Here is a 72,089-nt window from a genome sequence, read left to right on the forward strand (position 1 = left end):
AATAGCTACCCCAAACCTAAATTGGTTTGCCCATTTTCCTTCCAGACAGTTGTACCACCTCCTCTCAAATAGTGGTGGTGGCAAAAGTGTGTCTAAAATCATGTAAGAAAAGGGTATAGATATTTTAGTCAAAACAGAAATGTCATACTTTTTTTTTGGGGGGGGGTTATTTCAGAGGCATATAAAGAATGATTAAGGGCTGAGCTAGACATTATCTCAGCAGCTCAAGTGGATTTTCCCATCCAGCGCTGCTTTGAAACATTTGCATCGACTACCAATTTCCTTTGTCTACCATTGCTTCACAATGCAGGTTATACCCTTTAAAGCTGTGGTGACTGGCCTGTGGTCCTGCAGATGTTGTTGAATTCTTTGGGAGAAACCATGACTGTTTAAAGTGGTGTGATACTGCTTTAAATGTGTAGAGCATATGGGGCCTAAAAGCAGCAGTCTTGTGCTTTTGGGAGCCACGTGTTCAGCACCATCGTGTTTGCTTTTGTGTGTTTACGTTCACAATTGGGCACCCTGAGCGTTGCCCCAGTGTGGGAGAAGTGACGATTTAAATGTGTGTGAGTGAATGGATGGGGAGGGAAGACCTACAGATGTCTGCCTATGTTAAGCTTGCCAGAATCGGAGGGCTTCCCTCCCCTTCCTGTAAGTTCTTAACCTCAGCTGCTCCTGCTGTTGCTCTCCTGTCAGAGCCGGCAAGTAGCTATTTAGCAATTAGCTTGGCTTATTTACCTGCTTCTCCCCTGGTACGAGGCACCTGTCTGGAAAACAGACTGAGCCTTATTAAGGGATCTTTTACACAACAGGAGGGAGAGGAATCCAGGCAGCCTCAGTTGCGCAGACTGGGCCAGGCCCCAACTTCTCACCCCTGCTACAAAGTTTTTACGACTGATGCAGAAGAGGGGTTTGTTTTCCCAGCCACAATGGGAGATGTCACAGGGCTGAGATTCACTCCTCTGCAGCATAAAAGATAGCAGCTCCCAAGTCCTCAGTATCTGGCCCTCAAAACTCTCTCCCTCTCCCCCAGGCCACTCCCCCTCTCCACAGAAACATCTTAAATTAAATAACAAAGCCAAAAATATGTCTGAGTTACAGGAGGTCCAAGTTTCTTCAAGCAAGTGTTAATAAAGGAAATAAATACAAACGAATCAGTGCTGAAAGTATATTTTTGTAAGTCTTGTTAGTCAAAGCCAAGTACCACACCATATCATTCCATTTGCAGATAGTGTACTGTATCTGCCCGGGTCTTTCGCAGCTGCCACAAGAATCTGGTTTATCAGATTACTACAAGAAAGATCCTTGCTGCACCCTCTGAATAAAGAGAGCAAATTAATCCTGGTTCCATTTCAGTATCTCTGGGAAGGATGGGTGCATCCATCCAAGACTCTTGCAACTTACTAAGAGTACACCTACTGAAATCAATGGGCAGGACACAGAGTCATCAGAAGTTGCCGTATACGGAGTCGTAACTTTGTTCCATCTAGCTCAATATTGTCTGCACTGACCAGAAGTGGCTCTCCAGGATTTCAGGCAAGATGAATCGCCCAGCTCTGCTTGAAGAACCCAAGGACTGGACCTGGGGCCTAAGCCTTCTCAGTGGCGGACTTTAGGGTCTAAAATTTGGCAGCACACCGTGCAATGCCAAAATTTGCAACATGAGTTCCAGCCATGTCAGTGATAACACATTTTGGTTTACGGAATTTTACTGCAAAAATGTTTGTGTATGTGTAAAGCAGATTACTTGCATAACTGAAGCTAACATAGGATTTATTACTATTTCCCCCCAAAATTATTATTTCATAATTAATACAGCCCAGACACTGGTGGAGGAAGAGGAGTGCGGGGGGAGCACACTGCCCCCAGCAGCGCGATCCCGGTGGGGTTCCATTGTGGGTGGACCCCCCCACTGCGCTGGGCTCCACGCCCCCGGGACGCACGCCAGCCCCGCCCCCGCCTGCTCTCCGCCACTGGGCCCAGAGCATCATAATCCTGAGACCACTCATGGAATCTCAATCCATGTGCACCCACCTCAACGAGGGCACGAAATAGCAAATGATGTGGTATTTCGTAAGCAACTTTGAAAGACACAAGCTTCATTCACATCCCCATGCTCTGCTTGAAACATGAAGTGGAACAGTCCATTATTTTAATTTATTGAGATCTAGCTCCTGGTTCTGAGTGCTGCCCACACAATTGGACCACTGTTAACCATTAAAACAAATGTAGCCGTCTTCCAAAATGGGAACTGACATTTTAAGGCATTTGGTTTGGTGCTAATGTGCCATTAGGTAGTTATCCAATAAGTGCATTCATGTCGCTTAACTCGAGCCAGCTGTCTGTGGCGCAGAGGAAACTCTCGAATGCGCTAGCTTTATTTATTTATTTTTTTCCTTGCTCATTTTAAAAAGTAAAAACAACACAAAAACAAAGCAGAAACCTGTACTGAAATTGCGGGTACAGTATTTGCTACTTCCCAAGAAACCGCTTTTCTTAACAGAGCTCTGGACAAGACAGGGCCGTTGTTCATGATGCAAATCAAAAACCTTTTTGACCCATGCAAATCCAGGCAGGAAGGCTGCAGCCACAGGGGGCTAATGGGGGCTTGAAGCCCCAAGGGGAAATCAGACCCCCTCCTGGAAAGATCTGGTTTCATTAATGAAGATCCTTCTAAGACTTTTACTAGTGGAAACTTAAGGGAAAGCATGCAAATGTTCTACTCCAGCCTCTACTGGTCCAGTGACCTCCCATAAGCTTCAGCCAGCACAGCTGTAGGCCACGGAGCCACCATTTGCACTAAGGTATGCAGCTCCCATCATCTAGCCCCATATATTGTGGTTGCTTGAATTATGTTTGGGGCACAAAGCCCAGCCCCCTTGCCAGTGGAGGGGTTATACAGCCCCTCTGACTTCTGAGCTTTCATCACACACTTTCAAGCTCATGCCTATGGGCATAAGGACTAGAAACTATTTTTAGAAAACAAAAACAGCTGATTTTCAGATGCCGAATGCTGCACCCAACACTAAATCTCATGCTCAAGCTTCTCAACAAGTGGAAGAGGAAGGATCTGGGCACGGGGGACAGGAGGGAATTGAGCTATAGCTTTGGGGCTCAGTCCCAGGACTCCACTGCTGCCAAGCTACATACTGAAATTATACACCAGGAGTGGGGAAGCTGTGGTCGTCTAGATCAGGGTGGCCCAACTTTTCATCCACAGTGGGTTGCTAGAGTACTTGGACATGGAACCTGCAGGCCGCACACTGCCTTGTCCAGGAGCGAGGCCAAAGTTTGATGCCCCTCCGTGCTGCCTTCCCAAATCCAGCTGAGACACACATCAGGCTATGGGAAGGAGGCGTGAGGGCTCTGGCAGGGTCCTGGAGCCCTTCCACCTCCTTCCCAAAGTGGGGAAAGTGCTAACTAAGCTTTGAGAAACAGGTGGGAAGCCTCTGGGACCCTGTCAGAGCCCTCATGCCTCCTTCCCAAAGCCGAGCACCTCATTTACCCCAGGCTTTGATAAGGGCTGGGAGGGATGTAAAATGGTGCCGAGGGCCACTAGAAAAGGCCTCAAGGCCCTGCTGGCTGGGGCTGATGGGAGTTGGGAGTCCAACATTATGGGGGGGGCAGGTTCCTCAGGACTGTTTTACATGTCATTTATTTTATCTTTAAAATCAACCCATGCATGGTCTTTTTATTTTTCATTTTCTTCCCCCTTAGGTTTATAAACTTATTGTTTATAAAAACACCACCACCACTGAAAGCTAATCAGTCGGGGGGGGGGGAGATGAGAAAACCCAGGTACTTCATTTGAATTCTTCCTAAAAATATAAATATAAAATAACAAATGATGAAGCTCCTAGAAAAAGTGTCCCACTGATGACTCTGTTTTGAAAACCCCACCCCCTCAGCAAACTCTTTTGTTCTGTGGCTTAAAGTGGGACCCCTTTTCATTTTATTCCAGAGGCTGCCACTCTGCCCTCTTCCAACACAGCCTCTCCTATCTCCCCTGTCAGTGGGGGATTCAGTGCTTGTTCCTGTGCCCCGAGGCAGAACATATGCTCCCTTCTAACCCAACTCCAACCAGTCTGTTTGGGGGCGGAATCATTAATAAACATACAACTATCACCTGCCTGTGGAGGAGGACTGAGCATCAAAAAGCATATATGTATTCCACGCACATCCATTCTGCTGGTGATAGTTTGCAGTGTAAAAACCATCCTAGGGTTTTCATTTATATGTATGTGTTAGGGATGACTGGGACCGTCAATTTCAGTTTCTCCTTTTTCAACTCCTAAGTTCTCCACATTTGCAATTTAAAAAAACAACACATGTCCTCATAATAATCAAGCAGCATTTTAGTGCAGATTTCTTAGTATGCAATTTTGCTTATGCTATGCACATTTTTGCAATGCAATTTCCCCTTACATAATACACTTCTGAATTCTGTTTTCACAGAACATGCATTTTTATGCACACTTAACCCTGGTATATACAATTTTGTTCACATTTCTAGGCTAGAGAACTGCATCACAACATTCAGAGAAGTATGAATTTCAAAGGATGACTGTGCTTCGATGCACGTGTTGTCTCAGAAAGTGCGAATTAGGGAGGTTCACTTCTAAATGCAAATGGAATCAAATTTGGGGTCAAGGCCCAGCTCCCCCAAGCTGCAGGTAGCAGGAACAGAGCCAGGGACCTTCAGCACACTTTGGGTCCTCCCCTAAGACGAGGGCTCCATTTGAGCACATGGGCTCCTCTGGGAATGGAGTCCTGACCAGAAAGCAGCTGAGACTTTACCGTGCGCGTTGTGCTTTAGGGCAGAGATGGGCAGTTGGCAGATCAGGGCCAGGCCTGTCCCATGTGTTATGGACCACCAGTGTCCACTTTCTGCCCTGTCCTGTTTGCACTGCCTGTTTCCTTGCCTGATCCTGTCTTCAGGCAGGACACATCACTTTACAATGGTAGACAGGCAGTAAATTCAAGACAGGCGAAAGACATCTCTCTTCACACAGTTCATAGCTAACCTGCGGATGTAAAGATGGCTACCACTAGCTCAGATGTCTTTAAAACAGAACTAGACAAATTCATGGAGAGAGACTCTCAAGTTCTGAGAAACTGGACCAGGTTGGACTTTGGTTTGTTCAGGTTTGCTCCTTCTTATGCAAGACACTAAGAATACAAAATGCATATGCAGTACTAAAGAATCTCCCTCACTTGGTACCCAACATGGGGGAGATTTACAGGTGAGTAGGTGGCCCAAGGAAGTTAGGGATACCTTAGAGTTCCAACGTCAGCCAGCGCCTTCACAGTCCAGGGTCTCATCTATAGATATCCTACAGGGAATTTCACAAAGGAAAGGCAGTTCTGATCAGACAGGCAGCCTGCTGTCTTCTCATAAGCACATCAAGCCTTATACCAAGTCAGATCATTGATCCATCTAGCCCATGATTGTCAGTAGTGACTGACAGCAGCTCACCAGGATATCAGACATCACTAGTTCTTACCTGGAGATGCCTGTGACTTTCTGCTTGCCCTTCTCCAACGAAAGGGTTCTGTTTACACATCTGAAATTCCCATGTGGCTCTTAGCTCTCAGGTTGGCTCCACCCTGTCTTTGGCCAAGTGTCTAATAAGGCTCCTGTCACTTTCTATCAGCCATGCTGGTCCTCTGCTGTATGGGCAGAGAGTTCTCAACACTGAAGCCACTGGTACATCTCTCAATCAAGAGGTGGGATGACTTGGCTGAACTCAATGCAACCCAAGCACCACATAAAAACCCATCACAGCTACTCCTAAGAAACTAATTGAACATATGCCTCAGATTCATAAGGAACTAGGCCTCTGGCCCATTCAGCCCTGTATTTGCCCACTCAGATTGGAAGCAGCTTCCCACACTTTCAGACCGACATATTTTCTACCTTCCTGTTTGCCCCTATAAACACTTAAAATACTCCCGGCAGCTGATCTGATACCATGCTTTGGCCAGCCTCCAGGGGGCAGCACTCCATGAAATTGCCAAGACACCCAACTACCGTAACCCAATCCACTCTCTCTTCCCTCTCCATCCTGGTTTTATGTATTGCTAAGGTTGTATTTGTTATACTGATTTAAGCAAACAAAAAAACCCAACAAACTGAAATAAAACTGCAATAAACTAATTTTAAACTGCAATAAAATTATTTTTAAAAATGGGAAGAAAAGTTTTGTAAAACAACTTGAGCCCAAGCAGGATCTTAGGAAGCTGCCTTTTAGTGAATTAAGACATCTCAGCCCACCCAGTCCAGTATTGCTTCCAACGACTGGATGTAGCTCTTACCCGCACTACCTCGAGATTTCACATTTCCCTGGTTTTCCAACATTAATTTGAACCAGCACTGGGGTGGATCTAGAAAAGAAACCAGTAACTGCTGAAATCTTACAACACACCATCAGCCCAGTGTAGCAGCTTCTATTATTTTCAAGCTGTTATCCAGCATGTTAAGGGTTAAACAACACCTTTGCCATCCACCTTCCTAGATTTTACACTTCATTGTGATAAAGTCTTCCATGAGCACCACTTCAGGTTGGGAAACTGTATGTTTGAATGCTCCCTCTTAGAAAACTAATGAAGTCATCCCTGCATGCACAAAAGTTAGAACAAAGCCGTTTCCCCTGAAGCTGCTGGTACATACTATATATAGGAGGGGCCCTCCAGGTACTTCTAGACTGCAACTCCCATCAGCCCCAGCCAGGCCAGTTCACCTGGGATAAGGGGAGTTTGTTTCCTGAACCCCTGGCCTACCAGGCAGCAAGTCAGTACACCAAGCCCAAAGGTCTGGAAACGAGGTTTAGGGTCAATCCAAGTAGGCCAAAGCCCCGCAGTCAGGATGCAGTCCAGAGTCAAACCTGAAGCACTGTCCGACAGAGGTCCAGGAACACCCAAATCAAGATCCATCAACATGGGCAGTTGAGCAGAACTAGCACCTCAGCTCTGCTTCCCTTTTGTACTTTGCCTGCTGATTGTAGCATCTGGGCTTGACGAGGCAGCTGACCCTCACTTGTTCCTACTCCAGCTGAGAAATCACAGCCATCTCCCAGAGCTAGCGAGCCCCACCTGGCCAGCTAGGGAGTTGGGCTGTGGGCCCTTGCCTGCCTCAGCCTCCTGGAGAACTGCTTTCTATACCTTAAAGCCCACCTGTTCATGTAGACAGGTGCCTCTCTGGCTCTGGGTCCTGTGCACTGACCATCTTCTCTTCATTCTCCACCCCACCCCCGTGAGAACTTCCTACACCAACCTCTCCTTCCCCATCCCCAGCTAGCCGCCATGTGTCCTAGTGCTGGCTACCATGATCCTCTTCCCCCTCCCCATTGTCCTGCCAGTTCATGACCACTTGAGTCCAATACTGACTTAGATGGATCAATGGTCTGATGTGGCGCAAGGCAGATTCTTCTTCTTCCTGTTCTCTGAATATGCATCTAGAAGACAGGAAAAGAACATAACAAAGGGAGAACCAAGCTCTCAATAAGATCCATTTTGAAAACACTGCAAGCCAGCCTTCCCCAACCTGGCAGCCTCCAGAGGTTTGGGACCCCAGCATGCTGACTGCGGCTGGTGGGAGTTGTAGTCAAAAACCTATGGTGGGCACTAGGTTGGGGAAGGCTGCTGGAAGGGAGCAACTGAGGAGCATTTTTGCCTACAGTGTTTTCAAAAATGATGTTTTAGGAAACCTAAAAGGAATGCCTGCGTTGGCCAAAACTAGTTGAGCATTAATAAAAAGTCCCAATATTCCTTTCATTGGCATCTTGAGATTGGTCCGTCCCCGTCCCCCCCCCCCCCCGCTTTTGTATTTTTCACCTGATGCTGCCAATTTTGTGTGTATGAATTTGTATCTGCCTTTTGTGTAACATGGAGCACCATCAACACTTCAGCTTGCACTGGATAAAATAAAGTTTGGAAAAAAAGTTTTTCAAAAAGCAAGTAAGCATGCCAAGCCTGTGAATTAACTAACTCTCTCTCACACACACTCATACTCTCTCTCTCTCTCTCTCTCTCTCTCTCACACACACACACACACACACACACACACACACACGTGAGCCAATAAAACCTTCTATAGTGGGTGGAGAAGGGAAACTACCATGGAACCTTGCAAAAGAGCCATTTGAATGGCATGTCTCAATGAAACTCATCTGCTGCCAGGTAAAATCCCCAACCTGTGGCTCAAGCCGTGGGCAGACAGCACAGCCAAGACTGGTGATGGGAGGAGGAGATAAAAAGGTAGTATTCACTGAAGAGGTATCTTGCCCCTCAATTTGTTGGTTTCGGAGAGAATGAAGAGAGAATTATAACAGAAGATCTTTATTTGTATTTGCAAAAGTGCAGTAAATGAACTCTGGATTTCAAACAAGTAAAAAACAAAAAAAGCCAAATGGAGGCAGGAAGAGGAAAGTTTGGGCATTTAGGCCTCTGCTGTCAAGAGTGGTATATTAGTCACATCGTGGATGCCATCTTTATCGATGAATCGAGCATTGAATGAAGGCAAGTTCAGGATGAAGCGTTTCTGAAGCTGTGGGAAACAAGAGTCGTGTTTACGTTAAATGTTTTTAGAAAGTCACCTAAATGTTTGCAAGAACTCTCAGCAGCCCAGCACTGTCTCATTTCCTCTGCGTGAGCAGCTGGCAATAACAAGCACCCAACTAAGAAATCCAAAAAGTTTGAGCAAAATGTTCCCTGTGAAAGTTTACCCCTATTCTTAGGGAGCTATCATCTATTGTGGGGGGAGGCAGAAGGCAGGCAGAGATCTACTGTTAGATCACCATGTAATTTGAAATAGATTGCAAGGGTTTTTGACTTCCAATAGTTAAAGCGTTAACAAGTAAATAAATAGACATTTTATTACCATAAATTTGTATTTAGGACCATTAACCCAGAAGGAAGGCAATATCACACGAACGTCCTCACTCTCAAGGAGAAGGGGCAAACAACAGACTTCAGAATAATGGCTCCTGTCCCCATCTTCTCTCCTTTCCCTCAGCCACTCAGGCAAACAATGTCTCAAAACTGTCCATTCTCAACCCTTACATGAATGTCACCCAAACGGATTTTTTTTTGCTGGGGGGGTTGGGATCCATGCCATTGCTCACCTTACACTAATCACTTATCTCTTAGCTTCAGCGCTCCTCACCTGTAAAATATGGGTACTAGTTGCCTGACTTTGTGCATCTCTTACGTCAAAAGCTGCATGTTAGAATCAATGATCTATAAGTAACTCTAACACAGATCTGTCGCCCCTGGAAGGTTGTTCAGAAGGAAATGCGGCCCTCAGGCTGAAAAAAGTTTTCTTCCTCTAATTTAAAGTAATGATGATACCATTAAATGTATGAATTGGACAAAAAGCTAAACCTCCCCAAAAGGGGCAGAAGGATGGGTTATCAATATTAATTGTGGAAGAACCAGAAATTTAAAATGTCAACAATTCTAAACTTTACTACCTAACCATGAAGTAAACTAAGATGGTTGGGGTGGGGAGAGCAAGGAATGCTTATTCTCCACTAACCAATTTCACATCTGGCTGCTCTGTATTTATTTCCCCTTGTGGCAAGAATAATTTTTTTAGCGGGGGAGATGTAGCAGGAGAAGGAAGGGGGAGAGTTAAATCACTGGCCAAACAAAGGCAACCAAACATTAGTCTCCTGGGCAAGGCAGGTCACTCACCTCCTCGAGACATTTCTTGAGAACCTCCAATGCTTCTTCACGGGTGATACCTGCAGGAGGAAAAGAGAGCACCACAGACAGCTTTAATTAGCCGCCAAGTCTCCTGGCCTCCTAAAAATCTCTCTGATGAAGTCCGAACAGCTTTTCAGTTGTGCACAAAGGAACGAAAGGCTCTTTCCCAGCTCTGAGAAAACTCGTTCCACATGTATGAAGGATCACCTGTGGCCCAGCTCCCTTGCCCAACGAGCCGTCCAAAATCGATTTGTTCCACCCTAACGGGAAGCCGGGCAGAATCCTGCCTCCCACGGCCAGGGGCTCAGGCGCTGGAAGAGCTGGGCCACCTCAGCCTTCTTGAGCTTATTACCACATTAAATCAGCTCCATCTGTCCACAGCCGGTTGCAAATCACTCAAAGGAGTGTGTGTGCATGTGTAGAGGGGGGGGGTCAGGAGGGCTGGGCTTTAAGTGCTACGTTCCCTGTTGGGTACTGATTTTTAACAATGGAAATGGCACGTGTGAGAAGTGCCCCAGCTCTTCTCACACATTAGAAGAAATGGTTTGCCCATGCTTTTGGGTGGGGTGGGCGGGAAAGAGACAGCAAACTGTCAACATGTTAGGCTGGGGGGACATAATTCTGCTGCCACCAATCATGGGGTGGTAAGTGGAAGGAGACCCGTTTAAAATGAAATTTTAAGGAAGCAGAGAATCAAAAGGCAGAATTTGCACACTTCCTGCTTCTTCAAGGTTGGTCTCCAATCAACAGCTGGTCACAAATATTATTTATTAAATTTGTATCCCACCCTTCTTCCCAAAGGAGCCCAAGGTGGCAAACATCAACATATTAAGACAAGGCAATTTAAAATAAAATAAAAACATATTTAAAAAATCTAAAACATGTAGTGCATCTAAAAACATAAAAATATTAGCAAATATTTTCAAAGTTTGTCAGAATTTCCATTTTGCCCTCTAAAGTTTGAATACAAAGCTGCCTCCGCTGTCAGAGGAAGCAAGTAACTGTCAGTTGCTGGGAACTGCAGAGGGGAGAGTTGCTGTTACAATCATGTCCCGCTTGCAGGCTTCCCTTAAAGGCATCTGGCTGGCCGTTGTAAGGGCTCTTATCATCTTCAGATTCAGATCTACAGCATGAATGCAAAATTCTAACTGAAAGTTTTGGAATTAGAGTGCATTAAACTTTGTGGCACTGTGGTCTAAACCACTGAGCCTAGGGCTTGCCGATCAGGTCGGCGGTTCGAATCCCTGTGACAGGGTGAGCTCCTGTTGCTCGGTCCCAGCTCCTGCCAACCTAGCAGTTCGAAAGCACGGCAAAGTGCAAGTAGATAAACAGGTACCGCTCCAGCAGGAAGGTGAACGGCGTTTCCGTGCGCTGCTCTGGTTCGCCAGAAGTGGCTTAGTCATGCTGGCCACATGACCCAGAAGCTGTATGCCGGCTCCCTTGACCAATAAAGGGAGATGAGTGCCGCAACCCCAGAGTCGGTCACCACTGGACCTAATGGTCAGGGGTCCCTTTACCTTTAAACTTGCTGCCTTTACAGGCATCGGCTATGTAACAACTGTCCACTCTCACACACATTCTGCGCAACTGCAGGTTAACCACTAGCTAAATGGCCATTCTCTTTACCACTTCAGATGTTGCAGAGATCAATGACAATGATCTCCAGGGCAATCTGTTGGTCTTCAGCGCTGTGCAATTGGTTTTGTTTGTTTCTTTGTTTTAAATGAGAGCTTGATTTTGTTTCCTCCAGATTGAGGAAAAGCTCAAGGGTACAAATGCTTTAAATGAAATAAATGAATAAAGTCTGATACTAAATACCACTGCATGTCAACCATCAAACACTATCAAATACTAAAATCAAACACCTTAAGATATCAAGTGGAAATAAGAAAATATTCAACATCAAAAGTCGTAGTAGAGTGGTGTTAAGTTGGGGGAGCAAATTAGCATCAGAACCACTCAAATTCTATTAACTGCCAAGGAGGAGATACTGAAACCCTCATCAAAAGATTGTATGTGTTTGTGCATCCGCACACTCATCACAGAAGTACCTGATATCTGGATATTAGAAAATCTGAGCTTCTAGCCCTCAGGCAGTTTGGAAATGAATACTGGTAGCATCCACAGAAGACTGAAAAGCCAGGGAGGGGGCTAGGAAAGGGTTTTGGCTGTTAGGAAGATCCGACCATTGCATCTCTTCCTGCCTCCTTATCAAGACTGATCCAGAGATTTTTGGTGTTCCAGGCAAATTCAAATTTTGCCACTACCTACCCAAACAAATCTCATTGCATGCCTGATAATCAAGAGTCAACAGAAGATCCACAAAATTTCTGTAACTGAACGATCATACGTTGTTGCTGGGGTGATGCTGCAAAGGTGCCCTTGCAACACCAGTGCTGCCACAACTTACTGGGATGGCACTGGGGTGATGGCAAGGTCAGGACTGTGTGGGCACACTGGCAGCAGCACTAGACTGGCTCCTCCAAAGCTCCAGCACTGGGCTGACCTTGCTACTGCCCTGCATCTTCACCGTTAGTGGGAGCAATGCCGGTGCTAGGAGGACAGCTCTGCACTACCACTCTACTGCACCAGCTGCTCCTATCATATTGTGGCCTGATTTTTTTTTTAATACTGCAAACTGCTCTGTGACACCCATATGAAGGGTAATATTTCAGCAACAGCAACAGAAACAGCAACAACACATCATCTCCCAGATTCTTGGACACCAGAAATCTGAACTCAGGTTACAATCTGCATTTGAGCTATGAGCTGAAAAAGCAAATAAATCTCTCTCTCCTCAGGGTGCTTCCCTAGCTAAGGCAGGCTGCCTCATTTGCCTGTACCACCAAGGATGGCCATGCTGCGAGTGATGAGGTACCTATTATAGTGTAGGGGAATGGGTTAAATCCAGACTAACTTAGTTGTTCCTTACTCCCATTGATATCTGAAGGGCCTCAAGTTTGTCATAACTAATTTTTCATATTGACTGTATTGATTATAAAGCTGTTGTCTCCAATGGTATTTTGTGATATGACCAAATGGTGTTTGATTATATGGTACGTAACTTGCTGCATCTTATATTGGGTACACAGTTTTGTGAAAGCTACGCCCTAAAAGGCAGCCTAGAAATACAACCATGGGTGGGTATACTATCAACCCCAATAATTTATGATTTTGATGTGCTTACCTGGTCTATAGTAGCGATCAAGGATGCTGAGCGTCAGGAAGGCCCCATAACCGTGGGCTGCAAAGGGAGCTTTAGCCAAAGAGGCCAGGTAATCCATGTAGTAAAGGGCAGGCCCATCTTGCTCATCAAAGCCTGCCAGCAGGAGGTTGACATGATAAGGAGTCTGTAAAAGAAGCAAAAGAAGCTGTTAGAACACTGATCTGGATATCATAGAATGACTTCTCAATATTCTGCATTTTTTCAAAGCATGAAAGAGAGTGCCACAAAGGGCTAACTATATTGTGACCAAACTGTGTTTATATTATTCAACTCTCTGCAGTCATCAGACCAAACATTTATGAATGTGCACTAGTCATTGGTTTTAGTTTCTTGAAAAAATAACAATACACAATGAAGTATAAGGATGACTACATTAGCTAAGTAGGCTGTGTCAAGTGTAAAATCACAGGCAAAAGAGTTGCAAACACCACAGCGTCTTATTCACTTGCTCCCCCCACAGAATGCAACCATAATATTTTCTGTTGTACATTATTTAAAAACTAAGGCATTAAGTCAGTGTTTCCCAAACTTTTTTGGGCAACGGCACACCTGTTTACTGAAAAAAAATCTCGCGGCACACCACCATTAAAGCCCCGCCCCATGACGTCAGCGCGCAGCGTCACGCCGGGAGGGACGCACAAAAGTGAAAGTTTTTCCCCTCCCCCTTGCCGGGGAACCTCCAAGCTTTGGGGGTGGGAGGAGGCAGCAGAGCGAGGGCAGCTGAGGCGGCGGCGGCTGTTGTGGTGGTGGCGGCGATAGCGGGCGGAGGAGGGGGCGGCGGCGGGAGTTGCTGCTGCTGTTGTTGCTGCTGCTGCCCGGACATGCCGGCCTCCTCCTCCTCCGCTGTCTCGCGCTCCTTCCTTTTGCACGCGCTGCCCCGCCGCTCGGCACCACCACCGCAGAGCCGCCCCCGGCTCGACGCGGATCCTCGCCGCCGCCGCCTCTCACCGCCCGACTCGCCCGCCTCCCTCCCACGGCACACCAGCCGATGTCTCACGGCACACTAGTGTGCCGCGGAACACCGGTTGGGAAACACTGCATTAAGTAATACAAAACTATTAGAATCATAGAATCATAGAATCCTAGAGTTGGAAGAGACCACAAGGGCCATCGAGTCCAACCCCCTGCCAAGCAGGAAACACCATCAGAGCACTATTAAATCAAACAAATAAAATCAAGGACAAGACCTCCGCCGACAACCACAAACTGCTGTTGAGCTGTCACAGAGAACGTTTGTGGGCCCCACCCACCACAAATTGTCCAAGTCAGTTCTTAAGTACCATCTTAAGACAAAATTGAAGCAGTAGACAGAGATCAATTTAATTGCTTTAGAATTCAGGAACAGAGCAGGCAAGTAATAATGATTCAGGATTTTCCTATTCAAACTGTGTTTTTATTCTGTGTTCCACCTTGCGATATATATGAAAGCATGGTTTATAAATATTCAAATAAATATCTAAAGTTGAGGGAAAGAATGACTGGGATTCACTTCCAATATGACAAATCACAGCTTTTGATTGTTCTGTTCTAGTTCTGGTTCCCACTCTGCACACTACCAGATGGATGCTTTTAAAAGTATAAGGAAAGAAACCTCCATACAAGCAAAGGAATTTTTTAAAAAAAGAACATGGAAGAATGTCAGAAGGGTTTCCGAGATTGCAAGCTGCTCCCCAGCTCCAGCAACATTGATTTAATTAGCCCATGTTAACACCCCTTATTTACGCCTAAGCATGTTGCACATGCAGAAGCTGGCAAATCAAAACTACCTTGTAATTGGAGAGTCGGGTTCCGGGCCACAAACGTGGCTTCTAAACACCGACTTCTACCCGAGTCTGTGTCAGATGTCAAAGCATACATACATAAATGATGTGCAAACTAATTAGACCCGGACAGCTGTGCAGCACTTTTCTTGGGAATGCTTTTTTGACACAGGCAACTGCAGAAGACATTTCAAGACCCTTGCCTTAAAAAGTCATATTCTCTCTTCCCTTACTTTTGTTTTTTTTTTGGGGGGGGGGGAGCTGTAAGTGTATGCAGGGGAACCACACACTGCAAGAGAGAGATCAGTCACTGAATGTAGTGGCATCACACTCCAAATATAAGCTCAATTTACCCAAGGTCCTGCTATTAGGCTGTCTGCTTTTCCACGCACCCAATGTTAAGGCACAAATCCGTCAGTCACTCCTGAATGACAAACAACACCTTCAAGAAAACTTAACTTGCTGCCATGTAAAGTTAGTTGCTACGGACACAAGAAGAGCACTGATTGATGAGGCACATGGCCCGTCTAGTCCAGCATCCTGTTCTCATGGGGGTTAACTGGATGCCTGTGGGAAGCCTGAAAGCATGACCTGAGCACAACATTGTCCCCCAGCAACTGGTGTTCAGAGGGAGACTGCCTTAAACAGTAGATGGAGTGCAATACACAGCAATTATGGCTAGTAGACACTGATGTCCTCCATGAATTTGCCTCATCCTCTTTTAAAACCATCCAAGAACAGGACGGTGGGGGGCATCTCCAGGTCATAATGTGTCATACACTTGACTGTAGTTCCAACCTTTCTCCTCAAAGGTTCTGTTCAGGTCGCACATAAAGCTCTCTTCTGCACCAGTGGTCCCCAAAGTCTTTCAAAGAGCAAAATCAGCATGCTGTCTTTATAAAATGGGAAGGAAACGCACCACTTCATTTACGCAGAAACGAAGCGCAGATAAATAGAAGCAGTTTCGTCAAGGATCCAACAAGCACAAAGTACTGAGACACTGAGACAGGGCAACCGGTAACATCTCTGTATGATTTGACACCACAGCCAAGCCTCCCTTTCCTGGGTGTGGAGGAGGAACTGTGGTATGATCTTTGACTCATTTGGTACGCACAATGACCCTGTGAGATGGGCCCAGCCAAGACCACAGCTGTTCCAGCAAGTGTTGTGACGGAGCATGAATTTGAACGTACATTAAATACAGTGTGCCTTGCAAGACGAAAAGAATCCGTTCCGTGATTCTCTTCGTCTAGCGGTTTTTTCATCTTGCGAAGCAAGCCCATTGACGGATTAGAGGATTAGCGCTTTTAGCGGCTTATCGGATCAGCTGATAAGCGGCTTAGCGGCTTAGCAAAAGGGGGGGAGGAAAAAAACCCCGCAGGAACTCGCAAGACATTTTCGTCTTGCGAAGCAAGCCCATAGGAGATTCGTTTTGCGAAGCACCTCCAAAACGGAAAACTCTTTCGTCTAGCGAGTTTTCCGTCTGGCGAGGCATTCGTCTTGCGGGGCACCACTGTACAGTCGTCACCAATCTATGGGCACCTCAAACAAAACATTCCAAGGCTCACGTGGATTTCAGATTCAAGGTAGGCAACCTGTTGTGGATGACAACTCCCATCACCACATCAGCTACCCCCGTTGCACTCTCCCCCACAACAAAACATTGCTTTTTTTTGCTTCTTTTCTAAAAGTACACTTCAGAAAGTTCAGCTTAAGGGAAGGCTGGTTAAGAAGAGTCAAACAAGAGTGCATAAAAAGCAACAACAATGCCAACTTGAGGAGTGGGATTTACTGCCTCTCTACTGCTGGATTTAAAATAACTGCAGTGATTAGGAAGAGCGTGAAATCCTTCAGAATTTACAGCTGAAGGGAAGAGTGGTGACAACCACACCAAAACGCGCGCACACACACAACACAAAATCAGCAATGAGAGGTTGGGGCGGGAGTGGCGGTGTGACATCTGGCGGAAGCCAAAGTCGCCATGGAGGGGAGGGGGACGCAGTGGGCGCGAGGAAGGCATCCTACTAAGCGTGGACAACGAGAGAGGAACTGACAGCCTCTCTTTGGACCCAGGCCAGGCAGTGCCACCTATAATTAAATGTATCATCGTACGGAGCAGCACTTTAACAGGGAAGTGTATAAATGCCTGCCTGCGGGTGGAGGGAGAGAAGCTTTCATTCTGTGCACAAACACAGCAGTCTTTGCATTCCCAGAAGGTGAAGGGGAGGGGGGCGGCAACGAGAGGATCAAGAAACCTTGTTCTGCATCATGTAAAATTGCAGCATTATGTCCTAGAGCTCCTTTGGCCCTTGGAAGCACCCTTCTGGTTTGAGGCCAGGAGCCCCACAGCAGCCTGGTGCACAAAGCCGTGGACTTTAGTTTCCCTATGCTCAAAGCAGGAACTGGACTCAGTTGAGGAACCCTGCATTTTGAGGTGAGATGAAGTGTTCGCTTTGTGGTGGCCCACTGGTACATGCAAAGGCATCAAGTAACTGCACACGCTGAAGAAGGCAACAGTGTCCTGTGATCAACAGCGGCCAGCCAGGCACCTCCATGTTCTGTGAACCTCCAGAGGCAAGAGCCCTTCCCTTCGACTTGCCCTCCAGCCAACTGGCTTTCAAAGCTACAAAGCCTCCAATCTGGAGGTGCAGATAAGCTGTCATGGGACAAGCACAGGGTGAAATGCATCCCTCAGGATTCATGGAGTTGTATCTTATGCTAGCTTTACTCAGAGTAGACCTGCTGAAGCTAATGGACATTACTAAGTTAGGTCTAAGTTAATGTCAATGGGTCTTCTCTGCTGTGGGAGACTGATCAAATCCAGTAGAGTTTAGTTTCTCTGTCTGGTTCTTGAGACCCTCTCAGGTTCATACCCCTAAACCATTCTGCTTTGCAACCTCCATTAGCTTGACTGGAAATGGGTCCTTGAAATTTTGATGCCTCTTGCTTGCCTGGATGGAGTCCAGGGAGGACTGTGTGAGCTTGTATAGTAACTAGCCTACTGTATAAAATTTATGTTTGTTGCTCCACTCACTTTTGCCTCTGCCCTCCCCCCTTGCCAATGGCAAGGTAAACAGCAGGCTGAAAACAGTTCCTTACCCCACTTCACTCCTCTGAGCTTGTAGTGGGAAGAAACAATTGTGGTTTGTTTCACTCCCAACAAACTGATTTGTAGCCAAGGCTTATTCTTGGCTTACTGAGTATGGTTCGTCATGAGATGCTAGTTGGGCCACGGTAGGGTAATGAAATGTAACATGATGCACACTGCAGCAAAAATTCCCAATTTCACATATATAAACATTGACAGGGTTTAAGGTAGCAACTAATCTGAAAACTGATTTGGAGGTCATGGTGGATAGCTCAACAGAAAATATGAAGTGTCAGTCCTTTAATTTGAATGTCACATTTTTCTTCACTTATAAAAGAGAGCTACATTTGGATCCCTTCCAATTGGGATTCAGGCCTCATCATGGGACTTAAACTGCCTTGGTCGTGCTGGTTGATGATCTCCGGTGGGCTAGGGACAAAGGGGAGAGCTGTTTCTCTCAGTTCTGCTGGATCTCTCAGTGGCTTTTGATACCATCAACCATAGCATCCTTCTGGACCATCTAGAGGGGCTGGGAGAGGGGCATTATACAGCGGTTCCGCTCCTTCCTCCTGGACCGTGTTCAGAAAGTGGTGTGGGGGATGAGTGTTCAGACCCCTGGGCTCTCACTTGTGGGGTGCCTCAGGGTTCTGTCCTCTCCCCCATGCTTTTCAACATCTACATGCAGCCACTGGGAGAGATCATCAGGGGGTTTGGGCTGGGTGTTCATCAGTATGCGGATGATACCCAGCTCTACCTCTTTCAAATCAAAGAAGATTTAGATCTCTTTGTATCTCATCATTGACAGACCTACCCTCCACAAATTTGTTTAACTCCCTTTTAAATGTGCAACCACATCCTGTGGCAGTGAATTCTGGACTATAAGGAAGAGCTGTGGAAAACTACCTCCTTTTGCCATGCCAGAACCTTTAAGCCCAGGGTGGGGAACCTTTCACAGCCTGAGGGCCACATTTCCTCCTGGGCAACCTTATGAGGGCCACCCAGTGGTGGGCGGGACCAGAGGCAAAAGTCAGCAGAGTAACAAGTATAAATGCTATCTTTGTATAGTAGCCAACACACCCCTCTCTATCCTCCATTTAGACAAGCAACAGGTGTTATCAGGGTTCAAGGACACATTCCAGCTAGGCAAGAAGAAAGACAGGGTATAATGCAGGGCCAGGGAAAAGTGCAGCCTGGGACAGTTGCAGGCAGCAGACAAAGAGGCCTGGATGGCTGCCTTCGGCCCGAGGCCAGAAGTCCCATTCCCTTGCTGCATCTGACCAATTTCACCGGATGACCCTAAATTGTAGAATGAGAGAGGGTGAAACCATTTTCTGTCCATAGCACACATTGCCTCTTTCATGCCCTTCGTTTTAATCATTTCTCTCATTTTTTCTTTCAAACTAAAAAAAAAAGCCACAAACACTTTGGATTTTCCTTGCTGGGAATGCGCTCCAATCTGCCGAACGTTCCCACTCCCTGGCATCAGCTCCAGATTGCTCTCTGTTCTTCTCATTAGAGCAGCAGTTGCCCGCTGTAATTAAAACCACTTCCAAATTTAATGACTTAAGCAGCAACATGACACAGATGCCTTATTATACCAGATAGTTAACACAGTATTCATTTTCCCAGCCAATTTCACTTGCTAATCTAAAACATTGCCACTACCTTATAATCAAGGTGCTGCAAGGGGGCACGCAGTGCTGCAGTCAGGGCAGGACTTCGGGGCAGATGTCCAGCCCCCCCCCCACTCAGTAGAATGAGCAGGAGGGTTCCCCAAATGCAGCAGGGCTGGCTTACCATATTTTGAAGTATTACACACTACGATCTAAAGTGGGGCCCCCCATAAGACCATTAAGTCCAGGTTTAAGGATACCTCAAACTTTTCCCAAATGGGTTATCCCAAACACCTGTTTGCCCCATCCAAACCATGGGCAGCCGATGTCATGTTCACAGTGCAGTAACACAACCACAGGACCCAGCAGCACCGTGGGTTGTGTTATAATGGCAGGCTCATCGCAGTGTAGCCTTGGTCAGGTGGTGGTGGTTTTTTTAAATAGGCTCCTACTCCCAAAGCTTAATGTTCTATTCAACAGCTTCATATTATTCAGCAGCAGGAACATGAGAAGCTGCCACATACAGAGTCATATCATTAATCCTAGCTCAGTATTGTCTACACCCGTGGTTCTCAAAGGGTGTGGCACACTACAATGGTGAGGTAGGAAAGTGTGGCAGGAAGATTCAAGGACAGTCAAAGAAACATTTAAACATTTCAGTGTAGTGTAGTATAGTATAGTATAGTATAGTATAGTATAGTATAGTATAGTATCTATATATATATTTGCAGAATATGAATATTTTGGGAACAATTCATGTTTGCATGTAACTGCTTTGCTTCTGGATGTCCAGTGAGCGTATTATAAAGTATTTGATTTTTATCAGTCTTCATCAGAAGATCTCAGGGAGGTTCACAAAATAGAAATACAAGGTAAAAAGCACAAATAAACAAGGTAAAAGCACAAATGGTTAAAACAGAAACAACAAAATAATAACCCCCCTCACAAACACATTTAAAAAGCCATAGAATATTAATCAGCCAAAGGTCTGGTTGAAGAGGAATGTTTTCGCATGGCACCTAAAGATTTATACTGAAGGTACCAGACAATCTTCCTCATAGTAGATGTGTTCTATGTTATAAATCAAGCACTGCTAGTTGTTGTTTATTTCTGTTTCCCAAGGTATTTCTTGCCAATTAAAAAAAATGGTGTGGCACAAGCAAATTTTTATTCTGAAAGTGTGGCCCAGAGAAAAAGGTTTGAGAACCACTGGTCTACAATCAAGGGTGGGGAATCTGTGGTCCTCCAGATGTTGCTGGACTACAACTCCCATCATGCTCTCGGGGCCGACAGGCATTGAAATCCAACATCTGGAGGGCTCCACGTTTCCCCACCCTTCTCCATCTACACTGAAAGATAGCAGTTCTTCAGGGTTTCAAACAGGAGTCTTTCTAGTCGTACCTGATCCTAGGACGCCTGCCGGCAAAGCAGCCGTTTTACCACTGAGCTGCGGCCCCTCCCGATTTCCCAACCTCTGCACGCAGCTTTGCTTCTTGGCAAACTCAACCCTGCAGGGCCAAAATGGCTCCAGGTTTCACAGAACAAAAGCAGCTGTGTTCATATTTTTAAATATTAGTGCGTGTTTTTTAAAGGAGCGATCAACTGAGCCCAACCTAGGAGACAAATTCTAACCCAGCCCCCAAATTTGGTGGTTTTATGCCTGCAGGAATTGGAAGTGTAACATGTGCCTCCCCCTCCCCAAGAGGCAAACACTGCTAGGGTTTATACAGCCCCACGTCATCAGAGACCCCATATCTTGTGGGGCCCATCTCTTTCGACTTGTGCACAAAGGGAGAAAATAGGACATTGCCCTTCTGACTGCTAAGCCCTGAGGGCAAACGTTTGTGAGCCCATTTTAAAATGTCTTCTGATTAGAATCACACGATTAGAGAGGGGTCTGGTCAGCAGCAGGAAAAAGGGGGGAAGGGGAGAACAGGGTGTCATTGATCCATGGCAGCTAGCAGAGCCAGCAATGCCAATGGATGGAATAGGCCTGCCCACCCAGAACACTAGCCACTGCTCTTTCATCCTAGAGAGTCAGATGTGTGCATACTCTGCGTGTGTGTGCGCACTATAACAGCGTTTATACAAACCTTTCCCACTGTTGTTTCAGAGAGCTTTTTGGCACACAGTGCCACTATATGATTATTTGGATCAAGAATTGTAGAGATAGATCAAGAATTGTTGAGATGGAAGGGACCCCAAGGGTCATCTAGTCCAATCCCCTGTAATGCAGGAATCACAACTAGATCATACATGACAGGTAGCCATCCAACCTCTGCTTAAAACTTCTAAGAAAGGAGAATCCACCACCTCTTGTGGGAGTCTGTTCCATTGTTGAACAGCTCTTACTTTCGGAATGTTTAGTCGGAAAATTTTCTGCTTGGGGGGGTCATATTTGTTTGATTAAAACTTTGTTTTATCCATTTGCAACTGCTGTTTAATAATAATAATAATAATAATAATAATAATAATAATAATAATAATAATACCCCGCCCATCTGGCTGAGTTTCCCCAGCCACTCTGGGTAGCTCCCAACAGAATTAAAAGCACAATAAACCACCAAACATTAAAAACTTCCCTAAACACGGTTGCCTTCAGATGTCTTCTAAAGTCAGACAGTTGTTTATTTCCTTGACATCTGATGGGACGGCATTCCACTGGGCGGGTGCTGCTACCGAGAAGGCCCTCTGCATGTAGAGGTGATAAGATGGAAGCAAGCAAGCAAGCACTTCCTAACTACAAGAGGAAATGGCTACAAAAACTGTTTGCCACTCCATACAGAAAGAACAGAATAGGAAAAGCAGCCCAGAAATGAAAGCATGCTCCTCAAAGTGACCAGGAGATGCTCGCTCTGATGCCAAGAGCTGCAGAGACCCATTGTAAGACTGTTTGCCTTTCATGCAAAAGAAGGGTAGGGAAATAATTCAGAAAGCAAGGCGTCACCCCACCCCCCTTACCCCCCTGCCCGAAGTGGCACAACCGCGGTGTCAAAGTGCACTGTTTGCTGGAAGGCACTGCCATCTGCAAGAGCGCAACATTTCATCTCCGGTAAATAAACACATCTGCTTCTGCCAGTGTCCTCCCTGCTGTGTGGCCCATCTGGAGCAGGTAAGCTGGGAGGCAAGCGTGGGCACGGAGGGAGAGGAACAGGCAGGATCAGGCCTCAAGGGACCTGGCACGCAGAGGAAGGAGGCAGAGTCCCGCCCTGTCGCATCCTGCTACCCCCTCTTCGCCAAGTGGCATGTTAAATTGCCCTCGTTAGTGAGGATGCTCCAAGCCAGTGTCACCTGGGCCATCTGTTCCAAAGGTCACATGACCTTGCAGAGCAATGCAAGAAGGGAACACTCAGTAACCAAGACAGTTTGGGAAAGAAAACCCAGTAATTGCGGTGTATGTTTTTTTCTCTCAAGGAGTCCCCTACAGGCTGGTAAGGGAAAACTAGAAATCCATATACAGTGGTACCTCGGTTACAAACTTAATTCGTTCCGGAGGTCCGTTCTTAACCCAAACCAGTTGTTAACCTGAGGCACGCTTTTCCTAATGGGGCCTCCCGCCACCACGTGACTTCTGTTCTCATCCTGGGGCAAAGTTCTCAACCTGAGGCACTACTTCCGGGGTAGTGGAGTTTGTAACCTGAAGCATTTGTAACCTGAGGTACCACTGTGTGTGTGTGTGTGTGTGTGTGTGTGTGTGTGTGCGCGCGCACACACACACACACACACACACACACACACGGAACTAGCCCAAAAAGCATTCCCTATTTTAGAGATATTTGAGATTTTGACCAGCTTCGGCCCATCTGAAGCTGATACAGGCTCGTCTTATCTTGAGCCCAAGCAGAGTAATCCACACAGCAGGAGGATAAGCAGCATGTGCCACATTCTTAACTTTATTTCCACTCTATGCTGAGAGAATACAAACATGCATCTTGCCTCTGTGAGGGCAGAGAAGCAACTGTCTCTCTAACAAAGAAACCGAGAGAACAGTGAAAAACAGGAAACCAGTGTACGTCACATCCAGTCTCCCATTCCCGTGGGAATCCAACAGTAACTCTGACTGTGGAATGCAAAACAATGTCTTGTGACTGCAGTTGCTCCTCAGTGAGGGAAATAGAAACCAACAACACACACACACAAAGGGAACTAGCCCAAAAAGCATTCCCTATTTTAACCTGCTATACTCAATATCCAAATATGCTATTATTTTGCAACCTGGTTTTCTACAGACTGGTGCAGACAATATCACACCATGTCAACCAGGGTTAGCTGCTCGTTCAAGAGCCAGGAGGTTGCCCAGTATGGTGGGGAAGGATGGGAGAAAGACTAGTCAATTGACCAGCCAAATACTGTCAAAATAAAAGTCACGCATTAATTCAAGTATTAACCTTGTAAAACTATAACACAGACAAAGATCTACATAGAAGTGCAACACTGGAAGATACAATGGACAAAAATAGTGATGAAACAATGAAATAAAACACTATTATAAACCATCATATACACCCAACAATGCTATGTACATTTAAACACACATCAACAATATTCAAGAGACTGAGTGGCTTTGGGGGCTTTTATTGAGAACCCCCAAAACAACACATCTAATTGAAGGGAGACAGCAGTGAAAGTTGCAGCCATCCCAAGGCCCAGTGCTGACACACTAGTGAAGCCATGGAATGGCAGTCACAAGTGGTCTTTGCATTCACATGCTCCCTTCTCACCACATGCACTCCATTTGCCCCCCCCCCCCAGGTTTGACCAAACTGTCTCAAAACCAGAAATGGAGTTCTAACCTGGTTGGCCTAAACTCGAGAAAGTGCATGACCCTGACACAGTGCAGACAGCCACACCATGGTTTCCCCTGGTGGTATGAGTCAGGCGAGGGTTCAGGGCAGTGCCCAGGAGCCTGGAGTGCTGGGAAGCAAGAAGGCCCCACTGTTTCCTTTGTGAGTAGAGACACAAGAAAAGGCAGCCTCCCACATAAGAATATCTCACCATAGTCACAATATTATACAACCAATTGACAAGGTGTCCCACCAGGGCCCTAAGAACGTAAGAAAAGCCCGCTGGATCATTTCAGTGGTCCATCTAGCCCAGCATCCTGTTCTCATGAGCAGAACCTGAAATCAAGAACACGCTGTCCTCCTGCCATTTCCAGCAAATGGTATTTAGAGGTGACACCGAGGAATAACATAGCCGTCCAGGCTAGTAGCTATTGATAGCTTTCTCCTCCATGAATTTTCTCGTCCTCTTTTATAGCCACCCAAGTTGGTGGCCATCATTACCTCACGTGGGAGTGATTTCCATAGTTTAACTATGAACCGTGTCTTGTCTTTCATGAACCTTTCAATATTCAGCTTCATCAGGAGTCCATGAGTTCTAGTGGTATGAAAAAATTCTCTGCCTGCTTTCCCCATACCATGCATAGTCTTTTCCATCATGTCCCGTCTTCGTAACCTTTTCTCTAAACTAAAAAGCCCCCAATGCTGCAACCTTTCCTCCATCCCCATCACCATTCTGGTTCTTCTTTTACTGAACCCTTTCCAACTCTACAATATCCTTTTTCAGGTCAGACCAGAATTGTACACAGTATTCCAACTGCATCTGCACCAAAGATTGGTATAATGGCATTAGGATAGCAACATGTTTTCTTTTCTTTTAGAGATGCATCGGGTGCCATTTGATGGCCAGGAAACAGATGAAGGAAATAACAAGCAGAAGCGATAGGAGGAGGGAACTGCGTTCATGTTCCTGTGCTGGAAAAGACAGCTGAGGAAGGAGAACTTTCTTCAGTTTCTTGCAAAAGGACCATGAAAAGCTCAGTAATGGAATTAGGGGGAGAGGGAGAGAGAGAGAATGCGCACATTTGCACACACAGTTCAGCTTCATATGATATTTACTCAAAGCTTCATGTTCGGTTTTGACAAAAAGCACTTGTTTGGCTCAGCACATCAAACAGCTTTGCTCCATTAATCTTTCTCTCAAAACAATTTAAACAGAATCTGCGCATTTGCATGAGAAGTGAAGTCCTTATCAGTAGGTTGTTTTTTTAGAGGGCTTAATTCCTTTCTGCTGTCTGCGGCTGCTTGAGAGAAAAACAATTCTTCACTCTGGAAACTGAAAAAGTTAACACCACGACCGTTGCAAAGAACTGCCTATCACAAGTCTGTCCAACTTGCAATTCTCAAAGCCAAATGCAGTGAGTCTCCTGGAGTTTGCTTCTTAAGTAGGACTGGAGGATGGGAAGGCACTTGGCAGGAGACAATTCATAATTTATGTGTGTGTGTTACATTTGGCTCACTAGATTACAAATTGTGCAGACCTGGCCTATTAACCAGTATTTTGTTATAGTCTATCAATCTCATCAACTCAATCTGGGCCAAGGCTCTTGCTTGTCAGGATGGAAGGTGGAGCCTTGCATGGGGGGCTTGTACATGTAGAAACTGATTTCGACATGCCTGAACATTGCCTATTGAACAAAGATAAAAGCAACATTTATTGCTCCACCCACTTTTGTCTCTGGCTCTGCCCACCAATGGTATGCGGCCCCCAGGAGTTTGCCTATAAGCCTTATGGTATAATACTTAGTCTGATCCAGCATCTGAGTCCCAAGTTCTGAAAGGGAAGGTTCTGAACATTCATGCCATTCCATAGTTAACACTGAGAACACCCCAGCTAAACCAATAACATCTGGGTGCTATAAAGCCTCTAGCTGCAGAATGAAATCAAGGGATCTCAGGCACATTGGGCTGTATGTAGCCAATGTTAGTCCTACTTGGAGTAAATCCATTGAAATTAATGGACATGGGTAACTCAGACCCATTAATTGAAATGGGTCTACTCTGAGTGGGAAATCCACAACCCACTGAAGTTACAAGACTTCAAGTACAGTAAGCTGGAATAAACAGAACACAGTCAGATCCAGCAACAGTGTTTCTACTTACTAGTTGACGTTCAAGCTGTTATAATTAATATATAAAGCCCTTAACAGCTTAGAACCAGTTTACAGTGGTACCTCGGGTTACATACGCCTCAGGTTACAGACTCCGCTAACCCAGAAATAGTACCCCGGGTTAAGAACTTTGCTTCAGAATGAGAACAGAAGTTGTGCGGCAGCGGTGCGGCAGCAGGCCCCATTAGCTAAAGTGGTACCTCAGGTTAAGAACAGTTTCAGGTTAAGAACGGACCTCCAGAATGAATTAAGTTCTTAACCCGAGGTACCACTGTACTTGCAGATTACCTTACCCCATTTGTGCCCACTAGACCACTGTGATCTGTGGAAGTGGCGCTGTTACAGTTCCAGAAAATGCTCACACCGCAATAAGAAATGAATCTTTTATCATGGCAGCACCTACACTTTGGAACTCTCTGCCTTCGCTGTATTCTTTTTGGCACCTGTTTAGGCAAGTCTATACTGACAAGTTGTAGTACACCTACCTTATTTTTTAACGACAACAACAATTTTATTTGTACCCCACCTATCTGGGTTTTTAGCTACTGTTGATTCTAAAACTTTCAGATGTTTTGAAATACCTGTTTTTAACTGTATTCTATCAAGAGTTTTAATATTTTATTTTATATATTTTAAAGTTTTCCCCAAGTGATATATAAATTTTGTTGAATAAATAATGTTCGTGGTAGATGTAATTCTGTTATCTTCATGTTTCTACAGTCACAAATATGGTTTCAGCTCTTGCAAGGCACCTTTTTATGAAATGCCTTTGCCCCATAGCAAAAAGATACCAAAGCCAGTTTGGAGAACACTCGGTTATTAACTGCTTGCTGCTACCCCAACAACAACCATGGTGAAAAAAGCAGCTGTCTGTTTCTAAAGAAGAGGCTGGTCACATGCAATCTCCATTTTTATGTGGTGCGTTCTGCCCTGCAGCACTCAGTCATGAGTAGGCACATGCCTGCAATTTTACATTTTTAAAGCAAAGAACAAATGTCATATCAGAAAGACCTGGAGAAGAAATACTGCAATGATAAAGAGCTGCAACAGAAGAAAAAAGGAAAACAGGAATGATTTCTTTGCTTTTCTGTGGAGGCCTGATTAACCTTAATGCTCATTGGCTCACAGCAGGTGTAGAGTAGTAACTACAAGTCAGGAAGGTCTGAATCATACCCCTGCTAGCATCTCACTAGGCAGGCTTAAGATAACCACTGCCTGAACATCGCATCTGTATTATGAGTATACTACTGTCCTACCTTACAGGGCTGTTGTGAAAATGTACAAGGTGGTGGTGATGATGATGATGATTAATTTCATTTATGAATTGTGTCCTATACTATTACAATACAACAGTGTAAGAAGGTTGCATATATAAACAATTTTAAACACTGCATATATAAAACAGTTTAAAACAACAGCAGCACACACATAAAATCAATTCAAATGTAATATCGATACCAAGCAGCTGTGTTCAGATGTCACAACAAACTGAGCACAAGGAAAGGAAAGTATCATAGTTAGGAACAAATCAAGTTTCCCTTGTTTGGAGCATGGCTTGTTGAGACATTTAGATGCAGCCCACTGCATGTTAAGAGCTTTGAAAATTAAACGCATTGTATAAATACTAAGTATAATGCAGTTTAATGTAAACTCTGGAGTACAGCCCTTCCTCTATTACCCTTGGCACAGGGTTTCAAATGTAGTTTAGTTTAGTAAAGGGGGTCCAAGCAGCCTCCCTTTGGGAAGCTTTCACATATGACACCAAATAAACATTTTGGCACTTGTGTTTGCAAATATGTAGCACACTGGTCTTCAGCTGACAGGTTGGGTTGAGGCCTGATCCAAGGTGGGTCACAACAGGACCACTACCACCATGCATATAAAAGGCAAAGGATTAAGATATGGATCCCCAAATGCATATTTGGTTAACAAGTGGGTCATAGCACATAAATGAGAAAGGTTATTTTCAATTAAAATATATCACTCAGTACCATAACCATTTAAGAACCATTTGAAATGGCACATGATTTCCCATCCCTGTGAAGCAACACAGGCTCAGCAATGCCTGCTACCCGTTCCCAACCACCACCTTCACTAAAAGGTAAACCCAGCACTCAAAAATTCCTCTTAGGAATTCCTATTAATAGTCATTACAAAAACATCAGGAGAGGTTAGTTGATTTTTAAAAAAATATACATTCAAATATCCTGATTATATTCGCCTTATTCCCTGGTTCATTGCCTGTATGGCAGTGGCATGTTCAGGGCCGTGCTATCAGATTGGCTCCCAACTTTGCACCTGCTTTTCCCAGAACAACTGTATGTACTATGTGACATTTTCTGTAAGGGAAAGTCAACATGCAAGCTCCTGTATGTATGGAAGCGTGGTCCCACTGCATAGCACACACCTTAGACTGAGTTTTAGCACACAGGAAAAACTTAAAACAGATCCTCATTTCCTGATGAATAGCCTTTGGACTATAATGTAACTTAAATACAAAACTATCTTTAGAAAGATTTTTCCTCCAAAAGCATTTTATTTTAAAAACCCAATTTAAATAAAAGAAATCTGATTTTATTATTATTTTTTAAACCATTGATTTTTATCCACCCCGATAGATGACATGCCACTGCCCTACAATTAATACTGTACATGAGCAGCGTTCACAAATCTGGCACTGCCAATAGAATTGAGGCAACTATGCTTGCCACTTTGAAATCATTATTTAACAAAACCAATGGACCAGAGCTTAAGTTTGCAGAAAATCTCCACCACTCTGAACATGGGGCAGGGGCTGCTGGTGGAGAGGAGTGATGCCCAACCTTGTTGTGGACGATCCTCCCCTCTTCCAGAAGCCCCCATGACCCATCGCACATTGAAAGGTCAAGGGGACCTCCTGAACAGAGAGAAAGCACAACTTCTGAAAGCTGCCTTACTTACCCTACTCCGCAGATAGTCAGCCAGATTTCGGCGTGTGAAATTGGCAGCTGCAGTCGGAGACAATTCATACCCTGTTAAGAAAAGGAAATAATCATCTACTATATATTTTGGCAATTTGTTTGCTGTTCATTTGGACACCTCTTGAGATATCATAGAGGCTTTCAGACGTTTGGATGCAAGTGGAAGAAATTTTGAATCAAGATGGCAAACTGAACTTTTCAAAACTACACCGATTTTAACCGCTGATTTCAAAGCTGCACTGATATTTTGATTTCTTGGAATTCCTAAGCGCCAGGTACAAGGCTGCTAATAAACAGAAGGTGAGTGGAAAGTCATTCTAGGAGAATACCTAACGTGTACAGCAACATCTTCAGCTGGCTTGCAAAGAAAAGAACAATATTGGGGGGGGGGGGCGGGGCGGGAATCATTGAACAAATACTACAAGTGGAGCAATGATACCCCAACAACAACCAGGACCAGAAGCCTTCCTCAACAGATGAGTTGGGGCAGAGAATGTCAGCAGCCTTGTCACCTGGGCATCTAATGTTACTTCCTTTCCAGGTCTATGGAGGGAGAGAACAGCTAGAATTGTAGATAGAAGGGACCCAAAGGGCCATCTTGTCCAACCCTCCGCAATGCAGGAATCACAGCTTGCATGCAGCAACTTCTAGACAGTTGCTGGTTTCAGGTGAAATTGAATTATATAACGGCACATTCCGCTTTTGTGCAATTGTAGTTGATTAGGAGGTCTGTGATCACACAGATAGAAGTGAGGAAGCATGGGCACCAAGGGTATATGGAAGATATGAGTTAATCCAAGGATGCAGAATTATCTAGTACCACTCTGTTAGGACTCTTCCTGCCCCAAACTGTGGCTGGGTGGATAGGAAATCAATATTTTGAATGAATCCTCAAGTAAAAAAACTCCCTCCCCTTACAAAATGTGTATATTTATCCTACTCTTTTCTATTCTTGAAGTACTAGTCTCCTAAGGACAGAGAGTTTGCTTGCTCTTTGAACACAGATGGGAAAAATTAACTATAGGATCCCACCCCAAACCTTGACCTTGAAGTAATACACCCCAGTTATGCTATTGTTCCGGATGTGCAGACTGACTCTTAAGAGTCGAAAAGAACTGCAAGCACGTAAATTTCCCCCAAAGTTGGCAGAAGTGCTCTGTAGACTCTCAGCAGTGTCATTCATGAGAAGTGGGGAAAGAAGACTGCTAGAGTGACAGATTTGAGACATGGAGAGCAGGGGGCACAGATCCATTCTCTGCAACTGAGCCAAATCAAGGTGCATGCCAAATCTGAGGTGAGAGTGAGTTATCAGCCTGGATCTAACATAATCATAAGTCTTGTGGTTTTGTCTGAAGTGTTTAGAAAGCATACAGCTTACCAATGCAGAATCCTAGACTTCTTTATTCTACTCTGTACATTCAGTGGCACAGCACCACACAGTACTCACCATTCCTCATCTTGTAGAGCTGGACATTTTTCTGGATATACTCTGCAAACTGGACAGTGTCCCCAGCCTCCCCAACACATAGAAGCAAGATTTTCTCACTCATCTTGAACATCTTATCATGATCTAAATCAAGAGGATGGAGGAAAAACACACCAGTCAGAAATAAGGACAAGCTACAGTGAAGTGTTTCATTTTGAGAGACAGAGTGAGAGCAAAATGAGCAGAGGGCTATTTTCCCCTGCATGGGCAAAGTTTAAACATTAGTAACTTATTGAATAAACAAGACTTGCACACTTGTGGATTAATTACAGAATCAGATCTGAAGAACTTAAATAAGTATTTTTTATCTTTAAACAGCCACCCATCCCAACATTTTCATAATATAACTGTTTACAATTACTAGATCCATCAGTGACAGACAGATGATTAATTCGTTGGCAGCAGTAAAAAAAACGATAAGGAAAAGAAGTCTGAAAGCACTAGTAGGGTTTAGGAAGTGCTGAAAGTCATGGGGAGGGAGAGGGGTATAAAGTCATGAAAATCACTGAGATGCATTTTCCTCTGGAAATAAAATTTTGGAAAAATAAGTGGTTTTTTAAAAAAGAAAAAGACTTTACTATTACTACAACCAATCAGAGGAAGAATGCTTTTATATGCCACTAATGGTTCTGCAATCTCATCTTATCCTCAGCCTGCATTAACTAGATGATAGATAAATGTATTAAATTAATTTCCCAGAAGCCCCTTGTGTCTTTGGGAAAAGCAACATTCTATGTATTTAGGATCCCCTCCACAGAACAGTCTAAATCTCCGTATCAGAACCTCTCCATCATTTGCTGTTTACTGCTGAATAATCTTCCCTGGAGGACATGTTTAAGAGTTTCTGATACGTTCCATCCTTTAACAGGATTAGCAGAGTATTTTGCAGCTGTTAAAATAATTTAAACACACACACACACACAGAGAGAGAGAGAGAGAGAGAGAGAGACTTCTGCACATGGGAGTTTAGAAACACTAACTGCAGAGATTTTTCCTGGGATCTGAATGGGAAAGCAAACAAATTGCCAAGAGAGTCTTTGTCACCAGTTCTCAAAAGCAAAAGGTGGCAAAGGCCCTCCAGATGTGTTGGGCTATAAGCCCCATCAGCCTCAGCCAGTACAGCTGGCCTGATGGGAGTTGTGGTTCAACACATCTGAAGAGCGCCAGGTTGGCAAAGGCTGCTCTGCATAATGCACTAACAAGGAATGTTGCCCATCGGGCTACTGAGGTACAAACAAATCACTCCAGCATTCGAAATTCACTGAGTCCAAGGAGGGTGGACCTCCTGAAAAAACCCTTGACTTCTGAGCATGCTCAGTGGCCACTGAATGCTGGCTGACAGGGTTGGGGTTTTTTTAGAATGGGGGTATACAGTAATTGAAAACAAGGGGGAGAGTTTTGTAGTACTTTATATGGGAAGCTGAAATCTTGAAAAGAAGCACTACACAATGCAACATTTGGTGGCAGGTTCCACCTGCAACAATAAACGAAATCTATAGAAGAGTGGGAAACTGCAAAACTCCAGATGTTGCGGGACCTATCATCTCTAACCATTGTCCATGCTGGCTGGGGCTGATGGGAGTTGACCTAGAGCACTGGTATCCAACTTTTGGGTTGAGACTTACAAGTGATGAGTTTTCCAATAATCAATAAATTAAAAAACACACACCAATTGCCATAAAAGTGTGGTGCTCTGATTGTAAGTAGTATGTTACATTAGTTTTATATGCTATATAACTCTCAAAAAAAGTTTTTCCAATAGCTAAATGTAGCTGGAAGTACTGAAATAATATGGGAAAAAATGATAAAGTGCACTTAGTACAGTTTAAAATGGTGCATTAAAACAAATTCAAGACTTTACTTGGAACAGCAACTCAATAGCACACACTCCCCTTACATTATTTAAACTTTGGAGTGAGGGAAATGAAAGTCCTACAAGCTATTAACATACCTATTTTACCACACTTGAATTACTGCACATAGTATTGTATTCATTCCAGTTGCTCAATTTAACTTGCATCACATTAATTACACTGCAGATGGATAGAGCAATCTAAACCCCTGATCTGTCATGCGCAGGAGGTTTGAATGAGACAGTGTCCCTCTGCCCAGCCTTACTGGCCTCCACTCTGCTGCCCTGCTGATGGGAAGCACCACAGTGCACCTGGTGAAGCAGCTGTAGTCAGTGGACACCCCCAAAATGGCGTGTTTTGGGGACAGCATAGAAATAGCTGGATCCTGAGCTGCTGAGCTTCTTTCTTGCACGAGCCTTGGAGCTGGTACAGAAAAGAGGCATTTTTTATGCCCTCTCCCCTTTTAACATGAACACCAGGACTGTGGATATAGTAGTGGTGGCCATCCCACTTCATCAAGCCCTGCCACTGCAGGCCAGGCATTTGGACTGCCCTCTCATTTTTTGAAACTATGCATTTCTGAATAAAATATACAGGAAAATAAGGTATTAGAATTTTTTCTACCCTTTATCACTAGCTTTAATTGAAGATGATATACAGCAATTTCATCACTTCTGTTTTCTATTTTATTCAGGGCTCGTTTATAGAAAGAGAACGACCAAATGCAAAGGAGGTCATGGCTCCTACGTCTTTTAATAGTTGTGAAGAAGAAGGAATTCTGATAAATGCATGTTTGCTCATCCTCACCATTACAAACTGTTCCATCAACACTTCTATGCAACAGTTCAAGTTAACAGAGCCCACTTAACCCCACTTTGGACATGGACAGCCTATGGGCATTTAAATAAGAAATGGATCTCATGCTGTACGATGCAGTTAAAGTATGGCATAAGTGTCAGTGGGTTTTTCTGTGGCAAGACAGCTCAACTCTGGTGCTCAACAAATATTCTTCAACTCAAAATCCATTCATTTTAAGTAGAAATATAGGAAGCTGCCTTACGCCGAGCTGGACCATTGGGCCATCTGACGCAGCGCTGTCTCCCAGGAGCTCACTAGGGTATGAGACGGAACCTGCAAACTTCTACATGCAGAGCCCATCCTCTGTCACTGAGTTAAAGCCCTTGCGTGTCTTTTGCACAAGCTTATGGCTGGTGGGGGGAAAAGTGGATCCTGGAAGTCCATCCCAATCTAACTGCTAGGAATATAGGAAGCAAGATCAGCCAAGTTGCCTTTCTAGCCCAGTACTGTCTGACAGGAGCTCTCCAAGATAAAGGAGCATTTGCATCACCCACTACATAGACCTTTTAACTGAATATTGAACTTTGGATCTTCTGCATGCAAAGCATGTGCTCTTCCACTGAGCTATGCCCATTCCCATGAAATAATACAGGAAGAAAAGGAGCTGCTTTATACCTAGACCCACAACCACAACTATGACCAGTTGTGACTTTCCGGGATTTCCAAGACCCCTCCTGCATACCCATCTATATTCTGCGGAGATGTTTTTGTATCATCCTTCTCCTTAAAGTGAAGATTGCAAAAACCGAACCTGGTACTCCCTGCCATAGCTGCCAACTTTTCCCTTTTCTTGCGAGGAATCCTATTCAGAATAAGGGAATTTCCCTTTAAAAAAGGGAAACGTTGACAGCCATGCTCCCTGCACAGAAAGCACGTGCTCTGGTACTGAACTGCACTCCCTCCCCTAAGTTGTGGAATCATCTCCACACCGAAGTGCGCCTGGGATCTTCATTACACAGCTTTCGAGAAGCCGCACCTCTTCACCTTGGGGTGCCCACCCTATTATTGCAAGTATCATCTGTTTCAAACTATTTGCAATTCTGTAGCCCACCTTGGGGCCTTATGGCGAAGGAAACCGAAATATAGTGGTACCTCTGGTTAAGTACTTAATTTGTTCCTGAGGTCCGTTCTTAACCTGAAACTGTTCTTAACCTGAAGCACCACTTTAGCTAATGGGGCTTCCTGCTGCTGCTGCGCTGCCGGAGCACGATTTCTGTTCTCAACCTGAAGCAAAGTTCTTAATCCGAGGTACTATTTCTGGGTTAGCGGAGCCTGTAACCTGAAGCGTATGTAACCTGAGGTACCACTGTATAACTACCGGGTTGGAATGCAGGTCCTGCGTGGAAAGTTAACTACTACTAGGCCAAATCCCACCGATTCCACCAACGGGAACTTGAATGAGACTAACTTAGCCTGGATTCAGTTTCATTTTCGAAGAAGCGGAGACGCCAGGGATAGATCTCACCAACACTACGCGTGCGAAGCAAGCGCTCGGCCCGCTGACCGCCCCCCGCCCGCTCTGACAGGCCCCTGCCCTCACTTTTCTCAACCCTCCCCCCCGCTTCCCAGGGACTGACCGCGCTTCATCTGGACGACGCTGGAGGCGGCGATTGTGTCGGCGGCCACCAGCACGAAGTCGGGCCCTTGAATGCCGATGAGGTACTCCATCGGGCCCGGCCGGCAGCGACTAAAGCAGGAGCGGGCAACTGAACTTAGGCTGCCGAAGGGAGAGAGCGCGGAACAGTGACACAGCGAGACGGCGGAAAAAGAGCCGGCGCGCCGCGGCGCAGGAAAATGACGTCTACGGGGTGGTTTTTGAAGCTTCTCGCGAGAAACGGGTGCCTCTAGGCATTCAAGACTCTATGGTTCCTGCGCGCTCGGCCTTCTCTCGCTCTCTGACGTGCGCATACGGGCCCCGCCCACGGAGTCCCCTTCGAGCCCACGTGATGTGTCCCGCCCTCCTTTCCCTTGATCCGCCTGTCCGCTTTCGCGTTCTAGTGGGCGGCGGCTCAGCGAGCACCTGTCCTGCAAAGCGCTCTCACAAACGGTCCAGATCATTAAAACACGCTGGTTTTTGCAGATGTCAGAGAAAGCCACCAGGGAGGGAGATCACTTATAAGCAGCTATTTAGTCTTAAAGGCTGAATAGAGCCTCCACGTGCAGGAACAGTATACCTGACACCGAGGAAAAACCGGGTAGGTGGGTGAAGGGGCGTTACCCCGTTTCTCTGCTTTGTGGGCTTCCTAGAGGTATCTTGCTCTGTGGGAAACAGAGTCCCGGACTACTAGGTCCAAATACTCAATTATTTTGTTACTAATACTCTTAACCTCACCTTTTCATTTTTGTTTCTTACTACTCTGTTAGCTACACTGGGAACATAAATGTATGCTGAAAGTGTGGATGATAAATAATGTAAATAGAATATCACTAAGCAAAGCCTTTTCTGTGGTTCTTAAACTGGCTACCATTCCAACAGGTACCTAGTTAGTTCCAGAGGTGGCAAAGAAAGACCAGTCAGTGGCGTAGCGTGGGTTGTCAGCACCCGGGGCAAGGCAAGTAATTTGCGCCCCCTAACCCGTGGATTTGCGCCCCTAACCCTAACCCCCAGATGTTGCGCCCAGTGCGGCTGGCCCCCCCTGCACCCCCACGCTACGCCACTGAGACCAGTGCCCATCTTTGATCCCTTTTTGCATCTTCAAGCATCTCCGTACGTATTTTGGGCATTCCACTTCCATATTCTAGTACAGGGGTCAGCAGACTTTTTCAGCAGGGGTCCGATCCACTGCCCCTCAGACCTTATGGAAGGCCGGACTATATTTTTTGGGGGAGCGGGAATGAGCAAATCCCTATGCCCCACAAATAGCCTAGAGATGCATTTTAAATAAAAGGACACATTCTGCTCATGTAAAAACACGCTGATTCCCGGACCGTCCGTGGGTCAGATTTAGAAGGTGATTGGGCCAGATCCAGCCCCCGGGCCTTAGTTTGCCCACCCATGTTCTAGTACTAGCCTCCTTTAAAGCTTCCTGGTTTAGCCGCTGTCTCTTGGACACCTTTCTTATGAACTGTGATTGACTCACCTTTGGCAAACACACACAAAAACCCACTCAAGGGATGTCAGAAGAGGGACCAGTGGCTCCCACTTCCCTGTGTGTTTACTTAATCTCCTGCTTTCTCCACCTCTATCCTGGAGAGTTTCAGGATTCTCAGAAGTGAGAGTGTAGCCTAAGCAGATCTGTAGGCAGGAGTCTGCAATTGCACTAACTACTCACCATGGTGAGTGAAATTCTGCCCTTTTGATAGCATGACAAGCCAGCTACTATCTCTCAGCCGAACCTACCCCACAGGGCTGTTGTGAGAATAAGGCATTCCACTGAACTGAACTTCTGATCTTATGGTTTAGCAGTTGTTGAACTGGTTTAGTTATCAGATTCAGGTAGGTAGCCGTGCTGGTGTGATGCAGTCAAAATAAAAAATAAAAAATTATCCAGTAGTACCTTAGACCAACTAAGTTTGTTCTGGTATAAGCTTTCCAGTGCATGCACACTTAGGAAGAAGTGTGCATGCACACAAAAGCTTATACCAGAACAAACTTAGTTGGTCTATAAGGTGCTACTGGTCATTTTTTTATTTTTCTTATTTTTATTTTGGTTTAGTTGTCATGTTTCTTCACTGGCTTGTTTTATTGCATATTTTAATTAACAACTTTGAATTGCCCTAGTGGAATTGCTATTGTTTATTTTAATTTAATTGTATTTTACCATTGATTTTATAGTTGCAAACCACTTAGAAGCCATTTTGGCATATAGGCAATATATAAATAAATAATAAAGTAGTGGAGGAGATCTGAGCTTCTTGGAGGAAGAGTGGAATATAAATGTAATAAATAAAAATATATAATAAAGAGAATCTGAAAATGCTGTCCTCTGACCTACCCTGATAGCCCCCTTAATTTCTTGTTCCCTCTTCTTCCCTTCTCTAGCACCCACTACTATTTACAGTGGTACCCCGCAAGACGAACGCCTCGCAAGACGGAAAACTCGCTAGACGAAAGGGTTTTCCGTTTTGGAGGCGCTTCGCAAAACGAATTTCCCTATGGGCTTGCTTCGCAAGACGAAAGCCCATAGGGAAATCTCCGGGGACCTCTTTTAAATGCTAGCGGTGGGGAGCAAAGCCTTCCCCCCCCCCTCCGGCCTTCAGAAGAGGTCCAGGAAGGCTGGCGGGGGCCGAAAGGCTTTGCTCCCCAGCGCCAGCATTTTAAAAGCAGTCCGGGATAGCAGGGAAGCGCTTCCTGCTATCCCGGAAGGCTTTTGAAGGCAGGAGAGTCCGCGAAGCCTGGGCGCGCTGCGCGCAGGCTTCGGCATGCCGGCAAGTCTCCGCCAGCAGCGGCAGTGGTGCCGCTGCTGGCGGAGAGATCCGCGAAGCCTGGGCGCGCTGCGCGCAGGCTTCGACATGCCGGCAAGTCTCCGCCAGCAGCGGCAGCGCTGCCGCTGCTGGCGGAGAGGTCCGCGAAGCCTGGGCGCGCTGCGCGCAGGCTTCTGCATGCCAGCAAGTCTCCGCCAGCAGCGGCACCGCTGCCGCTGCTGGGGGAGAGATCCGCGAAGCCTGGGCGCGTTGCGCGCAGGCTTCTGCATGCCGGCAAGTCTCTGCCAGCAGCGGCACCGCTGCTGCTGCTGGGGGAGAGATCCGCGAAGCCTGGGCGCGCTGCGCGCAGGCTTCTGCATGCCGGCAAGTCTCCGCCAGCAGCGGCAGCGCTGCCGCTGCTGGCAGAAAGGTCCGGGAAGCCTGGGCCGGACAGCTTTTGAAGGCAGGCGGGGGGAGCAAAGACTTTCGCCCCCGCCAGCCTTCAGAAGAGGTCCAGGACCTCTTCTGAAGGCTGGCGGGGGGCAAAAGTCTTTGTCCCCCCTGCCTGCCTTCCCAGGGGCTTTTAAATCGCCCCGACAGCGGAGAAGTCCTCCGCTGTCCGGGGCGATTTTAAAATGCCGCCCGCCAGCATTTTAAGATCGCCCCGGACAGCGGAGAAGTCCTCCGCTGTCCCAGGGTTTTTTTAAATGCTGGGGGTGGGAAGAAAAGCCCTTGTCCCCCCCCCAGCCTTCAGAAGAGGTCCGGGGACAGACTTTCCCCGGACCTGGTCTGAAGGCGGTTTCCCTAGGAACGCATTAATTGATTTTCAATGCATTCCTATGGGAAACCGTGCATCGCAAGACGAAAAACTCGCAAGAAGAAAAAACTTGCGGAACGAATTAATTTCGTCTTGCGAGGCACCACTGTATTGTGTTTTCATCTCACCTGCTTCCGCCTGCCCCCCAGGATTATAATAATCCAGGGGTGACAAGCATGGCACCCATGCGGACCCTCTTGAGGTCTTTCCCTGGTGTCCACAAAGTCGCTGTATACTGCTCCAGCTGTCATGGTTTAGAGTTGAAGGAGGAAGTTGGAAGAATGGTGCTTTTCCCCACTTCCTATTTCAGCTTAATGAGCTTCTCAATAGTTGAATTAATTCTATGGGATACAACTTTTACCCAGGTCCCTTAGAAAAAGTAAAATGTATGTGAGTGGGTACACACACTCTCTCTTCATGTCTCAGAGAAGGGTAGCTCACCCGGGAGAGGGAAGTGACCAGAGGGGGTGGCACGCCCGCAACAGTCATTCAAAAATCTGAATGTGCCCACAGATCTAAAAAGACTGGTGACCTCTGATATAACCTACCTGCCTTGTGCTACCTGTTAGTGGATTGCACTTGGATTACATATGTTGTGTCTAGGCCTGCAAAATATACCAGGCAAGAGGCAGGCCTGTAGCTTTAAAAACATGCCAGGAGAATGAGTGATGGGGGTGGGAGATGGGGGCCCCCACAACAGCAACAAATTGTCTTTAAGAAACTGTATAAATGAGAGTAAGGCGCGTATTCACCATTTTGACTGTTTTCCAATCGCCCACAGCTACACTTGTTAAATTGAGCACCGCATGTGTAAATCAAAACAGGATGTTTTCCTTTACTGAACAATGGCAGAGCCCCATGCCAGTTTTTTAAGTGTGTGGATCCAATTTGGATTTTTTAAATAGGTTTTCCCTGTAGATTGTGAAGCATGGTGCTCGCTACACACAAAGCCAGGCTGCCTAACTTAGGGGTTTGCATTATTTTATTTCCAAAAGAAGTTAACCAAAACCAGGGGGGGGGGGGACACTAACCAGCAGCTATCATCCTTGCCGATTTTATTGTGCCCTAGGGTACAATTAAATGCTAAGGTTGTTATTGAATTGTCTTGACAGATTGAATTTTCAAAAGAGAGGCGAATCGGAAAGAAGGTGGGGAAAACATATAGACTGGATTTTCAAAAGGAAGGAAGAAAAATAAAGATTTATACGTACTAAGCCCTGTACGTCAAGAAGCTCAGTCCAAAGCTGATTATGTATTACCAAACAGGACTGGAAAATTCTGAGGCGCTAATTTGATCTGGTGCCATTGGATATGATATTAGTGCACCTGGTAATTTGAACTACAGGCGGCAACTGCTTTGCGACCATTCAATTGATGTGCAACCGCCAACGCACAGGTTGTTTTGGACCTGGAAAAGCATGGAATGGGGCAGAATGGGCTTATGTGTGCTCCACCAGCATGCACAAATGCCTGGAATGGAAATGGGGAGTTGCCTGTATTTTGTCAGCTTTTTGCAAAGCTCAGACCCAGCGCCACGCTTCTCCATATTTTGCTGTTCTCCAGCCAAGTAATGTGTACCAAAATTTCTATACTAGGGTAAAGTGTGCATAAATACATCTATTACTGAAAATAACACACACAGGGAAAAAATGCTTTCAAAAATGTGAATGTTAGGCAAAATTTACCCAACAATGTTGCAGTGAGCCTCTAGAAAAGCAGGGATTAGACTAGATGGTATTTTAGTTCCTTCCTTTGGAAGGTAGTGTGGGGACAGACACAGTGGCACCCAATGGGTTAATGGAGCCAGCTTCTTTCCTGGGAATGGTTGCCTTTTGCCTCTCACCAATCATCAGAAATGGTGTTTACTCTCCACCTGAGATGGGGGAATCGATTGATGTGCACAGGTGAAAATGGATTGCAGCCCACTTGTCCAGTAGTGTCAATGGAGGTGATTAGCACTTGTGTCCATTTCCAGCTCATTGATAGCGCAGGTGAGACTCACTGCAAGGTCAGCCAGGACCACATCAGCGTGGTGCCCCCTCGCTTGGCGGAGAGTCCCTGTCAGCTGTCAGTATGGACAAGGACATGTTGGAAGAAGACAAGCACTTTGCCTGAATTCATGGATGCTCGGGACAGTCAGACGTCTGGGCACAGTAAGTTCAGTTCAGAGAGACCAAAGAAAGTACCGTATTTTTCGCTCTATAACACGCACCCGACCATAACACACACGTAGTTTTTAGAGGAGGAAAATCCGTAGGCATGCCACCCGTAGGCATTCCCTCCATAACACGCACAGACATTTCCCCTTACTTTCTAGGAGGAAAAAAGTGAGTGTTATGGTGCAAAAAATATGGTACAGTGGTGCCCCGCAAGACGAAATTAATTCGTTCCGCAAGTTTTGTCATCTAACGAATTTTTCGTCTTGCGAATCACGAAATCCCATAGGAATGCATTGAAAATCAATTAATGCGTTGCTATGGTCAAAAAAAGTCCAAACAAAGCCAAATTTGGTACAACAGCAGTTTATTAACTGCTCTTTAAAGTCACACATACTGTAAAGAGCAGTTCAAAAATTGAAGGGAAAATAAATTAACTTTATAAACAAAACATGTCTTTGTTTTTAGACAAAGGAAACAAAGCCGCGAGACGTTTTCGTCTTGCGAAGCAAGCCCATAGGGAAATTTCGTCTTGCGAGGCAAATCGAAAACGGAAAAACCTTTCGTCTAGCGAGTTTTTTATCTTGCGAGGCATTCGTCTTGCGAGGTACCACTGTACTTCAGCTAATATATAATTAGCTCTGAAATAACTCTGAATAGATGAAGTTAAGACTTTTCAGAGTCCTGGACCACATGTGAAAAAAACCTTGAGGCTTTAATAGACCATGGGCAGGATTCAGCTGATTCCCACTGCCAGAAGCCAATGGAAGAGCTACCCATTGCATAATAGGGCTTCTTCCCTCTTCTACCCGATCCCCCCCCCCCAGCTCCTGAAATTGGCCCAGTGGGGTTAGAAGTCCCAGAACAGCATGCTAGTGGTGGAAAGATTGCCATGTGTGTTTAGTAGTGTAGCTAAAAAGACCAATGCAGTTCCAGGCTGCATGCAGCAACAAAAGAACCTAGTGCTAGACTACAATCCCCATCAACCCTGACCAATGGCCATTCTGGCTGCGCCGGATGGGAGTTGACAGCAACATCCGGTGAGCCACAGATTCCCTTCTCCTGCTTAGGACACGTCTGCTGCTCACTACAGTTCCTCCAAGTCTTGGCTTGTATTCAGGAGATAGTAGCTCTAGAGTCACAGAGTGATGCAAGGTGACAGGCAGGCAAGCGTGGTTTTGGGGAAATGACCTAATGGGGCAAATTTTACTTCTGGTGGTCCAAAGTTAGCTCATGAGCCAAGTTCCTCTGCCCCTGCTTTAGCGCCTGATAATAGAAATGGCTCAGCCAAAGCCTCTTCTGTTCACACTGGGAGAGAAAGGTTTAAAAGCCCTTTGCTGACTTTGGGAGAAAGTAGGTGTGGTCTACATAATACTGGTAGGGAGGTGTGTCTACCGCAGAGGTGGGGAGCCTGTGACCCTCCAGATATTGTTGGGACTCCAGCTCCCATCACCTGTAGCCCAGTGGTCAGGGATGATAGGGGTTGTGATCCAGCAATATCTGAATGGCCACATGTTCTTCATCTTTGGCCTTTTTTCTTGTTGATAATCTGTGGTTTAATTTGCACCAAGGCTCTATTGCCTTATTACTAAAAACTGTTTTAAACAGTAGGAGTGTTGGAGCAAGCTGGGGGATGGGGAGATAAATATTTTGATAACATAGCTTCTGGGAAAGCAGCGGAGTGCAATTGGATGGGGCTTTCAGTCCTTTATTAAATTAGCAATCTAACACTTTTTTCACTAGAACAGTTACTGTATGAACATTTTCCTATTTATTTAAAAAAATACTGCCCCCAAAGTGTATTTGCCCTAATTAAAAGATCATGAAACTGAAAAGGAAATATCAACAAAGTAGCACAATCAGAATGATAATAGGGAAAGTAGGCTGAGTGACAGACAGAGTCTTCTGCCCAGGACTTCACTGTACATGTCAAATCCATGAGGGCTTCTAGGCTGCCACTACTTTGCAGGAATGAATCAATCATATACCAGCAAATTTAGGTTGTGTAGTTAAAGTGGATTTTTGTGCTCTTGTGCAATAAGTGTGCCCTCCCCAAATTTTTTTTGGAAAGAAAGTGACAGAAGAATGCACTGGAAAGGTGAATGCAAACAAATCAGAATGTATGCTCAATAAATCTCCGTACGTTTTTTGTGTGAAAAGAAATCAGGATGAATCCCCAGTAAGGAGATCATCTGGATGAGCCCCAGGCCTTTTGGAAAAGGTGGGAGAGTAGCGTAAATACTTTCTACATCTCCAAAGACTGTGCTGCTTCTGTATATTTAAAAAAGAAAGAAAGAAAAGGAGTGGATTTTCTGTGGTCTGAGAAAAGATAGAAGAGCCACAGAGAAAACATAGGATGACAACACTTGGGTGAAGATGAATGTGTGTAGATGCCCCATGAAAGTGACTGAATGAAGCATAAGAACATATCACAGCTTGCCAGATCAGGCCATTGACCCATCTAGTCCAACATCCTGTTCTGACAGTGGCCAACCAGATACCAGTGGGAAATCTGAAGGCAGGACAATAGCAGAAGAGCACTGTCCCTTCCTGCGGTTTCCAGCAAGTGGCATTCAGAAGCATTACTGCCTTTGATAATGGAGGCCAAGCATAGCCTAGTAGCTACCGATAGCCTTGTTCTCCATGAGTCTTACGAGTCATCCAATTTGACAGCTGTCACGGCATTCTGTAGGAGTGAGCACCATAGTTCAGCTATGCTCTGTGTAGAAGCAGCCCTAACGGGAGGGGGGAACATTGGGGGCTGGGTTTGCTCCCAACTTCCAGTGACTTATCCCTAGACCAGAAATGGGGAACCTGTGGCCCTCAGCTCCTACCTTCCCTGACCATTGACCATGCTGGCTGGAGCTAATGGGAGTTGGGAGTTAAACATCAGGTCCCCCACCCCTGCCTTAGACAGGAGAAGGAGATAAACTGGGGAGGAAAAGGAGTTAATGAGATATTTTTAGAACTGGTGGCGGCACACGTCAGTCCATGCGGAAAAAAGAAACACTGTGCTCCACAGGTCATGGGATGCCTGTAATGATGACCCCGAGTGGATGGAAACGCCACGTCTTGAAACAAATCCTATCTGACAGTTTTTACAGTACGTTCGTTCAGAGCAAAAATGCCCTGTCCCCTGTCACCCAGATTGAAATTATTAAGGAAGACAGACATTTCACTGACAACGCTAGCCCCAGGCGAGAAAATATTCCTTCTGTTCCTCTCTGAAGGTCAGAGCTCACATCATGCAAAACACTTAAAAATACACACAGGCACAATCATGCATGCACTTACACATGCAGGGCCAAAACTTCTTCACTGCAGACAGGCTTAGATTTATTTATTTTTTTAAGAAGCAAGGGATTTATTTAATATTTAGCAAATCATTCTATCTATGGGATTCTATTCCCTGATTTATTTTGGGGGGGCTGTTTCCCCTCTACAAAATATATAATGCCCTTTCTTCTTACTTGATGCTTCTCTGTCCATCTATGTACCTCACACTCATCCATCCATCCAATCCCTTCCCCTCCAACTCGGGATGGGCAAATCTGTCCATTTCAGTTTCTCATTTTCCTAACCTTAAGTTCAGTTCCCTATATTTTCATATCAGCTTGCAGATTTGTTTTTTTAAAAAGTGCTCTCAGAAATTCATCCACATTTTAGTGTGAATTTATTTTAATATGCACTCTTTTGGGGTGAGGAATGCAGTTTTGTCTCATATACATATTTTTGCAAAGTGATTCCCTCTAAAATAATGCATGCTTGTATGTTATTTTCACAGATATATGTATTTTTATGGACACTTAAAAATACTCATGAAAATTAATCAGCATTTTAGTGTCTTTCTCCTAATATACATATTTATATACAATTTTGTCTAATACAGTCGTACCTCCACTTATGTAAACTTCAGGATACGTAAGCGGCAAACCTGGAAGTTTATTTTTAGGTTTTCGCTGCACATGCGTGCACAGAAGCGGTCCCATCCGGTTGCAGAAACCTCGGGATCCAACCGGAGCTCCAGAACAGATCCCGTCCACAACCAGAGGTACCGCTGTAAATACATTTTTTGCACAATGCAAAAACGTGAGAACCAATCTCAAGATGTTGACAAAAGAGTCATGCGCTTTTCGTGAATGCTGTCTCCCAAGCCATTTCCAGATACCCCTCATTCTCCCTTGATATAGTAAGTCATTGGCCTTTCCCCCATTACCCTTTAAAAATATATAATTTAAAATTTTGGAATCGCCCACCTGGCCACAAACTGTGGCTTTACTATGGTGGGGAAATGGCAAATTACTGCAGCACTGGAAAGAGAAGTCCACACTCTCCATCCAACAATGGGCTAAGGAACTACACTGTCCCTTTTTGAACTCGCGATATTCTGGCAAGATGGCAGGAGGACTTATATCTGGAGATCTGGGCTGCCTTCACAGACACACATGCAATACAATCAATGTAGCAGGTGGTTTTCCTTCACATAACACCACAGCAAGGCATCTTACACCTCCTCCCCACCATGCTTTTCTGTTTCAGTTTGGGAACTACTGGCAAAGTTCAGCGGTGGAGGAAGCTGCTTGGGTGCCTGGGGCAGTGTGCCCAGGGGTGCAGCGAGCTGCCCATAGGGGTGTGGCACACCACAAGGCCTTCAGAGTCTGCCTGCCTCCTCCCACGCAGCCGCCCTACAGCTGGGGGGGGGGAGGCAGTAGGCGGACCATTTGGGTAGCACGAAGCCTGTGCGCTCCCAAGCCACCGCGTCTCCCAGTGAGTGCCACCCACCATTTTGTCATCCCCCTCAGTGGTGACACCGGGAGCAGCCCACACCCACCACACACCCTTCCTCCGCCCCTGGCAAAGTGGGGATGAGTACCAGAACTTCCTCCAGTTCATGGCAAGGCAAGCTCCCAGTGGGCCCTGCTAGATGTGTTTGTGTAGATGTTGCCTCAGCAAAGGCTTAGAGTCATCTGAAGCATTCAAAAGAATGGCAGGGCTTGCCAGATTTTTACCAGATTTTGCATGGTGGTTCCTGAAATCAATAAGCAGCTTTTTAATGTGTGCATCTCATATTATGTATTTTAGGAAATTACTTGTTCAAAGAGTCTCCTGGATCAGGCCATCATGTTTTCGCAGTGGTCTACCACATGAGAAGCCCGCAAGAAGGAGCTGAGCGTATCAATGCCCCCCAGTCAGGTGTGATTCCCAGCAACTGGCGTTCAAAAGCAGACTGTCTCTCGCAATGGAAGTGAAGCATGGCCACGATGCTTTGAAGCTGAACTAGATGCTGGACATTGATGCTGGACTAGATAACCTTGGTCTGATTGAGTAGGGTTCCTCTTAGGTTCAAGTCCAGTGTTGCCTAGTGTTGTCTGCCAGCAGGTCCCCCGGGTCTCAGACAGGGGTGTCTCCCTGCTGTGTCCTTTCTGTGGGGTGGGGAGAAATGCATGTCCTCAGTTTTAGCTATTGCTCCCATGCAAAACAGGCTACTTCTCACTTAAACAGGCCATTGAGCTTCCATCACACATGTTTAGACCCAAGGAAACAAAACTCTAGGGACTAGTAACCTTGGAAGCAAAGGGGAGTTTTAACTGGGAATCCTGCTGCTGATCATGGATCTTTTCTCCATCTCCTGCTTTAAACTTTCCCTTTCTTTCTTTTTTGGAATTTCCATTTCCATTCAGAGGAAAGTTGAAAACTTTCCCCTCCTTTCTTTTTCCCTCTCTTCCACACTTCCTTTACTCCCACTCCTCCACCCCCTAAGTTTAATTCTGAACAGCCGGCTGCGTTCAGCCTGACTGGTTTGTTATGGCTTATAATTTGTGTTAGGATTAATTAACTAATTACCGACAAATGTCCGTTGGCAAGATTCTGCTTCTGCTTGTCAACTTGAAGTATTTAATTATTTTAATCATTTACTTTCATCTTCAGAATTTATGCTCTTCGAAGAGCGTTTCTAGGCATCTTTTAATTATTATTCTAGGGGTTTTTTTACCCCTCCCTGAGATGGCAGTCCGGGTAGGGGGCTGGGAGCAGAGGCTGATATAATTTCACATTAACTATTTCAGCTAATCAACTTGCTGCAATTTTGGAAAATTGTGTTGGATTTCCAAACCTTTTGATGCATTGAGTTTTATTGTGGGTTTCCCCACTTTGTTTTCCTTTTTTGTATTAGCAAATAAAATGGGTGAGCTTAATGGGCAAGGGAGGGAGGGTAGAAACCCAGACTCACTTCAAAGTACCCAAAATAGGAAGTCAAATAATAGCCGTTCTTCCATCAATATTTTCCACCACAACCATCCAATGATTAGAATGGTGGTGAATGTTGTTTCCTGTAGACTCCATTTTGCAGGGGCACAGAGCATTTTTGCAATCAGCACTAATAACCTATTTAAGGTTGGAATCCTAAACTCTAGTGAATATGCCCCATTTAATGCCATGGGAGTTACTTCTACCTTGTGTGTCTCTGTAGGGATGAGGTAGAAATTAAATTCACTGCTCATTTAAAGACAGATCTACATAATTTGCTCTTTCCAAAACAATACATGAACCGTGGCACAGCCATGTTGTGAAATTTGCACTTGTCTTAAATTTTCGGTGCCGTTCTCCAACAAAGAACTGTGTACAAATATACATATTTTATGATAAATTGTGCAAAAAAATAAATAAATAAAAATTAGTGAAAACAACAAAGAAGAGCTATATAAGTCTTGGTCATTTTCATCATATCTCTAACATCAGGGGAGATTGGTTTGGAAAAATGTGCATATTAGGCAAAATTGCATATAAACATGTACATAGTTTTTTGTAAGCTGCTTTGAGGGGTTTTTTATTTTACAATCAAGCTGTGTATAAATTTTATGAACTACGTAAACAAAATAATACTAAGAAAAGGTTGTACTAAGATTCTGATGAATTTCCATTATGACAACCTGCAGACTGATGTGGAAATGTAGAGAACTGAATTTAAGATTGGGAAGCTGAGAAGCTGCAATTGGTACAGATTCACCCATCCCTATTGAAAACTCAGGTTGGCTGAAGGTTGCCAGAGGATGGCTCACTATCTGCAGGAGTCTTCTGTTTGAAGGGCTGCCTGGCCCAAGTCCCTAAAATGGTAGAGCAGAAGTGGCCTTGCAGTTGTCCATTCTTGAAAGAAAGATGCATCCACATTAAAGATCTGATTCCTACATTGTGAGTAGGGAGGGATGGGTGGACCTCTCTGTTTCTCTCTTTGTCATCTATAAATTCAGTTATCCACATTTCTGCAGCGAATTGCAATTAAAAAAAAACACTCATGAAAATTAATCAACGTCTTAGTGTGAATTTCCCTAAAAGATTAATTTTTGTATGTAGTTGTAATGAATGTACCTAATTTGCAAGCAATTTCCCTTACTATAACACATTTTTGTACATTATTTTCAGCAATATATTCATTGTTATGCATACAACACAGACACATTTTTGTAAACACTGGAGCACTGCATTGTAAAATTAAAAGAAGTGTTGAGTTTTGAAGGAGGGCTATGTTTCAGTTCTCGTTTGGGAAAGTTTGAATTGAGTAGCTTCGCTTTTAAATGCAAACCGAATTGAATTTCTCCCGCATCCCTAATTGTAAGGAATGTAAGGAACAGACTTCCGGACAAGGAAGTAACTCTGGGAACTCATTGGGGAATTAGCCAGCCTCTAGAGAATCTTGCTTAAAGTGCTACTTTACGGAACGTTTTGTGAGAAAACTTACAAAGCCTCTGTTTTCTGCCTCCTTTCTTTAAGGTTTACCATTTTCGCAAGTTTGGCCATTTGCAGCCAGTGGAATCCTAACCTGGAGGAAGATGGTCTTAAAGCACCTGGAGATGAGACACTACTCTCTAAGAGGATATGGAAACTCTGCAGCTCCTGTTTACTTTGAACCAGGCACCCCTCCTCTTTTCCCTTATTCTCCGCAAAGTTAAAACTCCTGGATCTGGTTGCAAGCGTTTAGTTTTGCAGTTTAGGGCTGGTTTCTTAGGGGAATTTATTCATTTATTTTATTACATTCACATCCCACCTTTCCTCCAAGGAGCTCCATTGTTCCCCTGCTCCCCAATTTGGCCTCACAACAACCCTGTGAGGTAGTTTAGGCTGAGACACAATGACTGGCCCAAGGTCATCCAGTGAATTTCATGGCTGAGTTGGGACTTGAACCTCGTCCCCCCAGGTCCTAGTCCAGTACTCTAACCACTGCACCACACTGAATTTTCTCATAAGGGCATTGAAACAGATGACTTTTGAGCAGTGTCTCAAGAAGCAAGTGAGTATGTTTCTGTGGCCTACAAGAAAAGGGTCTTTTTCCACCTATTGGAGATTTTTGTAATTAAGCCGTATATAAACTGTTGAAATAAATGAATGAATAAAATAGTTTAAATAGCTTTCTTTCTGTTGTTTTGAATTGAAAATGAGTTTTTAGAACATTAATGACATATAATTGTTTTTCAAAAGCTTTCTAGCATCTTTGAAAGACATATATCTATTTTTTGTTCACATTGCCAAAAACACCGCAGCAACGTTATACACCATTGTTAAGTATCTGGGAACTGAAAAGAAATGGAGCATCATTTTTGCTTCTCGGCGAAAAGTTTCCTAGTTTTTCCTGCCTTACATTAGCTGCAAAGGAAGAGACATGTTGGCTTAGAGAAAAGTCCACCCCTCTTTTTCATTCTCCAAAGTAAGTGGCTAGAAAGAATCTGGCAACAAAAACTCTTCCCCTAACATTCAGAAGCACAAATGAATCCCTCAGATTAACTAGCAGACGAGGCTTCACTATTTAAAAGATTTCTCCGGGGTACGTAACTAGAGAGGAGCTAATTAGGGACAAAGCAGCAGTATTATTACAACTGATCATATCACTCTCGGTATAATCTGGAGTGATGTTTAAGAAGACCCAGGGAGGCTAGCCCTTTGTAGCAAAAGTAACTCCATATTGCTATCATACTGATACTCAGCAACAACTGAGCAAGCTTTTTCTGGGGTAGAATTTCCCCACGAACCGCAGTTGGTATCCAAAAAGTTGCATGTGGGTGTGTCCAGCTGAATGTTTTGCTTCTGTTATTTGAATGCTAGATGGTAACACACAGTCTAAATGCATGACTGACAAGTGCCCAGTTTGTAGGTGTTCCTTCATCTCTCTCCTCTAAATATAGGGGGCAAGGCTGAATTATATGGGACTGCCTTCAAGAAGCGTCCAAAAACTTCATCTGGTACAAAATGTGGTGCTTTAACTAGAAAGGACATTGTTTCTGGAGCATTGTTGTTGTTTAGTCGTTTAGTCATGTCCGACTCTTCGTGACCCCATGGACCAGAACACGCCAGAACAGAACAGTCTTCCAGTGCCTCCCGCAGTTTGGTCAAACTCATGCTGGTAGCTTCGAGAACACTGTCCAACGATCTCGTCCTCTGTCGTCCCCTTCTCCTTGTGCCCTCAATCTTTCCCAGCATTAGGGTCTTTTCCAGGGAGTCTTCTCTTCTCCTGTGGTGGCCAAAGTATTGGAGCCTCAGCTTCTGGAGCATACAACTCCTCTTTTACATCAACATCATTGGCTTCTAGCTCAGTTTGAAGTACTGGGGAAGGAATCTAGCTCAGTGCTGGAGCACCTGCTTTGCATGCAAAAGGTTCCAGGTTCAATCCCTGGCATCTCCAGGCAGGGCTGGGGGAGAACCCCATTTGAACTCCTTGAGAGCTGCTGCCAGTCCGTGCAGACAATACTGGGCTAGATGGACCAAGAGTCTGACTCAGTATAAGGCAGTTTCTTATTCTCCTTTGCTTGTTCTCACCTTTAAAGCCCCCCAAACCTTGGGGCCAAGATGTTTAAAGGATCAGCTTAGCAGCCTTGTAGCTGGCATTGCTTTGGAATTTTAAGAAACCAAACACTCAAGTGCTGTTTGGAAATCGGTGGTTAAAACCAGTGCAGTTTTGAAAGGTTGAGCCTGCCATCTTCATCATCATCATCTTCATCATCATTTCATTTGTATGCTGCCTTTCCATAGTTAAAACAATGCTCAAGGTGGCTTATAACATGACAAGATTTACATAACTACCAATGTAACAAAAGTCATAAGCAATAAATAATTCAATTCAATAAATGATTCAAGATAGCATTTGATTGTATCCAAACATAGGCAAAACTCTGCTCTTTGAAATCAAGGATCATGCAACATGTAGTTTCCGTATCCTAAGAGATGTCCCAATGCAAAGCAAACAAACACTTCCAAAATATATAGTTTATATAATAAATGATTTATAAACCAAAGGATGAAAAAACTCTGGGATATCCAGCCTCATATAACTTAATTTGTTTAAGTCTAATTCATACAGGAAGGTGTTAATACCATAAAGTGAGCTGTCCTGCCATGCTTAGCTATGTCACATCCCCTCACCTTGGAAGAAAATAGGTAAGCAAACCTACTGTTGTACCCAGTACACCTGAGATGCTCTGTGTGTGAAGAGGTTGGACTGGCTTCACCAGCTCAGCCACATGGCTCTCACTAGTCACTCTTGAGTTCCAATACCAATAATTTAGAAGCTTTGTAACTACTTTGTAACCACTTTGTAACTAAGCTAAGTTTTACTGCCTGTGCAAATTTTCTGACTTATGTATGAGAAAGCACATGAACCTGACCTTTGATGAGTTTGTAAATAAACCAATTTTAACTTGCCAGATGTGGTCTTTTCCCATGCTTGGGTAAGAGGAAAATTTTGGAACTCACTTGGAAGGACATACTTTAAAGGCCTTACAGCCTATATATCTATGCTTTGCTGCATATTTTGTGACCTTAAATCTCTGCTGGGGTTCTCTCACCAAAGAGTCCTTGCTCCAAACTCGTATCTTGGTATCCAGGAATTCTTCTATATATACAGCCTCAAGCAGACTGCTATTCTTCCTTCCACAACTGGCCTTGCCCTGCCAGCAAGTCTTGGGGTGAACTATTTAGTGATTAACCCAGGGCATTCTGAAATGCTGGCATGGACTAAGGAATGGATCTGTCACAAACATTACAGCCCTGCCCCATAAATCTGTATGATTCAGACTCCCTCCTTCATGGTGTTTCCACATTGGCTGAAGGCCTTTTTGTCTCAGCAGCCCTTTGCAGAGCCAGTGTGGTGTAGTGGTTAAGAGCGGTAGTCTCGTAATCTGGGGAACCGGGTTCGCGTCTCCGCTCCTCCACATGCAGCTGCTGGGTGACCTTGGGCCAGTCACACTTCTTTGAAGTCTCTCAGCCCCACTCACCTCACAGAGTGTTTGTTGTGGGGGAGGAAGGGAAAGGAGAATGTTAGCCGCTTTGAGACTCCTTAAAGGGAGTGAAAGGCGGGATATCAAATCCAAACTCCTCTTCTTCTTCTTCTTCTTTGAGCTGTCTGATGTTTGAATGCCTTACGCATGGTTCCCAGTATTTACTGGTTTTAGCTGCTGCTTCTTTTGCTATTCCACATTTAGCTTTAAAGTGGATGGTTTTACATTTTTTGATGTTAGCTAATTTATGCTTCTGAGTGTGCAACTTTAAGAACTTTCTCGCCCTCTTCCCTTTGCATTCCCTTTTCCTTTTGTGTTCTTAGCCTGAGGGCAGGTATTACATTAGAAACAATTATTGTAAGCTGCTCTGAGAGCCTTTTTGTCTACCGAGCAGGGTGGAAAAGGCTATAAATAAATAATAAATACAATAAACAAAATGTATTCATAAAATAATAAAAGTAAATAACTGGAAAGGCGGGACATAAATGTTCAGCTGTATCAATTACTAGATCTTGGATTTGTCGAAGAGGCACTTTGTGTCATTAAAATTAATCAGCAACTTCTAAGCATTGACAGACAAACATTTCCAAAAGGCAAACATTTGGAAAGGGTTCCAAATTAGAAAAGTCTGATTTGGATTTGGACATTATGTGGAATGTCAGATTTGTGTGGATTTTCATTTCAGTTCTACTGAAGGTGCAGATGGCATTGGATGTGTAAGCAAGCAGAAGCCTGCGTCTTGCCAATCTTATGAAAATGTGCCTTGATTTGATCTCCCTTCTTGAGTCATTACAGACTCTTGCGCCTTGTGTTTCTTTCGGTGAACAGCTACTTCCCAGTAGCTCACCAAAAGCGACGTGCGTTGCCCTAACAGAGAGATCTAAATGAGATTGGAAAGATCGTCTTAATTAGCTTCGAAATCCTGCTAATTAGAGGCCTCGCTACATTAAAACATTGCTTCAGTGACCAGACCGGGTCACAGCTACAAATGAACCCTGATGAAGAAAAAAGTGCTTTGCTACGGCAAGCAGCTGGATCCAATCCACCTCCAGGGGTTTGTGAAGGGAAAGGATGTTTTAAGTTTGACTTCGGTGTCTCCTGAGGATAACTTGGGACTCCCCCTTGCCAGCACATGTGACATTAGGGCCCCCACAGCCTTTCAGCCTAAGGCCTTCAAGACAAGTTTCATTGCCACCACAACAAGTCATGTCCCCTTAAAGGGAACAGGAAAAGACAGATGTGCTGGAAAGCAAGACTGTGTGTGTGTGTGTGTGTGTGTGTGTGTGTGTGTGTATGTAGAAGGCCTAGACTGGACAGATCAACTCGTCCTTTTGACAGACAGAACATCCGTCTTAGGCTTCTGTCACTGTGGTAGGGCAGAGTTCCTGTTCATTTCACTGTTTTCATCTTCATCCCATGGGTCTATTCAGGGGACTGCGAGATGGGCATATATTTGTGGGAAAGTAGTAGAGCATAGTACGAATGGACAAACCTATCAGTTTTGGTTTCTCTCAGTTTCTAATTTTTCCAGTCTTAAGTTCACCAAATTTCTGCATCATTCTGCCCTTTTTCTTTCCATTTTTAAAGGCCTCACAAAAATTCATCAGCATGTTAATGTGCATTTCTCATCATAAATTCACTGTATATTTTGGATATATTACTGTATATAAGTTGTTTGTGTGTCCATTTGCCAGTGCTCTTTTTGTAACAGTAGTCACCAGCATGGAATACCATCACTGCTTGTTTTTTTTTACCATTCATGGCAGCTGTTTTGTGCTGGGAACCCTGGTATTTTTACCATGGTATGCATGCCAGCACATCATGTTTTAACAACAACAGCAATCCCAACCCAAACCTATTGCTGTTTGGTGTGCATTTGGACAACTCTATTGGAGATAACTAGACACAAATTTGAATCAAAACAGCCAACTGAGCCTTTCAAAACTACAGTGGTTTCTTAGATTTTCCCAGCAATGCCAGGCACAAGTCTAAAAAGTTAAAAAGTTAAGCAGCTTAAAATCCTTATGAAACGACAGGTAAAATGCAGCTAAAAATTATTTGTACCTGGGCCTAAAGTATGATGCTAAAAGGCTTGTGGAAATAAAAAGGTCTTTAGCAGCTGAATAGATGTTAATATGGGTGTCAGGTAAGCCTGACTAGAAAAGGCATTCCAAAAACAGCAAGCCACCAGAAAAAGTCCTTCTCCTTTAGTAACTGGCTACCTCATCTGTTTAGACTGAACAAGCATTCAGGGGGAGCCTGAGGAGAGTTCCAAGGGCCACACAGAGAAGCCTGGAGGGCCACATTTTGGCCCTGAGTCTGAAGTTCTCTACCCTAGCTCCTGGGCGATAACATGGAATCATGGGGTGCCCCAGCAGGTCCCTTGGAAAGGCAGCTGGGACGAGCATGCTGGGATTTGCAATCTCCCCCTGTGGGGGATGGAGTCGGGTAGAAGAGAAGTGACCGGAGTTACAAAAACATGTGAACTGTACTAGGTATACATCTTTTTTAAAACCATGGCCATCTCCCACCCTAAAAGGGCACTTCATGGTTGGGTTTATCCAAATGCACCTCCATAGGAACATATTTTGCTGCATCCCATTTGTCCATCTGGCCCAGTATTGTCTGCTCTGACTGGCAGCTGCTCTCCAGGACCCAGGCAAACTGAGGCTGTCCCCACAACCAGGGGCTGCCAACCCTTTTGGGCCAGTCAGCCTTTTTGGAATGTTGAGAAAGTACCGGGGGCACCGGTCACAAAATGGCTGCCGGGAGGTGCATGGCATAAAGCAAATCAGCCACCATACAGCGTGGTTTAATAGCTGCCACATCTCAACTGTAAAAGACAAAGTACTGCTAAATGGTGTGGACATGGTCTCCTGCCCACTCTGCCCAATGTACATTGGCCACTGTTGGTATGGGAGAAGCCAAGCCAGTGCAAACAGGAAGTGAGCAAGAACAGCAAACACTCTCCGATGCATTGTGGGGTTTTTTTAGAAGATAGCTCCCAAGAGCTTTCATAGGTGCCATAAGAGATACTGGCAGGCACACTGGTGCCCACAGGCACCACATTGGCAACCCCTGCACTACCTGATCATTTTTACTGGGGTTGAACCTGCAACCTTCTGCAGGCAAGCCATGAACTCTACCCCTGATTGGTGGTCCTGTTCCCCCATTGTTAGACGGGTGCAAAGGATGCAAAAAGATTCCAATCGCTCCCCCTAAAAAAACCCCAAGCAAATCTATTCTCTTCCTCTTTGAGGTCTTGCTAGGATTGCCCCAGTTCTGCAAAACACGAGATTCACATTGGATCAGAAAGGTGTATGAATGTGGGGCTGCTTTCCGGAGCACTGAGGCTCGCCCTATTGCAGGCTGACAGAATGAACTTCAGTTGACGCCCCCGGCTGTTCCTTTCCAGTTCAGCTGTTCCATTTCAGGCTGCAGAGCCAGTGGAAGGAAGCTAAAAGATCGCTTCACTGACCAGCCAGTACATTAACTGCCCTGTTGCCCTGATCAGATGCGGTTTTACAGACAATGGCCACCGGCTGTTTAGGCAATGTATAAATTAACATAGGCTACACATACTAGGAACATATTTAAATGAGAGGCGAAGGACCCTTTATTTGTCAATCACTTCGCGCTCCGCTCACATTTGCTTATTTCTTCAGAAGCATTTTTTTTTGGGGGGGGTCATTAATACCTCCTGCTGTTTGCCACCGCAGAATGAGGAAGGGGAAGACAGGAGGTGTAACTTAAATGATCCAGCATTCATTTTGCCCACTGCTCCTCTCCAATTTAATTAATACAATAATAAACAGATCCCTTGGAATTTGCTTATCTCTCTCTGCCTCTCGCTCAATCTCATAGTCTGGCTCTGTAATTTATGACCTTCAAGTCAAAACACCTTTATTTCTGCTCACTCTGTAATAGGCCTGGCACAGAGGGATCCAGAATCTCAACTCTCACATGAGCAGCTTGGAAAACAGGAATCCTATGCAACAGTTTTCCTAAAAGCTCAAAGGGGTTACCCACCTCAGTCATTCTTTTACAACAGCACTGTAAAGTAGGCTGTCATAGCACAGTAGCTAAACTGGAGCTGCAATCCCGCCCCCAGTTCAAACATCTCCCCTTCCATGTGACATTTTGCTGTTGGGAGTCTTGCACTTTAAAATGTGTCTGTTTTAGAAGCTTTTTTGTATTTGGGTTGTTGGAGTCAAATTCTGTAAGCCACCTCAAGTATTTTGTAAAGAAAGGCAAGTCCAATAAAACAAAGAAAAGTCACTGAACATGTGTCCCTCAGCGGCAATCTACAGTGGTACAGTCCAGCAAGACCTGCAGTAGTCAAGCTCTGTCAACAGACTAGGGTCCTCCTTTAGAACTGAGGGAACCAGTGAGCAAATGACAGAGAGCTAGAGAAGAGCACTTAGGAGGCTGCCTAAGTCCAGAATTGATCTGCATCCAAAGTAAACAAATAAGCACGAATTTATATCCCACGCTTTTGCAGTTGCATTTCTCTTTGGTACTTTCACTTATATATCCACTTTTATGCACATTTCCCCTTAATATATTCATTTTTGTAAACATTTAGTTGGAGAACTGCACCGCAACATTTGTAAATATATGTGAATTTTGAAGGATGGCTGTTTCATTTCTCATACAGTTTGAGCTGTTGTTGGTGTTGTTGAAAATGTCAGTTTGCTAGATTCAGCTTTAAATGTGAACTGAATCAAATTTCGCTCCCATTCCTACTGGCAACACAGCAACATCTGCAGCAGGTGCTTAAGCAGAGGTTAGGCAGAGACCTGTCAGGGACGCTGCAGATTAGAAGGCCACCAAGTCCCATTCTAAAACTAAAAATCGTAAGATTCTGTGGTGTGAGGTGGATTTGATCCCACATGATTTTGTGTCTCATGATTCTAATGCTCATGTAGTTTGGGTCTCACCAGGAGCAGCGAGTGTGGTGGGGAAGAGCAGGGAAGCCACTGTTGTTGCAGCCTACCTGGATGTGGATGGATCAGGCAGAGCAGTGATGACATCAGGGCTGCACAGATGTGACGGCAGAGGCAGCCAGGCACTCCCACTGCTGCATTTGAGCATCCCTGACCTCACACCTTCCAGGTAAGCTGCAGTGACAACAGTGTCCAGGGGATGTCTCTGCATCTCTGCCCTGCCACACTGGATGCTACTGGCTCTCACTTCTCCTCGGCGCAATGGGCACAGAGGGGCCTTGGGTAGCTGATACTTTTGAAGCCCCAGTAACAGAGATCTAGGGCTACAAATTTCTGCCATCTGTAGAAATCAAACAATGTTTTCCTTGGAAGCACTCAGAAGTGGGGGAAGCACCAAGTTAATGGGACTCATATGTCTTAGTTTTTTGGGTTTTTTTTAAATGCTTCTAAAGCAAGAGTGGCAGATGAAGTATGAAGCAAGAATTGAAGGGGGAAGCCCTGGGAACAGAACAAGAGGAGAGTTCCTGCCATCATTTTTCTTCATGTCATATTCCTTGAGCACCAAACACTATATTCCTCTATCCGTCTACCCAAGATTTTGAACTTTATATTTAATTGCAAAATGACTCGAGCCAGAAAGAATTGAAATAAAACTTCAAACGTATATTCAGCATCTGATTGGTGTTGCTGCTGTTGTTGTTGTTTGCTCTGAAATTCAGCTTGGTGAGTGTCAGGGTTGGGTCACTAACAGCAGACTGAGGTAAGCAAGAAGTTGGGAACCAGGAGCTTGTTGGGGAAGACAGCATTCTAGGCCGAAGGATCAGTCAGGACCAAAGGGCAATCCAGACGGCAGGATGAATGGGGATGATGAAAGTCAGGACCAAAGAATATGTTGGAACCAAAGGCTTGTGCCCCGGGGGAGGTCACTTTGGTGTTGCTATTTCAGCAGTTTGACTTCATCCTTGGAAGTGCACTCCATTGTATCTCAAGACAGACAGATGTCAACAACTTGGGATGCATAGAACTGCATTTCAAAATTCAGAGAAGTATGTTTTGGTTCGCATATTTTTTCGGAACATGCAAGTTAGGTAAGTTTGCCTTTAAATGCCAACTGAATATACTGGTAATTTCTCTCCCATCCCTACTTCCTATCCAGGAAGATTCAGTGGCCAGTCAATCCAGTGCTGGAAGGTTCTCCTCTAAGATATTCAGTGGTTCACCATATAGGGTAGTTGTTCCTGGCAGCCAAGGATGCTTTTGGAAACTATGACACCATAATTCCCTTCCCGCATATGAAAAAAACCTCCAACTCCCAACTTAGTGGGCTGCTGCTGTGCCCAGTGCAACATGACATGTTCAGCCATCATGGATAATAATTGCAACCAATTTCCCTAACATAAAGCATTTCATATGCTATTTTCAATAATACATGCATTTTTAGGCACGCTTTATCCCAGCACATGCATTTTTGTACATATTACGTAGCTGGAGAACTGCATAACAAAATTCAGAAAAGTGTGAATTTCTAAGGATTGCTGCGTTTGGTTTGCATATTGCTTTGGAAAGTGTGAATTAGGCAAGTATGCCTTTAAATGAGAAATGAACCCAATTTTTCTCCCCCACCCCAATTCCTACTGGAAACCCAAATCCAGGAGCAGAAACCTGTCTCTGTGTCTTCATAGCTTAACTCTCCACCCATGCTTTTGGGTCCTGCTTGCTTCGCAGCACTGCAGACTGGAGCAGTCAGAAGTACAGGAGCAGAAAAGCCCCTCAGGCAACCTGTGTTCAGTGAGCCTCTCATTGCGAAGAGGTGATTAATGCCCTTCTGCTTATGTGCCTTGCCGTTCTTTTCTCCTCCTTGAGTGCCTTTCTCCATTCCCCTCTGCAAAGTTGGTGCTGCAGGTTTCCTGCAGGTGGGGAGACTCTGGACGGAACTGATTCTTAAAAATAAAAATAAAAATCAGAGGAGAATGAAGTAAGCAAGAAAAAAGAATGAGTGCCATTACAGTAGAAGGCCAGAGGGCATGTTCCACAGATCCACTTGCAGAAAACAAAGTTGTGGAGGATCATATGAAGAGCCAGGCTAGATCAGGCCAAAAGCCTATCTAGACCAGCATCGTTTCTCACAGAGGCCAACCAAATGTTTCTGGGAAGCTCACAAGCAGAATATAAGCACAACAACACTCTCACACTCTTGTACCCCGGCAACTGGTATTCAGAAGCATATTACACAACTGAAGGTGGTGGAATGCAGCCTCTCCAGATCCTTCAGAGTGCAGGAAAGTAGCAGCAACCCCAAATGGCACACACTGTTTGATGAAACTGCAACTGGACGGCAAGGCTGGAGGGAAACAGGACAAGAGGCTTTTCCCATAGGCATTTTTAGTCCACATTTTCAGTTGAGAGGGAAACTTCAAAACTAGCCCCTTGCACAGCATGAGCTAAACAAACTTGGAAGGTTTACAAAGGAGCAGCAGTTTATAAGGTGTTTTTAATTTGTGTTTTATATATGAAGGGACTTCCTTAGCAAGGCTTTTTATGAGAGGCCTCTCTTGCCCTAAGATGTCGGCTAGAAACCCTGTTGTGCATGCTTTGGCTCTAGGTCCTTAACAAACTAACCAGTGTTTATTATCTAAACAATAATAGTAAAAGCAGAGGGAATTGGTGGGAGGGGGCTCAGGGCAAATTGTCAAATGGCTGGAAGCCTGCTCAAGTGTATATCAATTGCCATCTCCTGGGTTGTTGTAAATGCTTTGCGTCCCGTTCCCCCCTCCCCCAAAAGTCTGCTGACAGCATCCTAAGCATTTTATTCCAAAAGATCCTGATTGATGAGGATATGGACCTTATGTTGTGGCGTGCTGGTGAGGTGTCTGTCTTTGGCCACAAGAAATAGATGTAAGAGGGCAAACTTTGTAGTTGTTCTTTGTTTTTCCCATTCCACCCATCCCCTTAAACATAATTTAGTAAGCCTGGATTGAACTGGTATACAAAGTACACGATAGAAGAAAGCTGGAACTAGTTGTTGCAGAGCAGTTGCTAAAAGGAACAGCTAGCATTTGCTTCTTTCTCATAATATCTGGAGTGTGACATGCCTGACATCACATTTCCTAATGTGGGGAGAACAGCTCATATGAAGCATGGTGATGTCTCATTGCATTTTGTAGGACTAGGTATCACTGGGTTGAAGGGGAGAGGGCAGTAGCAGCCAGTCCAATGCTCCCAGTGCTGTGCCTGCACTGAATTGACCTACTCACTGCCTCACCCTTCCCCACCCCACCCCACCTCTCACAGTTGCCATCAAGGACTTCCAAATCAGTAAGAAAATACTCCCCCTGCTACTTTGCCAGCTGCTACTGGGAGAGGGAGAGGCGGGGCTGCTCCTTTTAGCAGAAGTTCCATATTATTTACAACCCCTCATTCCAGGCCATGGTTCTGGATAATCTGAGGATTTAGCTGGGTCATAGTTGCCTGGGAGCTCCTGAGACCCAGCTCTCAGAGCTCCCTGGTGATAATGTTCTTGAGCCTGGGTCATCGTCCCAAGAGGCCTCATGTATTCAGAGAAGGAACTTCCTGTAGACTTCAGGGATGGGGAACCTGTAGCCTCCTAGATGTTGTTGGGACTTCCAGCTCCCATCAGCTGCAGCCAGAATGGCTGGTGGTCCAGGATGTTGTAGTGCAACAACATCTGGAGGGCCACAGGTTCCCCGTCCCCTGTGTTACTGAATCCTCTTAACTGAAGATGCCAGAGGCTGATCAAGATATCTTCTGCACACATGAAGCATCTGCTCAGCTGCAGACCTAATGTCCTTCCTCTGGAATTAGCCATGGAGGCCAGGGGACCTAAAACGAAAGAGCCATTTTAATTCCCCTCTTCAACCTGCCTCCACCTGACCAGTTTTCCCACACTTTATTTAAAGTTTACAAATGTGCTGAAGAGGAGAGAGCAAGTGGCACATCCCCTTTGTGGAATGGTGTTTAAAATTAAAAAAATAAAAAATCCCCGTTAAGTTCCTGTACATGCTGACAGTTTTACAATTTACATGACAGCTGGCTTGCTCGGAGGAGGGCTCCGTTAATTAAAATAACACAAAGAGGGAGAGAAGCGAAATCGTGTCAGCGGATAATTAATTCGGAGCAGGGCAACCGGGCCGTGTGCTGCTCCTGCGAACAAAACTCGGCAGGAATTCACAGCATTGCAGGGCACAGAGATGTTTACACCTCCTGGAACCGCCCTGCCCTCGGGGGCTCTGCATCGTGGCACACTATGCAGTGTTGCCAGAATGCACAGCAGCGAGGTGTTTTCTATGCACGCCTTTCTACGTTGGACACTGAGCAGGAGGGCCTGATACCTTTGGCTGCTGTCGATATTCAACTGTACCTCCCTTCTCGTGTTGCATCCTTCATTCAGAAATAGATTAGAGATGGCCAAGTGCTTCATTTGCAGGGCCCACTATATTTTAAGAATATAAGAAGAGGCCTGCTGGGTCAGGCCAAAGGCCCATCTCGTCCAGCACCCTGTTCTCATGGTAGCCAGATAGATGCCCCTATGGGAAACCTGCAAGCAGAGCATGAATCAACAGCCTCTCTCCTCACTCTTGCCTTCCTTTACACAAGAACCTCACTGGAACAGACCAACGTGACCTATCTTGGCCGGAATCTTGGTCTCCACATTGACCAGCTATGGATGCTTAAGAACATAACAACAGCCTGGTGGATCAGGCCAAGGTCCCATCTAGTTCAGCATCCTCTTCTCACAGCGGCCAACCAAACGCCTGTGGGAAAGTGAGACATGACTGCAACAGCCCTCTTCCCAAGGTGCGATGTCCAGCAACTGGTATTTAGAGGCATACTTCCTCCAACAGTGGAGGTACAACACAGCTATCGTGGTTAGATAGCCTTATCCTCCATGACTTTTCCTAATTTTCTTTTAAAGCCTTTTAGGTTAGTCACCTCTTGTGGGGGGGGTGGGAATTCTACAGTTTTAACTACTTTCCAGATAGTGGTCTAGAGGTTGGGTGTGCATTTTGCCACATTGTCCAATCCATTCATTGACTACCTCCAGAATCAGAGTCGATGTGCTGAAGAACATGAGAGGCAGAGTCTTGCTTGCAATGTGTCTTGCTTGCAAGGCTTCTGGCAGGCATCTGTTTGGCCACTGTGAGAACACGATGCTGCACTAAATGAGCTTTGCTTTGATCCAGAACGGCTCTTCTAAGGTTTAGGTATTTATTTTAAGAAATTAGTAGACTTACATCAAAAGGTCACAACACAGTAAATAATAAACAACATTATGTAAATATGTAACATAATATCAGTAAAATACAAAAAACTACACCATTTATATAAATACATTTCATCATAATCAACAATACATAATAGTACATGTTACATGGTAAGCAATGCATAGCCAATCCAGCAATAAAGAAACCAATGATATATGAAGTCCTACTCAGAGTAGACCCATTAAAATGAATGAACCTAACTCAATCAAGTTCATTAACATCAATGGTCTTCTCCTGAGTAGGACTGGCATTGAATATCACCCCCTGGTTTTTTGGCCAGGCTTTGTAATAAATTCGGCATACCAGAACAGTGAGGATTACTCACAATCAAATAACCTGTGCAGGACTTGAAGGCAACAGTCATCAGCATCCATGGGAATTTTTTCTGGTGAGGCATATACTACAAATAAACGAACATATGTAACAAGCATCAGATATCAAGCTCCACTTCTCGTAGATCTGGTGACTAAGGCTGTGTTCATACTATGCCTTTAAATCACATTCAAAGCACATTCTTTCCTTCAAATAATTCTGGCACTGGAGTTTAAGGGTTGCTGCGAATTGTAGCTCTGTGCCCAGGATTATTCGAGGGAATGTGATTTAAAGGCATGGTGTGTTCGCAGCCTTCTGAGAAACCTGAATTCTAGGCCCCTGTTATTAATCAATGACTAGATCTGTTGTGGGTAGACCTGGCACCCAAACATATTTACTCAACACTGAAACCCTCAGTTCTTTCTCTGGTTCCTTTCATTCCCTCCAGCTCTTAACTAATTGACCTGCTGCTGCAGTCAACTCCAAATCCCCCCACCAACTGCATTTCCCTAAAAAAACCCAATAGAGTAACAACACTTTAGTCTTATTTCCAACACCACTCTAATTCCCACCACTCCCTCCAGAAAAATAGGTGTAGCAGGACTCATGTAACCAGGCTCTTTCAGACAGGGGATGGGGAAATCTGTCTAGTTCAGTTTCTCTCAGTTTCTCATTTTTCCAGTCTTAAGTTCAGTTCTCCATATTTCCATTCTTGAAGATGAATCAGCATTTTGATACAAACTACTCCTAATAGATTTTTTGTATTCAGTTTTGCCTAATATAGACATTCATGCAAATCAATTTCCCCCAATATTTTTCTACACATTACTTGGCTGGAGAATTGCATTGCAAAATTCAGAGAAGTGCAAATTTCAGAGGATGGCTGTGTTTTGGATCTCATGCAAATCAGGTAAGTACACTTTTAAATGTGTATTGAATCTGACTTGCCCCTCCATTCCTACTCTCAGCCACCACCACCCTGTTTTTTGTGTGATAAAACCGGTCTATCCCTAGTGACACCACACAACCAGAGGCCCTGATAGGAGCCTCTAGTCAATCGCTTTCATTGCTCTCTGGACACTCGATCCTCCACCATCCTCCCTATAGCCAAATAGCTTCCAGGCTGAGGACCAGCTGCAGCAGAGGCTCTTAGGATGCTTATTTATCTCACTGACACAGCTCTCATCATCCCATTGCATGATAAGCTATCCAACAGAAGTCAAAGAAAGGCATGGCACCCTTCTTGCATTCCCCCACCCCAATGTAGTGGGGGTTTTTATGTTGGTCTTGCCAATGTATGCATTTTTAGACATGTTTTACCCTAGTATGTGCATTTTTCTATGCATTACTTGGCTGGATAGCCGCACTGCAAAATTCAGAGATGTACGAATCTTGGAGGATGGTGGTGTTTGGGTTCACATGTCGTTTTGCAAATTGTAAATTAGGTCTGTTTATCTTTAAATGTGAATTAACCGGATTTCTCCCCCATCTTTAGGAGCAAGCCAACTGACCCTTGGATGTTCCTAAAGTTGAGAAGCGTGAGTCAGATTATTTATTTTCCATATCAATTTCACATGTCTTCATTCATAATTCCGCCCCTTCACTTTTCCACACTTATCTGCATATTATTATTATCACCACAAAAATATGTATTTAAATCTATATCTCATTACATATTTTATCACAAAGCAGGCATTACAATATGTATTTTTAACTCAATCCATGCATTTCTAATTATATTTTATACATGATTGAAAAAAGAACTTTTGGTACATTTTGGTCCGATTTGTATTGTAAAATTGTATTGTGAAATTCTAAGAAGCGCAAAATTTGAAGCATAATTATATTCTGATCTGCAAATTAGTCTGGCAGATACAAATCAGCAGTTGTATCCAACTGACTCATAGTAGAGTGTAAGAGTTGATCCATTGAAATTAATAGGCCCAAGTTAGTCATATCCGGTTTTTTTTTAATGGATCTAGTCTACATAGGATTAACAATGTAGATACAACCTGAAATTGCTTATGCTTTTGATTGCATTGTTAATGTATGACCCATGGGGTTCCTTAGAAACTTTTGGGGAATCCTCATGGGAAGATAAGTAATGGAGGAGCGGTAACAAGTTTCTTGAAAGATAGTATGCTCTGCATTACTGATTTCCTCCTGCAATGTGCAACTACAGGAGAGGATCGTGTAAGTCACTTTTCAAGTTCAGTAGTGAAGACACCTGATCTGTGCACTGCACCATGAACTGTCTGTGCACCCTAAAAATATGCCCCCCAGAAATCACTGCAACATGCTGGAGTTCCATGGCAGGATTTCAATATTCCTTGGCAGATGGGTTAACATTAAAGTTCTCCAGAGGCAGAAAGAATGAAAAACCAGTGCTCAGTTCAGCTGCCCACCTCTCCTCCCAACTTACCTAGCTCATACCTGGAGTGTTTTAATTTCTGGGGTGGGTAGGGACTAGGTGGGTTAAGAGTTAAGAGATGTGCATTATACAAAGTGAAACATGAACACATTCTCTGTGCATACCCTCTTGAGGTGCTGAAATACTCTTGTTTGGATTTGACATCTACCAACTGCATCGAGATGGGACTCGGGTGGTGCTGTGGTCTAAACCACTGAGCCCAGGGCTTGCAGATCAGAAGGTTGGCAGTTCAAATCTCCACGATGGGGTGAGCTCCTGTTGTTTGGTCCCTGCTCCTGCCAACCTAGCAGTTTGAAAGCATGTCAAAGTGCAAGTAGATAAATAGATACCGCTCCAGCAGGAAGGTAAATGGTGTTTTCATGCGCTGCTCTGGAAGCGACTTAGTTATAATGGCCACATGACCCAGAAGTTGTCTGCGGACAAACATCAGCTCCCTCGGCCTATAGAGCGAGATGAGCGCCGCAACCCCAGAGTCGTCCACAACTGGACTTAACGGTCAGGGGTCCCTTAACTTTACCTTTAACTGCATTGAGGGTCAAGCTAGAGGGTCTGTGAAGGCTGCCTCTTGCCACGTTCACCCCCTTTGCCGGAGCCTGTATACTTTCCCTATTCTATAAACCCCCACAAATGTAGACCTCATTCCCATAGTGATATCCAAGCAGGCCCAGATGGGTTTTCGCCAAGCGTCAGCAAAGTAAGCTTCCTTCATGTGGGAAGATTGAGCCAAAAGGCCGGGAACCCCTCCAGAGCCCCAGATCTGAGTAAACCGGAGCTGGTGTGCGCCAGGAGCACCAGCTGTGGCATTACCAAGGGACAAAGAGCTCCTCCACGGCAGGACAAATAAACAGGATTTTCTTGGGGCTGAACTAAACCATATCGCTTGTGACCTCCGGCTGCCAGCTGGAGTGACAGACAAGCCAAGCACACCTCCTGCAGAAGAGCTCAAGAGCCCCATGCTGCCAAGAGAGCTTACTCTTGACACTTTCATCATGGGCCTGAACAGAGGAACACAGGAAGCTGCCTTACACTTACAGTAGGCCATTGGCCCATCCGCCTCAATATTGCCTACACTGACTGGCAGCAGCAGCTCTCCAGGGTTTCAGGCAGGCAGGAGTTGTTCCCAACCTTACCTGGATAGGTTGGAGCTTAAACCTGGTCCACCAAGACCCTCACCAAGTTTCACATGGCCTGGGGGAGGGTTAGGAGCCACTGGTGCAGACAATAATGACCCAGATGGACCAATGAGGCAGCTTCCTATGTTCAAGACCCCCAAAAGTATCCCTTCTTCTGGGTTTCTATCCTGAAATTGGATTCGGACAAAGCAGCCCTCCAAATCGAGGCCTGTCCTCTGACAGTCTTTCAAAAAAATATTATTATTATTATTATTATTACTTCACTCTTCTGGTCCTCTCTGACCACCCTATGCAGCACTTGGAGTGAGAAAGAACTTTAAACTGCATTATATTCCAATGAATAAATTAATTTACAGTGCAATCCGATATATCTAAAGGCTTTTATCTAAGTAAGTTCTGCTCAGAACAGACACTTAACCTACTTTACAGGATTCCTGGGAGAAAGTATGTGATGTGCTAAAAAGGTGGGGGGTTTTAATGTCTTGAGAGTCACTGTGATTAGGAATGGGGAGGGAAGTTAAACATGAATCTACTTAAGTCACACTTTTTGAAAGAGTAACAAACCGAAACACAACCATCCTTCAAAATTCTTACTTCTCTGAATTTTACAATGCAGTTCTCCAGCCAAGTAATGTGTACAAAAATGCATATACCAGGCTAAAGTGTGCATAAAAATGCATAATTAGTGAAAATTGCTGGGTGGTTTTAATGGGTAGGAGAGGATATATTAAATGCAATTCATCCTTCCAGGAGCCCACACGTGTAGATTGAACAGAGTTTCAGAATCCTATCCTTGGCAGCAAAATTAAATGCATAGGAATTATGCTGTTAAACCTTGTTTAGAGCAAGTCCAGCTAGGAAGTAAGCTGGCTTTTGCCTTCTTACACCGCTTAATAAAGAATCAGACAACAACCTGTGTAGTTTAAAAATAAGGTTTTCTTACTTACCTATAATCATGCATTGGTTCATAGCAATAGTAAAAACTATGCAGGCAAGTACATACACAGGTGGCGCTGTGGTCTAAACCACAGAGCCTAGAGCTTGCCGATCAGAAGGTCGGCAGTTCAAATCCCTGCGACGGGATGAGCTCCCATTGCTCGGTCCCTGCTCCTGCCAACCTAGCAGTTTGAAAGCACATCAAGGTGCAAGTAGATAAATAGGTACCGCTCAGGCGGTAAGGTAAACGGCATTTCCGTGCACTGCTCTGGTTCGCCAGAAGCGGCTTAGTCATGCTGGCCACATGTCTGCAGATAAACGCCGGCTCGCTTGGCCAGTAAAGCAAGATGAGCGCCGCAACCCCAGAGTCATCTGGACTTAACGGTCAGGGGTCCCTTTAGCTTTAGCTTTACATATATTTCCAGTAGAACCAGCTTCAGGCATGTCTGCCTCCAATGCTGGTCAAAGAAGAGAAGAAGAAATACTATATGCTCCTTCCTCTCCAGGACAGGAGGGGAAATGATATCACACAGAGCCTTCTCTATGAATTCTATGGTCTGAGTTTCTGTCTTTCAGAAATACAGCTCCATGGGCTTTGCTCCATCTCATTCTACCTAGCAGGAATATGCATTTGTTAGGTTTGGCTGCTAATAAAAATGCACTATATAGGGGAAAACACATGTCTATTGGGAGAAATTCACCGATTAATTTTCATGAGGACCTGATTTGGAAGTGGAGAGCTGAACTTAAGATGGGAAAAATGAGAAGTGAGTTGTTGGGTCATGAGTTCAAACCCCGCTTAGCCATGAAGCTGAGCCTCAACCTCAACCACCTTGCAGGGGTGTTGTGAGTATATATTGATACAAATAAATGGCAGGCAATATTATTTAGCTAGGCTTCAACATGGGGATGCCAAGCATGGAAAGAATGCACCCTGACTCTGTGCTAAGAAATCCTGAATTATAATGAACCGTAAGCAACCTGGGGTAAAGAAAATGATCTGTGCCACACGGAGGAATCATTCAGTCTCCAGAGTGTGCACTGAAGAGGATCTGCACATAGGCACTGCTTCACTGTTCTCACACTCCACCTTCTCTAAACCCAGGGAGCCGATAAATAAATAAATACCCCCCCACACACACACCTTGCTCTTTCTAAGGTTCTTAAAATAACCTCATGCCTCACAGGGGCGGACTGAGATCGCACCCATCGTCATCACTTGCTTCTCTCCTTCGCTCAGAAACGTTTCATGCCTTGGAAAGTCACACCCAACAGGGACTGGGGAGGGTGGGGGGAAATGATGTGGTGCCATGGGGGGAGGGAATGCGGTAATAAATTAAATAACAGCAGAGAGGAATCCTTTTGTATGTAGGTGGGTGTTGCATGCACACACATTTCCACTTGCATCTGCAAGTACGGCCGCTCATCTCTCTTGCACAGATATGCAAAACACAACTCTCTCCCTCTCTCTCTGACGCACACGCACAGCACCTACTGATGACACACAATTATGATTCCAATGTGGATCTTAGGCCAATGTAACTGTGTTGAATACGGCGACAGTAGCACACTGGCAATCTGGGAGGCAAAAGAGGAGGCGCTTCACAGCAGAGGTACCTATCATTGGACGGGGTTGATGTGAGCATCGCTGGGAAGATGCAGGGGTTGCTATTCGCGGCCCCATGCTGATTCTGCTACTACAGCGGCGTCAAACATATGGTATATGCCATGGATTCTCTTTAAGGGCTTACAATGCAACCAACACCTCTTTTATCACACTCTACAATTTTTTGAAAAATGGCGGTGTTTCACCAATGGCTTGTCAGGGGCTGCCAGTGTGGTGCCCTCCAGATGTGGTTGGACTGCAGCTCCCACCAGCCCCATCCAGCAATGGCCAATGGGCGAGGGTGGAGGGAGTTGTAATCCACTAACCTCTGAAGGGCACCAAGGGGACGACCCCTGCCAAATACTGAGTTGCATCAGCAGTGTCTCCTACAGTCCAGCAACATAGGCATCAGGGAGCGTAGCAATTAAGCACAACATTGAATACTCAGCTGCAACCCATTTTAGGATGGAAATGTGATCTGGGGAAGGCCAAACCCAACCACTCATTCTCCCCATCATGGCTATGCCCCCTACCCTGTAGTCCATGCTTGAGAAGTTGTTTGACCAACATAAGGCTGAGCTTCTCCATGGGAGCAGAAACCCAGACAGAAAAAAAAAATTGGGGAGGAGGTGACATAGTAGCCAGATCAGGAGGAGGATGTGGGCTAGCCTGCAAAGCCCTGCATGCATTCCTCACACTGTGCATATATATATATATATATATATATATATATATATATATATATGCAGGTTTTTCCTGTACCCGTGAAAATCTACGAAAGCATATATATATATATATATATATATATATATATATATATATATGGATACGGTTTATTTGTTTTTGCAATATGCCCAGTGTGTTTTGGGCACAAATCCCTTTGTCAAGGGCTTATCTCCTTGTTTCTTAATGAACTTAATGTATACTTAATCAAACCATTTGCCCTAACAGTCTTTAATAACAGAAAGCTTCTGTTTTCCTTGGCATCTGTGTGATATATTTCTCTCTTTTTTTGTATGCTACCCTTGCTTCATGTTTTGGGTGTGTTTTTCTCTTTGGTGTGTGTTTGGGAGTGTCTGGATTGGAGGAGATCTGTGTGATAGCTGCAGGGGGGAATTTTGATTCAGTTCATCTTTAAAGACAAATCTACCTAAACAAATAAATTTTATTTATTTTTGCTTTATACTTTAAATAAATACAATAGGAGAACTGAAACCAAACCATCTCTCAAAATTTGCACTCCCCTGGATTTTGCAACACAGTTCTCCTGCCAAGTAATGTGGACAAAAAAACAAATACTAGGGTAAAAAAAATCAATATATTAGTGAATATTATATATAATATTTGGGAAATCTGCATGCAAAAATGTGCATATTAGGAGAAATCTTCACTAAAATGCTGGTGATTTTTAATATGGACTTTTTGTTGTTTAAGAAATTGCAAAATGATAGGGAAATGTGGAGAATTGAACCTGAGTTTGGGAAAAAGAGAAATGGAGAAAAACTGAAATTGACAGATTCACCTGTTAGTGACGCCCTAGAAATGCCCCCCCCCCAACATTCCACAGCATGGGCAGCCATTGGTTTAAATGTTATCACCCTAGATCACACAGCTGTCATTTTTTAAGCTAAAGGTTTCATAGATAGCTCAGTTGGTTAGAGCATGGTGTTTATAATGCCAAGGTTGCAGTTTTGATCCTCGTATGGCTTAGCTGCATATTCCTTTTGTTGCAAGGGGTTGGACTAGATGATCCTCAGAGTCCCTTCCAACTCTGCAATTCTATGATTCTATGCTTTTGACACGCCTAGCCATTGCAATGACTAGAACTAGTGGGCTGGACAGAAACGCAGACACATCTGAGGAACAGCAGCATGCTGTCTGGACTGCAAAGGAGGGTGGTACCCTGCTCATCACTACCACCCTCAAAATAGTAAATCTGTAGTTACTGCCACCAATTCTTTGTAGCGTTCCTAACATCCAAAATATTATTTGCAAAAAGGTACAGCGATACTTTAACTATCTTCCCTGGTGCACTTTCAGGTGTTCCCTGAGACCACAATGACAATAGTTAAAAAGAAGACGAGATGGAAGAGCCGGGGGGGGGGGTGGCAGCTTTGAAATTTATCCCAAGCGTTGAAGAGGGAAGCCACTTACCAATTTGCATTTTAGCCAAAGAAGACAGCTTGCCTCTTTAACAATGTGTAGGTCGCTGCAATTGAAACATCAAAGGAGCCCTTAGCTTGGGTGCAAGGGTTACTTCCAAGTTTGCAGGTCATTTTTATGGATCACAGACATAATGGATGAGAGGAACACTTGAGTTTCCACTTAGAAAGAGTGTCACGGCCATAAGTAATGGCCTGTAAAGGGGAAGCAAATCAGAATAGTGGTCCTCAGTGAAACAGACCCTTAGTACAAGACAGACTTCTCCTTCGCATTCTGCATACAAATATCTGGAAATCCAGCCCATCAGTGTTTCCACTTGTGTCAACTGCACAATTCTCATCCATTCTCCTCACCAGTCTTTTCATGTGTGCTGATCAGGCTTGCTTAGAGAGGGAAAGGGAGAAAGGAGGGGTGGGAGGAGGCAGAAAAAAGATAAGTTAAAAGAAAAAAACCAGAGAGAGAGACGGAGAAAGAAAAAAAGGAGGAAAGCAAAGAGAAAAAGAAGCCCAGGGCAGCAAACCAGCTGAGGTGTCAAAGACAAAGATTTAATGAATGCGCCTGCGGTTTTACCTGAACAGATTATCACAAGCTAGAAGGAAAATACCAAGAAAATGGGAAAAAAGCAAGGATCATTTTTCAGACTGGCAGTTCCCCTTGCAGACATCTTTTAACAAGAAAAAAATAAATAAAATAAAATAAAGAGGAGCCTGCCTTTTTCTTTCCCACCCCTCTTTTTAAAGGGCCAGCGTCATTATTCAGGTGGCAGCAGCAGCAGCAGCAATAAGAAAGACTGGGGCTCACCCAAATGAGCAGTCCCGATTACAAGGCAATGGCAGGAGGGATGTGATTGGCCGGCATTTTTCTTCTCAGAACTATGATTTATCCCAGACCTAAGTATTATGGGCATTATCTTATTGCTCATCTATGCAACAGTGTCTTGATCACTCTGCCCACACACCCTGGGGTTAACTGAACAAGCTCTTTTGGTGATTCTGATTATCAGGGGTATTGTGGGAAATTATAATGGTGGGTAGCCCCAGCAGCCAGGCACCGTTTAGAGAGAAAGAGAAAAGGGAGCCTAGGACACACATCAGTCTTACATTGGGTCCCACCACTCCTGATATTTCTTATAGCCCTCTGTCCCATGACTGCAGAGGGAAAGGATAATCTCAACATAGTCCTATGAGGAGAAGAAAGTGCC

The 72,089-nt window shown here is 44.7% G+C and overlaps 1 protein-coding gene and 1 long non-coding RNA gene across 2 annotated transcripts; one reads left to right on the top strand and one right to left on the bottom strand.

Annotated features, from left to right (window-relative positions):
- Positions 1 to 8,321: 8,321 nt before the first annotated feature.
- On the bottom strand, positions 8,322 to 35,276 carry PSMB2 (proteasome 20S subunit beta 2). Its single transcript, XM_081199948.1, has 6 exons — positions 35,079 to 35,276; positions 30,752 to 30,874; positions 29,285 to 29,355; positions 12,893 to 13,055; positions 9,694 to 9,743; positions 8,322 to 8,545 (listed from the first exon to the last, which is right to left on the bottom strand). Exons 1-6 carry the CDS (start codon positions 35,167 to 35,169, stop codon positions 8,438 to 8,440), a joined length of 606 nt encoding a protein of 201 aa, XP_081056074.1. The 5' UTR covers positions 35,170 to 35,276; the 3' UTR covers positions 8,322 to 8,437.
- Positions 35,277 to 35,414: 138 nt separating this feature from the next.
- Positions 35,415 to 49,220, top strand: LOC308590189. Its single transcript, XR_014009712.1, has 3 exons — positions 35,415 to 35,696; positions 45,901 to 46,011; positions 48,586 to 49,220. It is a non-coding gene; the product is annotated as an uncharacterized lncRNA (long non-coding RNA).
- Positions 49,221 to 72,089: the final 22,869 nt, after the last annotated feature.

The sequence above is a fragment of the Podarcis bocagei genome, assembly GCF_964188305.1.
Source record: "Podarcis bocagei genome assembly, chromosome: 7".
NCBI classification, from domain to species: Eukaryota; Metazoa; Chordata; class Lepidosauria; order Squamata; family Lacertidae; genus Podarcis; species Podarcis bocagei.

Coding starts and splice junctions, on each gene's coding strand:
- PSMB2 (XM_081199948.1), bottom strand. CDS start 35,169: ATGGAGTACCTCATCGGCATTCAAGGGCCCGACTTCGTGCTGGTGGCC. Junction 30,875..35,078: donor CGTCGTCCAGATGAAGCGCG/GTCAGTCCCTGG, acceptor CTCTTGATTTAG/ATCATGATAAGATGTTCAAG. Junction 9,744..12,892: donor TGATCGCTACTATAGACCAG/GTAAGCACATCA, acceptor TTCCTCCTGCAG/GTATCACCCGTGAAGAAGCA.